Source organism: Nesoenas mayeri (genome assembly GCF_963082525.1).
Source record: "Nesoenas mayeri genome assembly, chromosome: 15".
In the NCBI taxonomy this organism is placed as follows: Eukaryota; Metazoa; Chordata; class Aves; order Columbiformes; family Columbidae; genus Nesoenas; species Nesoenas mayeri.
In genome coordinates this window covers 15,657,942-15,715,263 of record NC_137559.1, presented here as the reverse complement: position 1 = coordinate 15,715,263, position 57,322 = coordinate 15,657,942, and the positions used below count along the sequence as shown (strand labels likewise).

At 45.4% G+C, this 57,322-nt stretch overlaps 3 protein-coding genes across 7 annotated transcripts; 1 reads left to right on the top strand and 2 right to left on the bottom strand.

Moving 5' to 3' along the window:
- Positions 1 to 286: 286 nt before the first annotated feature.
- On the bottom strand, positions 287 to 20,594 carry CCP110 (centriolar coiled-coil protein 110). Of its 5 annotated transcripts, none has more exons than XM_080353905.1 (15): positions 20,466 to 20,594; positions 17,807 to 17,963; positions 16,730 to 16,858; positions 13,709 to 15,281; positions 11,753 to 11,877; positions 11,434 to 11,617; positions 9,873 to 10,012; positions 9,386 to 9,502; positions 9,039 to 9,140; positions 8,669 to 8,785; positions 8,118 to 8,197; positions 7,511 to 7,573; positions 6,805 to 6,864; positions 6,161 to 6,243; positions 287 to 2,261 (listed from the first exon to the last, which is right to left on the bottom strand). In XM_080353905.1, exons 2-15 carry the CDS (start codon positions 17,951 to 17,953, stop codon positions 2,209 to 2,211), a joined length of 2,973 nt encoding a protein of 990 aa, XP_080210031.1. In that variant the 5' UTR covers positions 17,954 to 17,963; positions 20,466 to 20,594; the 3' UTR covers positions 287 to 2,208. The 5 variants fall into 5 exon arrangements, with proteins under 5 accessions (XP_080210031.1, XP_080210030.1, XP_080210033.1 ...); XM_080353904.1 differs by lacking the exon at positions 20,466 to 20,594 and adding an exon at positions 18,857 to 18,928; XM_080353907.1 differs by lacking the exon at positions 20,466 to 20,594 and adding an exon at positions 18,857 to 18,928 and having other exon boundaries at positions 9,051 to 9,140.
- Positions 20,595 to 21,840: 1,246 nt separating this feature from the next.
- GDE1 (glycerophosphodiester phosphodiesterase 1) lies at positions 21,841 to 28,946 on the top strand. Its single transcript, XM_080354346.1, has 6 exons — positions 21,841 to 22,133; positions 24,541 to 24,716; positions 25,835 to 25,940; positions 26,876 to 26,968; positions 27,543 to 27,754; positions 28,125 to 28,946. The coding sequence occupies exons 1-6, from the start codon at positions 21,879 to 21,881 to the stop codon at positions 28,270 to 28,272; spliced, it is 990 nt and encodes a 329-aa protein (XP_080210472.1). The 5' UTR covers positions 21,841 to 21,878; the 3' UTR covers positions 28,273 to 28,946.
- Positions 28,947 to 31,214: 2,268 nt separating this feature from the next.
- TMC5 (transmembrane channel like 5) lies at positions 31,215 to 53,030 on the bottom strand (the record flags this gene model as incomplete). The annotated part of the gene is made up of 21 exons (XM_080353989.1): positions 31,215 to 31,315; positions 31,824 to 31,869; positions 34,223 to 34,348; positions 34,669 to 34,747; positions 36,381 to 36,554; positions 37,928 to 38,061; positions 38,877 to 38,952; positions 39,535 to 39,630; positions 42,059 to 42,156; positions 42,550 to 42,628; positions 44,118 to 44,284; positions 44,874 to 45,029; positions 45,568 to 45,712; positions 46,258 to 46,409; positions 47,598 to 47,846; positions 48,161 to 48,251; positions 48,830 to 48,929; positions 49,692 to 49,784; positions 51,723 to 51,827; positions 52,192 to 52,391; positions 52,957 to 53,030. The coding sequence occupies 21 exons, from the start codon at positions 53,028 to 53,030 to the stop codon at positions 31,215 to 31,217; spliced, it is 2,541 nt and encodes an 846-aa protein (XP_080210115.1).
- Between the last annotated feature and the right edge of the window lie 4,292 nt (positions 53,031 to 57,322).

Here is a 57,322-nt window from a genome sequence, read left to right as displayed (position 1 = left end):
CTCCAGCATCTTGGTGGCTGCGCTGGACTCTCTCCAGCAGTTCCCTGTCCTGCTGGAACTGAGGGGCCACAACTGGACACAAGATTCCAGGTGTGGTCTCCCCAGGGCAGAGCAGAGGGGCAGGAGAACCTCTCTGACCTACTGACCACCGCCTTCTAACCCACCCCAGGTCCCATTGGCTTCCTGGCCACAAGCGCCCAGTGCTGGCTCATGGTCACCCTGCTGTCCCCCAGTGATGTCCTCAAGTGATTTTTCAATCCAGAAGAAAAGAAATGCAGTTTGTTTTAGAGATTTTAAGTTTATTGTGAAGTATATTTTAAGTAAAAAGCAAGACTGGTGAAAATGAAATAAAGTACAAAAATAAATACACTTTTATAATGATATTACAATTCCACACAAAATAAAAAACATAAATATGTTTAAATACAAAACACATCAAGTACAAAACCAAATTCTGGCACTTGCCAAGTGAAAGGCCTCATTAAAGTTAAAAAAACGTCATGCTGCAATGTTTTATTACACACACTGGAAGCATGCTTAAAGTAAAAGAGGTTAAGATGTGAAACACAAGGTAAGCACTCACTTTTACTAGCACTTAATCTATTTTTAATTGCCTATGCTAATAATAGAGCACATAAACCAGCCTCTTTTTAACACGAGTCTTTAGCACTGACCTGTCACTGACACAGGTGATGCCATCACTGGACATTATTCTCTGGAGACGTTTCCCCCTCTGGGGACAGTTGGGAACCAACCCAGAGCTTTGGGTTCCGCAGCGTTTGGATGAACTGGGGTTCGCCCTGGTGTGAGCAATTCAGTTTACAGCATTGGGCAGCCCGCTCCAAGCTTTCAAATAAACTTCACAGCAAAGAGCCACCAAGCAGGGTCATTCTTAAAAATGTTTAGGGCAGCGTTTGGGCACTTTCCAAGCATGGAGTTTGAGGAACTTACTGCATGGCATAAAACATCTGTTGTTACCAATGGCCCCAGCTGCAGAGGACAGACTTGGTGGCAGATAAAAGCCACAGCCAGTGCCACACACTGCTGCCCAACGTTCCTCCTTCATCCCGTTTAACACAACATTTTCAGTCTCTTATCTCTCATATCCACGTCAACACGCTACAAAGCTTCCAAATTTAGGTTAGTGCCTTACAGAATTCCGCTTTCCTCAAGCTAGAACAGTATCCATCAGTAGGAAGACCAAGGTGAAGTAAGAGCACAATCTTTTCATGATAGATTTCCATAAATATGAGAATGTACCTGTTGGGATTTGGTAGAGACTTTTCTCCCCTCCTGAAAGGATGACTTTGGAACAAGGGCCTGTTAGATCATGGTAGAAGAGAAACTGCTCTGAAAAATTGTGTCTGTCACCAATGAAATAGAAGACATCCAAATTATTTTTGTGGACAACAATTTATAAGTCTAAAATAGTAAAACAATTAAAATCTTGCCTTCTGAAACTTTTGTAGAACATATACGGCTCTTTATCTTGGCCAAAAGTTGTTTCCATAAGAAAATGCAGTAGACAACAAGGTGAAAAATCCTAGGAATCTTCCAGCACAGTGGGTTGATCCACCACATGTATAAACGTGCAGTTTCAGTTTAGTAATTAAAAGTACATCTGTCTGCCCAGCAGATCATCGGGATCCATGTCTGTCCCACTCGGCAGAAACGCAAAACGGGCCGTTAGTATTTAAATTGAGGTACATTCAAAGTACATTCAAAAGGGCTGCTGACAAAGTCACTGATGGAAGAGCTTGGGTTTGGTTTGTTTTGTTATTTAACTGCTTTAACTTTGTGGTATGAAACAAACTACATACACACGACTTATTTATGGTGGCGATCATACGCAGAAATTGCAATTTTAAGTAATGCAAAAAGCATATGTTAGATGCAAGAATTAGAGTGTGAAAAAGCCACAACTGAACTTACTGTTGCCCCGTGGTGGTCTTTAGATGAACAAGATTATGAATCTTATGTGTACACAGCAGTATGAATATATAATAAGATTTAACATGCAATTTTTCCATGAGTATTAGAGCTTCACAGCCTTTTGTTACTTCAATATGGTTGTATTAATGTGTTGTCATGCGGATGTGCTAAAGTATGTGTATCATTTCTACATATACATATAGAAGACACAATATTTGAACCAGTGCTGAGAATGCCATCATAAAAAAAAACATTATCCCAGTGAGTGCTGTCGTCTTAAATTGTCACAACATTTGGCTTCTTTTTTTGGGTTCTTCCTGCATATGCTCCTAAAAATGAAGTAGAAACATGACCCATTTTACAATTAGTACTACTGGTTTTTGTAAGAGGATCATGCAACAAAAATAGCTGAAAAAGTTTAGGGTATTTTTTTTTAAGCAGTATTACATATTCAGTGGCTGCTTTTAAAATGAGTCTTCATGTTACACCTAAAATGCGTTACAAAAACTACCTATATGTTTCAAAGTAATGGCATTTTATAGTATTTTCTTCCTCAGTAACTATCCCATCATCTTTTCTGCTACTTTAAAACATCAACAACTATAAATCACAATTTTTTAAGTCTGTCACATCACCAAGTCGGAGGATAAATGACTGAGTTTAACTATGCTATGTACTACTTCTAAACAATCCATTTAAAGTATTATTCAAGTCAAAGAGTTAACTCTTCCCCTTTCCCCTGCTGCCTCATTAATAAACCAAGAGACAGCTGTAGGTTTCCATATGTCAATATACACAACCAGAATTAAAAGTGCAGTATGAATAACATCATCAGGCAGAGCCCTTAAAAACAGAAAGCAAATCTCTCCACTTGGAACAAATACATACATAAATATATACATATAAAACCATATTATACTATGCATAGCACAAGTATCTCCCAGTAGCAAGGGTTTAGCACTGCAGGCTGTTTAACAGTAGCACAACTGAGCATCTGTGCGGCTGGGGCAGTGACCCCGTGTCCAGCAGCGTGAGCCAACTCAGAGCAGGGAACGCAGGACAGCCACGGGAACGGGGCAGCAGGCAATGGGATGAATGTGACACAGTGAGTGACCAAGTGACAGAGATCCTTTTGACGCCCTTCGGTTACTCTCTGCACAGCTGCGGTGGTTACAGGTGCCCAGGGGCCACATTCAGCGCAGCTCAAAGCAGCTTTAGAAGCGCCTGCAGAGCATCTGCAGCGGGACCCCCTTACCCCCAGTGTCACTGCCCCCTCACCCCAAATGCTGCTCCCTCCTCACCCCGAGCGCTCCCCCCACTCTGGTTCCAGGGCTCTGCAGCTCACAGGGAACCCCACAGGACACCCGAGGCAGACGGGCTGTGTCAGTGATGTGACAGCACCTCTGAGCTCTCCCCAAGCGTGCTGCAGGTTACACAGGAATCTCACATACAGGACAGTATAGGGACGTATAAAGCACCCCAGCAATCTCAACTAAGGGACGGAAGAAGCCAAATAGTATTTAAGAGTTATGGTCCTTCTGAATACAATTATGACCCAGCCTATTCTAGGGGCAAGGGGAGCATTGACACGAGGCCTCTCTCCTGTGACACAAACTGACCGGCTGCTCACACACAGCGTGGCTAATGCCTTCCTGCCATGCTGGCCTGGCCCTCATACACCATAGCGCACACCTGACACTCCTGGGACCCCCACACACCTGTGTGACCCCCACACACCTCACACCCCTTTGTGACCCTCACACACCCGTGACCCTCACACCCTTTACATACCTGTGACCACGACACATCTGTGTGACCCTCACACACCACAGTGCACACCTCACATCCCTCACACACCTCACACCCCGATCTCAACCACCTCCTTTCTAACACCATCAGAGCACTCCAAATGCCCGGCCTGACACACCTATTGACCGAGCATCTCTGTCCTATTCAAAAGAATTTTAAAAAAGAATCTACAAATAAGACTATACAGATTTAGTAGTTTGCACTTTTTCCTGGACAGAACTTGTTGCCTCATTACAGATGACTGTCAAGGATCTCTCTTGAAAAGATACTTTATTGCTTCAAAATAAGGTTTAAAAAATAAACAAACAAAAAAAATCCCTATTCAACATACTGCCAAGCTTTTCACTAGTCATGTTTTATCCATATATAAAGAGAAGTATTGAAATATATTCAACTTAAGGCTTTTTCATTATTGCATAATTATGCAGATTATTTCTTTCATGCTAAGTGTTCCCCATCTACAAATTTCAGAATGCATTTCTGTTCATTTACTACAAGCTATTTAAAGGAACATATGGAAAGATTGGTATTATGCCCTGGGAACACACGTGGTGTCCAAACACTAAATGAGGTGACGTTGTGCAACCAGAACCAGCCGGCACAGAGTTGGTCAGACACGTGCTGTGAGCTCCAGGAAAGCCTCCATGGATGCATTCAATAGCTTTCCAGATACTCCACAAAGAGCGATAAGGGAAGGCAAAGGGAAATTTAGACACGTACCTCAAAGGATTCTTTTTATTGCCAAGTTATCTACTGTCACAACTTGGACAGTTATGTCTGTGACAACCTGAGGGGCTGAGCAGCACAGCACACGCTGCGGCAGAGAGGAGAGAGAAAGAACAACTTAACGGGGCGGCTGACACCAGAGCATGAATTACACGAGATGAGGGATGGCATCCAAACCTCAAATAAGTGCTGAACTTGACAGTCACAGCACCCTTGGACCACTGCTCTCTGTCACACTGCAGCTAGTGGAGGCCTTTTCTTCAGCACTCCCACTTACTAGTTCATATCGGATATGTTTTTGCAAACTTGCAAATGAAAATTTGCCTCCGTGGCTCTCTGGTTGTTAAGATTACATTGCTTACTTCATTTTCTTCTTTATATTTCTGAGAGATTATTTAGTGGCTTTGCTAATTTTTCTGTGGCGTCACCGAGCGGAGCTGAAGCAGCGCACCGCACCACTGCAGCAGCGCACCGCACCACTGCAGCGATGACAGCACTGCCTGGAGCCTCGGCAACAGAAAAACACAATGAACAAACCTTGGCTGTCATCTCATTGTTTGCTTTTTTAATTTTGCCCTCCTTTATTTTTCACTTCTTCAACCTGCAGCACTCCAGCTGTGTACGCAGAGTCTCTTACTACACATTCTTCTACCACCACGTCTCTTGGCTTCACAAAGTGCTATGGAAAGACCAAACACTCTGGCAAAATATCGTGTTTAAACAGTGCACATGCTGCGCTAAACCTCAGATCCTCCCTGCCAGGGCACTTAATAAACGGAGAATTTCTCTTATAGGAATGGTTTAATAACTTAATAAATAAAGATAATTCAGTTCACTACAGAAAACAGTTGGAAATCCTACTACATTATCATTTGGAAATGCTACTACATTATAATTTGCCTTATTTGCCAAAAATTCCCAATTTTTATACTTTACTCATGCAACACTCCTGTGAGAACAAAGTGTAATTAAGACCTTAAATGGTTTTTAGATGTATAAATCACTTTAAGCTTTGATAAATTATGGTTTGTCACTTAAATTTAAAATCTGATTAAAAATGTGGAAATTGTATCAGATGTTTCACAGTGGTTTATTCCCTTCATGCTGGAACGGGCTGAAAACTGAGAGGTTTGGCTCTACTATCAAACCTTTTCAATAGAAGGTCAGCGATCAGTGAGATCTGTATGCAAGTTGGGGAACACTCCACTTTGAAAATCGGATCATTAAGACAAACATCCTGTAAGATACTCCAGTAATATCTACAACTTGAGGACTGTCTGATGACTGAACACCGAGCTGACACTGTCCTTTCAACACGCTTCGTGGTGAAGACGAGTTACACGTGTGCACAGAACTGAGGGTCTAATGACACCAGGATTCTAATCCACGCCTAGTTTGACTATTATTGGCTTCTCCAATAGGTACAGTGAAGAGATCTGGCACACATTTTTATGATCGGGCAACTGGGGAGTGAAAGCAAATGAGCTGCGCAGCACATTCCATATCCTGTGCTTATAGAACCTGAAAGTGGATGGTTAAGGTACCAGCACGTGTGTTTGAAGAGACAGATTAAATGTCAAGACATAGCAAAGCGGGTGCACAAGAAAAGGAAAACAATATATCCCCCATTTACTTTTGCTAATTTACTAATAACTTACTTACTACAAGATCCAAGCATCAGTTTTCTACACACCTGAAAGAGCCTTGTTAGACACTCTGCTCTCTGAGGCCTTCTTTCTATTTTGCTCAACCCCCTTCATTGAGGTCTTAGGGGTTCTAATTAAATATAAAAGAGTTAATAAGTCACTTGCATCAAAGTTGAAAGGCTGTATCCAAAATATAAAGGCACTATCAAACTGCGTTTGGCATGAAAACATTTTCTAGTGTCTCCCAAGCCGTCTCCTGAGCACATGTACAATTCCTACTGACATTATTATGGCTTAAGCAGATGCATTAAATGGGAGAACATCTCCCCATCAGCCGATTTTTACAACTCAGTTCGAGAAACCAATTCAGTTCAGACACCGCGGCGTCACAGTCTACACGTACAAATACATTAAATTAAGTGGAAGCAAAGCTTCATGGAATGAATGTTACAAATAGAAATGCTGGAACACAGTGTAAATGGAGACAATACACGAGAGGATGAGAACACTAAATACTTCCTTCAAGTATCAGGTATAATGAAGCTCCATCACTCTCTCAAAATACCACGAGAATTAGTTTTATTCTGAACAAGAGTTGCCCCAGCATATGCAAATATGATTCAGAAATCACTGTGCTCTTGCACTTTGCATTTACGTTCATTTTCAGACTCTAAGCATGCAGTGCCCTTACCCTTGTCTGCAAAGCAGCCTGTGAACGGGGGCGTTCTGTCCTTGATTTGGTTGAAGCACCCTGTTAAAAGACAAACTCCTATTACTGCTGTTTCTTTTCTTTAAACATACAAAAATCTCGTAAGGAACACTGAATTACGCATCACGTTTCGCATAAAATGCTCACAAAACGTGTAGGCAAATATGGGAGGAATTAAAATTCCAGAATAGGATTGCTCCTTTCATTATTTAAAACAAAATAAAAATAGAGCACAGATAGAACCGGGTTCCTACTCATTGATCAGAACAGTCAGGAAAAAAAAGGATTGAATTGCATATTGAAGCGTGAACGTTTCCTCACAACTGAAAGCTGCTTATTTTCTGACAGCTTTCTAAAGATATCAATGATCACACTGCAAAGTGATGGGAAGAACAGTAGTGCTGTCAAACTGAAGCTTCAGAGATACTAACAGTGTATCTCTCAGAAAAACCTCAAACCTGAGCACAGAGATTTAAAGCCATAAATAAATAACATCTGAAGATGAAATTTCAGAACTGCCTTAGAATAAATATTTTCTAATGAGCTAATGAACCCCTTTCTCAGCTGATGCTAAATCAGATTTGATCACTGGCCATCAATTGTGGCAGGAATTGAGCGGACTGATGGCAACCCAGCAACGCAGATCTGAGAGTCTACAATTCTTTAAAAGCTCGTCATCTTCACTCACCGGCTTTCAGGAGTTTTTTGCTTTATGATTATTTTTTTACTTGGCATTCCCATTTCCGAAGCCCTAGGGAAACAAAGGTATCGAAACATTACAATAAAACCATCATCTAGGTCTTAAACAGGGACAGCAAGAGCAAACCCACCCAGGACCCCCACCCACACCCCCCTGGCAGAGCACTAGTGCAGACTGTCACTTTTGTGGCACAAGTGTTTGGTCCCTGTGTCGCAGGGTAACATCTGCCACATCTCCCCAAAAACTTTGCCAGAGATAGTTTAACAAGTATCTCCAGGGCTAAGCACTTCAGAAAGATTGATCAAATAACTTGGAGCACTTTTTACAATGTACAAAATCAACCACAAAGTGCACGGAGATCCCTTTGCTCACCATCAAAATACACAACTTAGAACTAACCTTTTTCTCCCATACAAACAATAAGTTTCTTAAAAGTAAGAGCAAACTACTATTAGTAAATAACCACACACCTCAAGACTTCTTTTATTCATTCCTCCCAGCCTGCAAAGCAGCTGTTACCCCAAAACCATCGCTTCACTGTTCCCAATGTCTCCTCCCATCCCCGCACCCCCGTCCAAGGCAGAACCGCACGTACTTCATGTATTTCTTCCTGTCCAGAGACTTCTGTGTGGCTGTGGAAAGCGTCACCCTCTCCCTTGGGCTCTTCACTTTATCCTAACAAAGCAAAAGGAAAGAACCAACAGTAACAATAGTCACTGCTCTTACAGAGCTCAACCCCATCTCATCTGCCCCAACATAAAAACAGCCCCACCAGTGTTTTCAGTACTGAGCTCACATTCAGGCTGAATTCAAGGGTTATTTTCTTTCTTAAAATTATAGGATCTACATTATGGTATACAAACTTTTAAAATCTGATAATATAAGGAACTCTTATTTAAAGCGTGAACTTTTCGTTATTACTTTCACCATGTTTTCCATTCTATTTTTATGCACTAAAAGTTTCACCATTTAAATCTCCTACTGCAGTGATGTCTTTTTATTTGACGACAGTACCTACAGAAGCACAATTAAACAAGAAATTAGATTTTAAAAGCTTTTTACTGGGTGAGGAAGAATCTCTTGAAAGCAAAATGATTCAATACTTAAACTCTTAGCACAATTTACATTCTCTTGACTAGAACCAACCATTAGCCTGAGCATCTTCTCTTTACGAACTTCACGATTGTGACGCAGAATATTCATTCTTTCCGATGCCTCCATTGTAAAAAAGATGTCGTGGATGTCATACAAAGCAGCTCGCAGCTGGAAAGAATAATTAAAATTACAACCAATTATTTGGTTAACAGTCCCATGGTTTCAATCATCAAGCTCCTCTTGCTTTCAATCTAAACACTTGAAAAGATCATTTTAAATTCTCTTAATGAGTGGGCACAAAAATGGAATCTTCTCTTCAGGGCCACAGTTTAAACTTTTGGCGTTGTTCAAAGTCACTGTATTTATTCTACAAAAGCAGAATAGCTAGGGAAGATGTTTTACGAAGTTAAAATAGCGTCACCTGAGCCATTACTCTCTCATGCAGGGACGCGTCTTGCGCTGAAACGTTTCCTCTTTTCAATGGTGCTTCAGACTGGAAAGTTCTGATGAACTCCATAGTATCCTGTAGAAGACGGAAAAATGAGATGAAGCACAAAGCACAATCCTGCAGGAGAAAGGACCGTTTCACACTGCGAGCAGGACGCGCAGCCCTGGCCCTGGTGACACTGAGCAATGTGACACTCACATGTCCACTGATGGACATTCCCAAATCCTTCCAACAGAAAAAGCACCATTTCACCTGACAATTCAAGACAGCAGCAAAAACAAGCAGGAGGAGAAGCTGCATAATGAAAACGCTGATCTTACTTTTACAGTCTGCTTAAGATGTTTCAGTTTCTCTGTCTGCAGGAGTCTCCGAGTGAGAAACCCCTTGGCCACAGCAGTGATCTTGTCAAACTTCATCTGTATCTCTGGACTGAAAACCTTCAAAGAAAAGAAGCAGCTTCTAAACATTCCATAACAAAGCACGAATTATGAATTATTTCTCAAATAACATCAACCATGTGACATAGGTTTTCAAGTAAGAAAGCAGCTGTTGAAGTTTCAGCTAGGTCAGAAGAACCCACCATTATATTAACTTAGCAGAAGCAAAATATTGTTATATTATTATTTTGCATATATGAACGCCGAGAAAAATATCCTATATCTTTCTCTTGCGTAATCAAAGTTGATGTAGGAAGGGATACTAATTTCTGCAAGATTTATTACTGCGCAGCTATTACAATGTTACCAGTGTCTTACAATAACCAGAGGGCTTTTTAAGCTACAAATAAACCCCTTTTCCCCACTTTACCTGAGTCCACCTGGTTTTGATCCTGTTACTTGGCCGAGACACTGAGGTTTTTATAACTCCACTACCTGATGGGCCCCAGAGGAAGAAGGAAGTTTCGCTTGTTGAAGCAAAGCTGGTGGGTGTTGTAGCATGAGCAAAACCTGCACAAAACGCAGAACGGACAGTTCAACACACGGACTTTGTCCATGAAGTAACGACTGCGTGTGCGTATACACACACACACAGAACCATTTCAGCTGGAACACAAATGCAGCACTCCATGAAAACAACAAATGTAGATAAAAATCAAGCGCATATACAAACTTTAACTCTGGTTTCAGTCAGGAAGCCTTTTTGGGCTTAAGAACAAAGCAGCTCCCAGTGCTGGTGCGTATTTTTATTCAAGCTGCAGATTATATTACTTAGTATTGGGAGGAAAAATACCCATATGCTACAGCATGGAAAAATCACTTCCTTAACGTTAAAATTGCTACAGAAAATCTTATTCACAAAGCATCTCAAAGAAAATGGTCTTAAAGTGTTTAATGCCACTATCACGGATCCTAAAAATGAAGGGGGAATAATTATGCAGTTCAGCAATTTTACTCTCAAATGGAAGTCCCTTTGCTGTTTGCCTGCTAGAATATCCAATTCCCACCTGCATTCGGTAAGTGCACTTTAATTCACTCAAGAAACAGAACTAAGCTTGGAGGCAGCAGCTTCGTTTACAGGGTCAATTACAGGCAAGAAGCAACCTCTCTATTTCAGATTCATCTCCCAGCAAAATCTGCCAGCAAGACAAAGCACAAGCTTTTGTTTTGGAGCACAAGTGCGATGGGAGCGGCTGAGGGACCTGGGGGGTTCAGCTGGAGAACAGGAGCTGAGGGGAGACCTTCTGATCTCTGAACTGCCTGAAAGGAGCTTGGAGCCAGGGGGGTCGGGCTCTGCTCCCCAGGAACAAGCGCCAGGAGCAGAGGAAACAGCCTCAAGTTGCGCCAGGGGAGGTTGAGGTTGGATGTGGGGAACAATTTCTTCCCCAAAGGGCTGTGGGGCATTGGAACAGGCTGCCCAGGGCAGTGCTGGAGTCACCATCCCTGGAGGGCTGGACAGACGGACATGAGGTTCTCAGGACATGGGGCAGTGCCAGGGGTGAGTTGTGGTTGGACTTGATGATCTTGAGGGTCTTTTCTACCAAAATGATTCTATGAACCTAATGTGGAGGAGGTGAAAGGTGTTCCCTGCAGGTAAGACCCCAGCTGAGCCCCAGCGACGTCCTGTCCCACCTGCGCAGCCACAGCTGAGGACAAACGTCCTGTGCACAACACAACCCCCCCTTGCCCTCCATCCCTCATCTGACTCTCAGCCTGTTCTCCTCAAACATGCCCTGGAACAACTAGACGCAAATGGAGCAGCACAAGGACGGCTGGAACTGCGCTAAACGCCACCGAGGCAAAAATGCAACAGAGAACTGGTTCTGCGGACGCTGTGGGCAGCTGAGGGCAGCAGCTGTGGGACAGGAACAGCTCGGTCACCCGCACAGCACAGTCCTCCATCCACTCACGTTCTGCGCTTGCGGTTTTACCGATGCTGGTGGAGTTGGCGTGTCGGACGGCCTCCAGCTCAGACTCCACGCTTTCCAGCGAGCCGCTTTCGCTCTTCTTCCTCCACTCCAACTCCATCCTGCTGTTAATATTCACTTTGGAAATCTCTATTTCTGTTGTAGCAATCTTCTTTCCTTTTAACTTCCTCTCCTGCTCTTCCAGTTCCTACAAAAGACAGAATCAACTATTAGACTATTTTCTAACTCTGCAAAGCAATAGAATATACATTTTAAACCCAAGTGCTTCCTGACAAACTGCAATACAACATACACGACCTTTGTTTAGAGTGTTTTACCTTACCTTCTGCAATTTCTCCTGTTCCCTCTCCTGTTCCGCTATCAGGATCGACAGTTGCTGTGCGTGCTGTTCTTCAAGCCTCTTCCTCATTTCTTCAAAGGCCAACATTTTGTTTTTTAAAATATCTTCTGAGAAAACACATTGCAGAGAATCAAGCATTTAATATCGTCTGTGCGAGTTTGCCATAGATATACATGCTTTAAAAAGGAGCAATTGGCATTATCAGTAAAAAAGTACAATTTATCTTCCATGCCAAGTTTCCATTATGTGTTGCAAAGAACCTCATCAGTTACTACAGCTCTTCAAAATATTTGAATATTCATATTTGGGGAATAAGCATGTGAATGTGTGGCAGAATGCAAACCCCGCTCTGTCCCCCTCCCTCCTTCGCTATGGAAGGAGCAGACATATCTCCCTCTCTCTGCTGCTTGAGCCTGACAGCTGCTCCTGTTTGGCCCCAGAGCCCCTGGCCAGGGCCGTTAAGAGACAGGAGAAGGGAGCGCAGAGGTGCCAGGAGCTGCTGGGCGCCCGCGGCCAGTGTGGGGGATGTTTGGAGGCTTCAGGGGCACCCACAGCCAGTGTGGGGTGCAGAGAAGCTTCTGGAATGCCCACAGTCAGATCTGATCAGGCTATAAAAACAGGATTCCCGTGGAGACTCCGCCCCTTGCGCGGATCTCTTGGAGCACGAGCTGAGCCGCTGCCGCCGGGAGCCGCTGCCCCCGGGACGGAGACTCCGCTTGCCTTGCGCCACGGTGTGAGTAAAACTAACCCTCGCGGGATTGCGAGTGTATCTGCTTTCCGTGCACATTTGCACGTGTATTTATACTTTCCGTGCACATTTTCCGTGCTCAATACGAGCACGTGTACAAATTAATCCTCACAGAATCGCGAGTGTATTTTCCTCCCGTGTTTTCACATAAGCACGTGTAATATTCCGTGCACATTTGCACGTGTATCTCTCCTCGCAGGATTGCGAGTGTATTATAAATTTCCCCTCTCAGAATCGCGAGTGTGCACTTTCCGTACTCAATACGAGTACGTGTGTCCCTTTAAAATAACCCCACACCGTGCTCAGGCAAGTGTGGGCTCTGCCCGGACTCAGGGCGGCTCCGGCATTGTTCTGGTGAAGCCACGTGCATGCACTCTGTGGACCTCCTGTTGTGTTAGTTGCTGACCCTTAATGATTCTCCTCAACCGATATCCAAACCTGTATTCAAGTCACTTTTGGAGTGCTAAACCCTGTTTCTCACCGGTTTAATACAAGTTGATTTGGACCCTGCTGTCCCTTAAACTAACCTCGGGGGGCCTCTGTGACAGAATGGAACAGCAGTAACATCAACCGTGGCTGTATTAAAATAGGGACACAAAAAATCCTGCTCTGAGAGCAGTATAATTACACTTGTTCATGGGAATTAATATGATTTATGCCACTTCAGCTTGATTTGGTAGAGACACAGATATAACAGCCTTGAACTGGAAGAAAATACCTATATAATGGTACAAGACAGTATTTTCTTAGTGAAACTAAATTCAAATTTCTCCATCCAAATGTGTAGCTAGTATTTGTGGTGTTAAATGATACCCCTGAGAATAAACACTCAATTCACAAAACCGATAGCATTTTGGTTGACGCTTCTTCACATTGTTCAATCAAGTATTTGTTACAAGTTGCTGTTACAAGACTCTTGACTCCAAGCAACTGCCAAGACAGCAGTTCTGCCATTCCGGAACGGTTACAAATGGCTCAGGTAGAAAGCTGAATTTCGGAATTCGTCATGAAGTGAAAATTAGAGAAAGAATGAAGTCACTGAAAAGATAATTTACGCTCAGTAAAACTTTAGCCTTTGATTTATATATTGATTTAGAACCACCAATGACTAACGATCATCGGGTTTTTTTCCTAAAAGACTTAGACACTGAGAAGCTTCAGAAAACGCGGCAACTCTAGTGATGTGTTACCTGCTACCGCACTTCCAGGGGCTGAATTCTTCGGGATGTAAACCGATCTCACAGCGTATTTCTGGTCCTGCAACCACTGCTGCTCTTGTTCTTCCATTCCAGCTGTTACAACACAGGGACTGTTTTCTTTTTGGCAATTGGCAGCGTCCAAATCAAGTCTACGTTTCACCTTTTCGAAACTATTTTCTGGAAACTGCTCGCTTGCCAGGGCAACGCTTGGCGTGTCCATCTGCTGGCACATGTTCTTGCTCTGCATTAGCAGCGGGGACGGGTTTTCTACGTCATAAGATTTATTGAGCTCTACTGGAGAATTACATTTCATGTTTTCCAGCAAAGCGGAGGGTTTGGTCTCATTCACAGCCAGGAGCTTCTGTGTTCCTGCAGCCTGACTGACAGCAAACGCTTCACTGGATTTTGGAGGGATAGGATCAGCGCTGGTCTCTGTTTTATATGTCCCTCTGCCGTCCAGCGCTGTCCGTCCTTCCGGGGCAGCCAGCAACGCTGCTCTGCCTTCCGAGTGCCCAAAAGAAAGGCGATTTGCTTTGCCGACCCCCACCCCGTCACCAGGGCCCAAGGAATTCCTGTGGGCACCGGGAGCTCTGTTGGGGTTCACCAAGTCCAGCAGGAACTTTGGCGCTGACTCAGACACGTTATTTTTATCTGCGAGATCTTGCATGATTAAATCCATCGCTCTACTCTTGCCTTTAGGACTCAACTCGTAAGCATTCACGGGGTTACTTATGACGATGTGTCCCATCGATAAAGGTCTTGGGCGTCTCCGGTGCATTTTAGGGCTCATGCTTGGCTCCGGGCTCGGTAATTTGGAGTAAGAGCCTGTGAGGCTCCTAACAATGCTGCTGTCACGATCAAACATTGAAGTCTTTTTAAATTCTTCCTCCGAATCGGAATCCACCGATGGGGGTGGTGTTCCAACTCTCATAGGTATGTCCACCTTTGAAAAACTGGACAAAGCTGATATACTTGTGCTATTTGTATGAGCAGAGGCACCTTGGAGAAGGGTGTTTGATTTATTAAGACCGGGCTTATCAAGTGTGGGAGCGGCGCAAGTCCTGCCTGTAAGCTTTGCTCTTTCTTTCACAGAGTCAGTTGTTTTAACCCCATCGTTTTCTTTATCTGAATGACTTTCGCTCACGCTCCTCTTGGAGTTACTTTTGGAGCTCCGCTTGCTTTGCTCTTTCTCCACGCACTCCCTGGATTTCTTCAGCAGGTTCTGCAGACCGGTGCCACACGGGTCCTTCTGGGACACGAGCTTGTCACATGCGGTGTCGGGATACGCGGCCCTCAGACACGGGGCGGCTCTGCGGTGACCCTCGCTTTGCTCTGAAAACACGTTTTCTTCCACTGCTTTAGCTCCCCGTGTCACACTGGGTGTCACCTGCCCGGCGCTGTCCGGTGGCCCCGGCGTTTGCGCCGGCTCCGCGGGACCAACATCAGAACACAAACCAACGTCTGACGGAGCTGCCAAGTCAGTCGGAGCTTTGGAAGCCGGGTCAGGACAAGTATTCTCAGCCTCTCGTGCATTCATGTCACTCCCACCAGGTCCTTTCCTGATCTGCAAATCAAAATCGAAAAATAAAAAAGAAATCATGTATTTTGGATGAAATTTCCTCAAATCGCTGCAAGCGTCACCTGAAGAATTCTGCTAAAAAACAATGCAAATTTTCAGTTTGACTGCTACCAATTTCCTTCAAATTACACAGAGTGCAGCGCTCTTTGCAATGAGAAAAAAAGATTATTGGAATTAAAACGTGAATTTGAATGATGGTCCGCTCAGAATTTTTACTGATACCAAGGACCTGAAAGCAAACGTGCTCTTCTCTTCACAAGGTAATTTGGACATATTCACCTAATTTTGTGGTTTCAAATTATCTTCCAAGATTCCTCTTAAAATATGAAAACACCTTTACATTAAATGAGAAATGTAATTGAAAAAAAAATCAGCATGAAATATTGGTTAACCTACAGACAGCTGGGAAGAAATCAAAATAGTTCCTAACACAAATAGTGGAATATTTTGTAATTTCTTTCCTAATCCAGAGGCAATGAAATATGAAATGTTGTTCATCAAGTACTTGAATAAACAACTTCATTTAAGTGAGAATTACATGCTACTTCTAGCCAGCATTTGTTTAAAAGGATTCTCACACTAAGGTTATCCTATGGGTTATCCTATGTACTGTAACTCAGTTATCAAGAGGAAACCTTTTAAAAATACCCTTACTTTTGTATTTAATTGTATTGTTCTCTGTGTGCTCCCCAAAGCCCAGCACACGACACAAACCAGGACGGTACATTTGTCACCTCAGGAACTCAGCAAACCAAATGGGAACTGTACTTGTTTAAGCAAGAGGTGAATTTAAAGACCGTTACAACTGTTGCAAAGACAAAGGCTCCCACTTGATGAGATGGAATTAATAGTCTTTTCAACTTCAATCTCTACTAAACTCATCACTGAAGCAGCAAAGAACACAAAATAGCTGCAGTAAAATTATAAAGCACACAAAACAACTGCGAGTTGTTGTGAAGGCAGTTTTATTTCTGTAATTAGTTGAGGTTGAATATGGATTATTTTCTGATTAAACTACAAGCTTGCAAATCGGGTGGTTGGATTAGATGACCTCTGAAGGTCCATTCCAATCCAAACTGCTCTGTAATTCAGTGAAATAAAGCAAACCAGCTGCACCAACTCCAGGGGTTGTCTGTTTGTCTTTACAATCCAGTTGTTTCAAACAGTTACAAAAATAACAGTCGCTCACGTGCTGTGATCTGCCTTTTGTACGCACCAAAACAAGCAGAACAGCACGTCCCATGCATTACAACAAACATCAATGCTATCACTCAAAATCAATTATCGGGTGACACAGGACAAAATACTATCAAATGCTGGTTCTGTAGCGTTAACCGCTATTAATTCCACGTTTATATTGTGAATGCTTTCTCAGAATGTCTGTAAGCAGCTGCTTTCTCTCAAGGTGTAAGGCAGCTTTGGACTAACGGTACCTGAACATTTTCTAGAATCTCCTGCACACGATTCAGTAAAGCTCTTTTCTGAGAGTTCCGTCTCCAGGTCTCCAGATCCAGTGCTTTCTGCTTATATTGCTGGATTTCCTTTTTCTTTTCAGGGCTGAGCTGCAAAACAGGGCGTAAGAAACACAGTTTATAGCAACAAATGCGAATTTCAATACGAAATCACAGAAATAAATTAAAACGAAAAGCAACAGAACAACAGAAGAACAACAATCATCCGAGATGGAAGATACACAAAATGCCTTCTTGGCACACATGCAAATGAACGTGAATTTAAATGGTAGTTTATGAAACACTTGTATTGACGTTACACAATACAGCACCAAGTTAAAACAACCCAGGGCTCCGAGTGCAGATCTACAAAACCACATCTACAAGAATTGGTTTCACAGAGTTCTACAAAATTAATTATGCATTTCTTCTATGAAACCTTAGAATATCCACTCATTTGTAAATTAAATAGATGGTTATGTCTCCAATGTATATCCGTATGATGGGTTTTGGAGATGGTTGTTCCAGCATCTCTCCGGTCACACGGACTCAGCTGCACAACCACACAAACAACCCGCCTTCCGCTGGGCATCGAGCATTAAACATCGAATGACTTAACAGAACTGATGAGCCTGGGAAATACGTTAGAGAAAGCTGCAAACACATGCAAAAATACATTTACTTAAAAGCTTTTTAATTATCTCAGTATTTGCTTTTCTTTGACATTTTCAAACAAACTCACTATTTGGACTGTCAATATGATTTTACGTGAAGTTAAGCCCAGCAGTAACATTCTTCTATTTAACACCACAAACACTTTTACTCCCCTTGTGAAGGTAACAAATTGCACAGAATGAAAGCAAATGTAGTCAATACGACAGAAGTACATTTTACCCCTTTACTTTGTAAAATTAAGGTTCGGAATGCTTAGAATACAGCAAGCGGCAGGCCAGAGCACACCTCAAACACCTGCACCTTCAGAAGAATCACTACATCTGGGCAACAAAGCAAGAGCTGAAGGCACAGTCAGTGCACCAGGGAAGGAAAAAAAGCCCTTACCAGAGGGGAAAGCACAGGAATCCCATGGAATTGAATGAGGGAGATGTTTTTCTGTTGAACAGCGAAAGCGGTTTCTCTTTTTATTGCTTCTGCTTGGATTCTGGAAAGATGCTTCTTACAGAATATTTCATAGTCTTCCATCTTCATGTTAACTAAGCTGCAAAGAATAACAGTGTTACTATTGCAAGACCATGAAGAGAAAACACTAGCACAGCTAAATTTGTATCACTATATTCTGGGAAACAAAATTTACATTAGAAAACTCAATTAAGTTTCTCTTCCTACTATCATTAACAAAAGCTGCAAAGCTGGTTTTGTTTTCCCATATAAACACAGAATCTGCATGAAAAAAGACAATCACAGGTACACCGAGAAAAAGGCACTGAGATAATCAAGGTTTACAAAACTACACACGCAATGGATAATTGTAACAATTTCTATCAAAGACTTAATCTTTAAGGTCTCCCATGAGTATTAAACAGCTCTTACCAATCGTAAAAAAAAAATTTAAAAAATCGCAGGCAAATTTTAAAAATTAAAAGAATGAACCTGGTACTAAAGACGAGCCTTTATATATATTTAGGGGCCTGAGAGGAATTGGTGTCTCATTCCCATGAGTCTCCTCCTGCAGGAACAGCTGCCGGTGATGCCACAAAAACACCAATTCCAGCCCCGTCTCCTCAGCGCCGGGCAGGGCTGGGGGGAACCCGGGCACGGCCAGGGGGGAACCCGGGCACGGCCGATCACCGCCTGGCCCGGCCTCATAGCGCTTTGTTCCCCCGTCACCCGCGGCCCAGCTCGGCCACGTCCCGCCGCGCCGAGCCCGCCACAGGCCGCCCCACTGCGCCCGGGCCCGGGCGGCGGCCTCTCCCTCGGCTCCCCCGCCCCGCAGCCCCTCTCGGGGCAGGTGGCACCGGCAGGGCCGGGCCTGGGCCCCGCAGCCCTTCCCGCCCGGCGGCAGCGCGCACACCCCAGCCGCTCTTCCCAACCCCCGGGGCAGGGCCCGCCGAGCAGCCCCCGAGACCCCGCGTTCCCAGCACCGCTCGGTACCTGCGCGAGCGCGGAGCCGCGAACCAGCACCCAGCAACACCCGCACGGAAATGACCCGCGGCCTCCGCAACTGCCCCGCCCCCCGAAACAGCCACGCCCCCTGTGAAGCCACGCCCCCTGGTCGCCGCCCCGCCCGCTCCCCGGTTCTTTCGCGGTGCCGCCCGCGCCAGGTCCGGACAGTCCGGTAGCGCCTTCCTCACAGAGCCACGGGATGTGAGGGGTTGGAGGGCCCTGGAAAGCCCATCCAGTGCAATCCCCCCATGGAGCAGGAACACCCAGATGAGGTTACACAGGAAGGTGTCCAGGCGGGTTGGAATGTCTGCACAGGAGACTCCACAACCCCCTGGGCAGCCTGGGCCAGGCTCTGCCACCCTCACCCCAAACAAGTTTCTTCTCATCTTTCAGTGGAACCTCCTGTGTTCCAGTTTGCACCCATTGCCCCTTGTCCTGTCCCTGGTTGTCACCAGAAGATCCTGGCTCCATCCTCCTGACACTGCCCCTTTCCATCTTGATCCCCAGCAATGAGTCCCCCCTCAGTGTCCTCTTGTCCAGCTCCAGAGCCCCAGCTCCCTCAGCCTTTCCTCACACGGGAGATGCTCCACTCCCTTCAGTGTCTTCAGCATCTCCCTTCAGCTGGAAATGATCAGGTCTAGGAAGGGACCTGAGCTCGATCTGCGCAGCTCCTCACACACCCGAGCCCCGTGGGACACACCTGCCACCTTTGGGTGAGCTCCCAGCTGCGATTCCAGATGGGTGAGGTGGGACCGGGGTCATCCTGGCTCCCACCCCGGGGCTCCCACCCTGGAGCTGAGCCAGCCGCCCTGTGGGCATGAATGAAGTCTGTCCTGCCATGTCACCTCAAATCCCCTATGGCTGAGCAGTCCCCGCACAGCCAGGACCACAGACATGCCAGCAGGTATCGATTTCATGGAACATGCTGCGCTGAGGCAGATAAACGCGAGAACTTGTTCACAGCCCCTTTGGGACAGCAGCGGTGTCACCGCAGACATCCTGTCCCGCCCCAGCTGGGCCACCCACTACAGGAACAGGAATGAGATCCGGGAGGCAGGTCCAGAAATACACACCTGTGTGCCAGCACCTGGCCCAGCCAAAATTAACACAGATCTATGGAAATATTGAGGTCGCAGTGAGCGTTTAGAGATGTCAAAGCTGTCACTCTTGTTTAAAAAACAACCCCTTCATCTGTTACCTCTTCAACGTGTTAAATCTTATTGATTTTTTTTAAATCTTCATCTTTAATATGAAGTGATTTAGTTGTTTATCAAAAGATTTTTAAATGTGTAAGACAGTTAATTAGATGTTCCATTATTTGTTATGTGTCTGCATATATGTCTGATTTTTCTCAGATACACCTGGCAGGAGCACAAAACCATAAACAGAAAGCATCTGAGATGCTCCAAACCAGCTAGGACAATATGTGACAAAGATTATCTCGGCTATTAAAACAAAACAAACTCCTCTAGACCTAGTTTAACAGACGGCCCGGTGCCTGTCCCACCTCTGGCTGGCAAGAGTTCCTCACCGCACAGTCAGCTTCTTCCCATCCTTCCCACAGAGAACACAAAAACCAGTCAAAATGCTCACTTACGTTAAGGCAAACTCCTTCCCTTGCTGTGCTGTTCTTTTCTAGGCCGAGCAGCCGGTTTGTTCTGTTCCCGCCGCTTTCCCGGGGTGATGCTCTGTCCCCTCAGCTGGTGTCACAGGAACTGCTGCCCTGGGTTTGGGTTGTGACAGGCGGGAATGCATAGTTAGATGTGAGATATATACAATATATGTAAGGAATGTTTAAGGAAGAACGGGTGTTTTTATATAACTGAGGACCTGGCGCCTGACCCCAGCAGGGGGGAAGGACCGAGACACATCGGACTGTGAATCCTTAATGTAAAACACAGTCTTTTCCTGGAATATATACTGCTACCTGTATACATACTGATACCTGTATTTACAAGTTAATTTAGGAGGAAGGACTGAGAGACATCAGACTATGAATCCTTAATGTAAAACAGTCTTTTTCCATAATATATGCTGATACCTGTATACATAGTGATACCTGTATTTACAAGTTAATTTAGGGGGAAGGACTGAGAGAAATCAGACTATGAATCCTTAATGTAAAACAGTCTTTTTCCATAGTATATGCTGATACCTGTATACATGCTGATACCTGTATTTACAAGTTAATTTAGGGGGAAGCGTAGCCAAAGCACCAGGGATCCATATCTTAAACAGATTGATAAGGGGCAGGGTATTGTGTGCGTCGGGGTGGTCTGTGAACCCTGAAGCACCAACCAATGGGGAACAGGGGAGGGAAATTGCGGCTGGGATTTGGGGGGTACATAAGCAGGGGGTTTTGCCCTGTTACGTGTGTCTGCCTTTAGGGAGAACACCCGCTGTCACAATAACATTATCTAAAAAAATTGCTTTGCTGAGACATCCTGCCTGAGCCTATTATATTTGAGAAGGAATTGTTTCCTACAACATAGAACATTTGATCTAGAAATACAATGATTAATTGAAAAATAACTAATATTAATACTACATCAGCTGGCATAGCTGGCAAAGCTCCCTGACACACAGCAGACACACAGGTCACCAGCAACTCTCTGGGCAGTGGTACCTTTCCTTTCACTAATATCGTTTATTTTTATTTACGCCATTTTTTATTTGGAATAACCTGTTTTCTCGCAGTGCTGCTCCGCCCTTTACCTGAACCGGTGCTCCGCCCCGCAGCCGCCGTCCCTGGTTCTGCGCCTGCGCCTCCGCGCCACCTCCTCCGCACCCGCCGGGGCGGTGCCGAGCGGGGATTGGCTGGCGGAACAACTGCCACGCCCCGGTTAACTGAAGACGGGCGCCGATTGGTTGCTAGCAGCGGGTGGCTGAGCGCTGATTGGCTGGCGCTGGGCGCGGCGGTGGTGCCGTCGTTCTTGTCCCGGGGAGCGGCGGCTGCCGCGGGGTCGGCGGGTTCGTCCCGTTCTCGTCCCGGAGCGGCCGCGGTCCAGCCATGTTGTGCTACGGGGAGGGCCTGCTGAGCTCCCTCACGGCGCTGCTGGTGGCGGTGCTGGCGTTCAGCCGCAGCCCGGCGCTGGCCTGCCTGCTGCCGGCCGTGCTCTATCTGGCGCTGCACCTCTTCAGCCTGCAGCCCGCCGCCCCGCAGAGCGCCCAGCGCGTCCTGCGGCCCCGCGGCGCCGCCGCCCGCATCGCCCACCGCGGCGGAGCGCACGACGCGCCGGAGAACACGCTGGCGGCCATCCGACAGGTCAGCCCCGGGGGACCCGCCGCGGGCCCGGCCTCGGGTGGTGTCGGAGCCGCGTCTGCCGTGCCCGGCGCTCGGGGCCGGGGTCACAGGGGTGAAAATGCTCCGTGGGGCCAGGGGGGCGCCTGGGGAGCCTCTGCGCTCGGTCTGATGGGCGAGAGGCTGCGATACAGCAGTACAGCCTGCCCGGACAGCGCCGAGCGCTTGGCACCGCGGGGAGCGCGGCTCCTGCCCACAGGAAGCTGCGGCTCGTCAGGCACTTTGGAACAGCTTGATCAGATCTGAGTCTCTCTGTGGGGACTGTATTGTATCCTCGGTGCTGATGGATCGTTTAGAAGTGTAATGGTGGTGAAGTACTGCTACTGAAGTACTATATTTTGCTGATATTGCAACAATATGGAGAGCAGACAGCAACTTGGAATCACAGAACAGTTTGTGTTGCAGGGCCCTTCCCAGCTCCCAGTGCCCCCCCTGCCATGACAGGGACATCTGCACCAGCTCAGGGTGCTCAGAGCCCCGTCCAGCCTGGCCTGGGATGTCTCCAGGGATGGTTCATCCACCACCTCTCTGGCCAACCTGGGCCAGGCTCTCACCACCCTCAGGGCCAACAATTCCTTCCTCATGTCCGGCCTGAATCTCCCTCCTTTAGTTTAAAACCATCACCCCTTGTCCTGTCACAACAGGCCCTGCTAAAACTCTGTCCTCATCTTTCTTATGGCCCCTTTTAGGTCCGGAAAGGTGCACTAAGGTCTCCCGGAGCTTCTCTTCTGCAGCTGAACACCCCAACTCTCTCACCTGTCCCCAGCAGAGCTGTTCCAGCCTCGGGTCATTCCTGGGGCTCCTCTGGCCCCTCTCCAGCAGGTCCATGTGTGTCCTGTGCTGAGGACCCAGAGCTGGCCCCGCACTGCAGGGGGTCTCACCAGAGCAGACAGTAACTGACCTAGTAACAGGTCATTTGCTTTTTAGGTCTGTAATGGGAACCCACAGTTATAGGAGAATCTGACACTGTGAGAACTTCACTGTGTGCAGCTGTGCCACGAAACTCAGCGCTGCCTCGTCCGGGAGGCATCGTGGTGCAGCCAGGTTCGAAAATCTGTTTCTCAGAATCATTTGAGAGACTGCTAATCACAATTTTGAGTGTAGTGTATCCGTGACAATGAGATCACAGAATGTCCTGAGTTGGAAGAGACTCCCAACACTCATGGAGTCCAACTGCTGTCCCTGCACAGGACACCCCACAGGTCACCCCGTGTGTCTGAGCACGTTGTCCAGTCTCTTGTTGAACAGTGTCAGGTTGGGGCTGTGACAGCTCCCTGGGAGCCTGTTCAGTGTCCAGCACCTCTGGGTGAAGAACCGTTTCCTCATGTCCCACTGACCCTCCCTGGCACATCTTCTGCCGTTCCCTGGGCTCTGTCACTGTCACAGAGCAGAGCTCAGCCTGCCCCTCCTGCTCCTGCTGAGGAACCTGCAGCCCCATGCGATGTTGCTGTTCTGATGGTTTCTCCCCTTTTCCCAGGCATGACTCTTTGTTCTGATCAATTCTGAAGCTGCACAATAGAGATCCTGACTTGACAGACGCCTCTAGAGTAACCTGTAGTGCATGCCTGGCATTTGTATTTCTGGTGCATTTGGCTTTCAGAACGATTCGTTTGGCTCACAGTTCACTCTGGTGATTTTCTGAGGAGCTCCTGGGAAAGCGCCAGAGCAGGAGCAGCATGTCTTCAATGTTCTCAGGCAGCTCAGCTGCTCGTTGCTCTGTGCTACAGGGCTTCCTCGGCCACCAACAGGGATTTGCCCACATAACAGCAACTGTTCACTACACACACACGGCAAGTGGTACTTCGGGGAGGTTTTGTTCCTCCTGCGTGTGGTGGACAAGCTGTACTGCACGTGAATGGTGAATCTGACTCTTAAAGATAATATCACACCTGTGTTCTGTAAAGAAAAGGGACGATAGCTCTTCCTTGGGCAAGCAAAGACTTTATGCTCTGATGCCCTGCTCCGATTCTGCCTTCTGAGTATTAATCTCTAAGTTATCTAAAGTTTAGGCATTTGCTTCCCTTCGCTTTTAGGAAGTAACATAAGGACACAGGAGTTATCGGACCAGAAGAAGAGAACAGGATTATTTTCTGCATTTTTATCCTGAAACAGCCCCAATCCCAAGACGGAGACATTATCAGTATGGTTTTATCTATAAAATGGATTGTATACTTTCAGTTGATCTATAAATGCTTCTCACGATGATGTGGGTGAAACCTACTTTGTTCTGCAGATCAAGCTGGCTAAAAAGAACCTTGGTAGGTTTGGAGTGTTTTTTTACCAGAATACAAACTAATTATAGGTATAACAATATTAAATCTATAAAGCTATCTATTCTGTTATGTGTGTGATTTTCTTCTTATTTTTTAAGGCAGCTGAGAACGGAGCAACAGGTGTTGAGCTGGATCTTGAGTTTACTGCGGATGGTGTTCCCATTCTAATGCATGATGAAACAGTGGACAGGACAACCGATGGGTCTGGAAGATTGTCTGAGTTGACTTTTGATGAAGTTAGGAAGCTTAATCCAGCTGCAAAACACAGGCTGTGGTAAATGGACTATTGCTATTCTGAAATTATTGTTTCAACGGTGAAAACAACATAATTGATAAACAAAATTATTGATTTGATCTATGACTGATGAACATTGTTGTAAATTTAAAACTTAGAGTCCCATATATTACTTCTCATTCGATTTTAGAAGCGTATGAGACTGTATTTCCTTACCCATCCTTGCTCTCAAGGACAAAATCCACAGGTTAATCCCTACAAGAGCTTCCCCTGAATTGACTGTAGAACACTAAAGACACTGGCAGTTTCACAAGGTGTCAAAACCATCTTGAGTAATTACTTCTAAAATGAATTTAGTCACATATATTCCTTGACTGGTTGCGTCTTGGCGATTTAGTGTATTTCACAATTCCCAAACATCAGGATTATGCCATCAAAAAGGAGGCAGGTGTTTCCTGTGTGGTCTCAGGCAGGAGCTGAGACCCCGGTGGCTGATCAGGTCCTTTCCAGTGGCATTCAGGGGAAAATATTTTATACGTTACTAAATTTTTGATAACAGCGCAACCTCTACAGTATCATAAGTGGATCCATTTTAGAGGAAGAGCTTCTAGTGTGTGTTCCTTGTGTCCCTGAGACAGTGCACTGGGAACTGCCAGACTTACAGCACCTGGGAGTCTGGAACCAGTTGCACTTTCCCCGTCTGTGACTGCAAAGATGATCCCCTGAGCAAGAACTTCCCACTGTGGTCACTGCTGATCAGCTGCTGCTCACTGTCACCTCATCAGGAATCACTTACTGACGTGTGAAGCTGCTTCTCCTGCATCCTCAGCTGGTCTGGCCTGTTCTGCTGATCAGGGAGCGCAGGCAAAGCTGGGGAGGGTCAGCGGTGGGGACTGAACGCTGCTTTGTGGCGGCTGAGGAAGGAGGTGAAGAACTGAAATCGGTGGTTTGGTGTCCACGCGGGGTTGGTGAGCGTCAGGTTAGACCTTGAGTTTGACTGATACAATCGTCTTGTGGGATCCTGGGGGAAGAGGAGATGGGCACGTGTTCCTCTCCAGTTTGTGGCAGCAAACTGTGTTCAGGAGGAAGCAGCTCCGTGGTTGGTGTGTGCGCACGTGTCTCGTGACCGCATCCCATGGATTTCTGTGTTTCCGCAGGAGCAAATTCCAGGGTGAAAAGGTACCGACGCTGCGAGAAGCTGTTGTGGAGTCCATGCGTCACAATCTTATCATCTATTTCGATGTCAAAGGCCACGCGAGTCAGGTACTGCTGTCTGTACTGAGACACCTTCCCTCGCCCGTTCTGCGGGTTTCTCACCTGCTTTTCTGTTGGTCTCAAACTGCTAGTGTGGGACAGCCCCTTCTAATGGGAGCAAAGCTGGGTCTTCTGTTGGTGTCATGCAAAGCTGGGCTGTCAAAGCACAGACAACGTGTTTCCGTGTCCCATTCCATCATCCTGGGAAGCTGCAACTTAAACCTGGCGTGTGAGGTGTGTGAGTGTTGGGTTCGGGTCGCAGCCCCATTCTGAGACAGCGGTGGGAGCGCCCGGCAGTGCTGCGGGAGCTGCCGTCTCACCGTCAGCCGCAACCAGCATCCTGCTTGGCTGTCATTTGCCTTGCTGAAGGCACACACAGGTGACCGATCGTTAACACTTTATGAAAATCAGCATAATTATTTCTTTAGCATAGCAAAATATGGAAATCATTTTCCCCCTTGAATTAAACCATAGGTAGTACTGAAGAATTTTATCCACTATATACAGGGTGTTTCAAATAGATGGACCTACCTAGGTTACAATTACACAAAAATTTACAAACGGTTTAATGAGTTATTGAGCTTTAGTAACCTTATTATAAATGCTCTGTGCTCCCTCCCGCTGCAGTACGGACTGGGAGAGTTTCATTCACGGACGGTTTGTGGTTGCAGAGATATCCTGATTTCAAACAGTATTTCAAACACTGCTCATTGCTGCAAACTGAATCATGAAAAGGACTTTTGCTGCAAAAAAACCCAAATGTCACTTTAGTGTTAGTGGTATAAACAAGATGCTGTTTTTCTTCTCCTCCCTTTTTGTTTCAATCTTGTAATACAAAACAGGGAGGTATTTTTAAAGGGGATTATTCTCAAATGATTTTGCAGTGTAAAGTAGCTATGAGTTTATATATAAATGTAACATCTGTGTTTGTCTCTAATTGGCAGGCAGTTGATGCGCTAAAACAAGTCTACCTGGAATTTCCACGTTTGTATAACAGCAGCATAGTCTGTTCCTTCATGCCAGACGTTGTTTATAAGGTGATGTTTCCTAGAGTTTATTTTGGACTTTTTTTAGTTCTGTCTGGGTATTTCGGTGAGATATACGACTGAGTTCCAGATTACTCTTGGCTTGTTGAAATTGCCAAGACCGTTAAAAACAAATGAAGCATAAATCGTAAGTCTCCTGCATAATCTGATTAGATCCCTCTGCGATCGTTACGTGCACGTACGACTCTGCAGCAGTTCCCTCCATCCGGAAAGCTCTGCAGAAAAAGCGTGTTGCTCTTCCAGTTGCCGTAGGCCAGGTACCGGTTAAATAAACCTCATCTTTTGATAGAAATGTAGACAATTCTTCTGTTTCCTAATTCTCATTGCCAAATCTATTTACTATGTATTTTATTCCATTGCCTGTTATGTGATTTTTTTAACATAAGAGCAGTTGCTTATTCAGTTTTAAAGCCAGAGCAGGAAAATGCCATAAAGGGCTGTCTAACAGAGTTACAAAGGATTGGGGCGGGGGAGAGGGAAAAGGATTCCACTGGCACTTTGTGTCGAACCTCTCCCAAGTTGTGTTGCTTCTGTGTGTATCACCGTCCTTTCCTGGCTGTTCCAGATGAGACAAGCCGACGGCAACGTGGTGACGGCGCTGACGTTCCGGCCATGGCAGCTCAGCCACTTTGGAGACGGGACCCCCCGCTTCAGCTCCTCCTGGAAGCTGCGGTTGTACATGCTGCTGGATGTGGCCCTCGACTGGAGCCTGCACAGCTTCCTGTGGCGGCTCTGCGGGGTCTCAGCTTTCCTCATACAGAAAAACTTTGTTTCTCAGTAAGTGATGGAAGTTGCTAAAATCTCAGGAGGCAATATCATTCTATTGTATGTAAACGTGGAGGAAACAGTGTATTTAATTAATATGTTCCTTTTAGTGTTGTCTAAGTTTGTTTAGATCGTTTCTTTACCGCATGCCATTTTATTATTTTAAGCCTCTATCTCTTCAATCTCTGTTTTTATCTTATGCTAGATCCTAAATTTAATCTCAAAGGGGAAGAAAACTTGCTCTTGCCTGTTTACGGTAGTAAACCACAAAACGATAACATTGCAAAAGATGACAAGATACCGACTAAAACTCTGAAGCTTTAGCGCTGTCTGCCTGAAACACACGGGTGTCAACCTTGTTTGTGCTGTCTGTTCCCTGCAGAGACTACATCAGGTACTGGGCTTCCAAGGGGATTCAAGTGGTTGCCTGGACAGTGAACACGTTTGCGGAAAAAAGCTACTACGAACATGTCCTCGAATGCAGCTACATCACCGACAGCTTGGTGGAGGACTGCGAGCCGCACTACTAACCCTGCGCTGTGCTCCCCACCCAGAGCCGCCCCCGCACTGGGGCAGGGTCCGCACTGGGGCAGGGGGACACAGCAGTGGCTCTGGGGCAGCACCAACAGTGACCACGCTGAGGCACAACCGGGATTCGATCTGACAAGTAACTGGGCAATAGGCTGCGAGCGCAGCTTGCTGTGGAATTCTCAGACTGTTCCTTCGTTTTGTTTAACTGCTGGTTATAAAGTCATCTCACGGTGGCAAAATTTGAAACACACCTTGATCTTTAGTAATATAAACATCTGCTCTGTGTGTAATAATTTCAGGTTGGTCTATGGCATCTTAAAAACGTCTACATGACCGTTCTAAAACAGAACCTGCAACTAACGGTGCCAAAACAGAGGGTGATGGATTTGTTGCCTTTGCATGGAGGGGCTCAGCGCTGTGTCTTGCCAGGGGCCAGCGAGCCAGCTCTCCATGTTCTGCGTGAAGACTGTGACAATTCATTAATAAAACTTGAGTATCTTCTTATCCGCCAGACTGTTTAAAAGAACCAAGGGAGGATAGAAGGTTATTTCTTCTCATGACATAGCACAAGAACTTATTTATTTGTAAAAGAAAGCTATATATTAAGAGCTGGTAGTGGTAGAACAAGTAGAGCTGAAATGTCTTTTTACTTTGCTTATTGTTTGTGTGATTGAAGGGCGCTCACAGGGATACGCGGGAAACTAAATCCAGATTTAACGTGAAATCAGGAGTTTGCAACTACAATAAACAGGTACATGGTGGCTCACGGTTACAGCATTCTTTGTTGGATTGATGTAAAATGTCAAAATTAGTGCAGGTTGCTTGATGTTTTTTCTAACAAGTAAAAGTCCCAGGTGTTCTCATCAGTGTGAGGGTGAGTTGTGGCTCTGCGCCACGGGAGCCAGTGGGTACAGACGACTGTTGGTGATTAGCACGAGCAGAAAACTCACAGGGAGCCAACCCTACCGTCAGTCAGACCACCTTCCATCATGGACAATACATGGAATTACTAAGTTGGATAATTTCATTTCAGAAGAACATGATACTGATTTCAACAGAAATGAGGAATTTGAACGTTTAACCGATGGGTTCCCAGCCACAGGTTACTCAGACGTCATCTCCCGAGGTCCCGTTGACTCCACGTGCAGCAGCGGTTCAGTGAGGTCGTTCTTGTGCCACATCAGGGCTGCTGAACTCGTGTCCCTGTCAGGGCGTTGCGGGGGCTGGGCTGAGGGGCAGCGCTGGGCGTGCGCTGCAGCAAAGCTGCACCGGCACACGGAGCAGCAGCAGCGCAGTTCATGTGTTGCTGTGGATATCGGTGTTCTTGCCAGCGTGCCCAGCGTTAGAATTGCTTCTCATGCACAGAGCCAACGAGATTTAGAAAAACTTCACAGAATCCCAGAGTGTCAGGGATGGGAAGGGCCCTGGAAAGCTCATCCAGTGCAATCTCCACATGGAGCAGGAACACCCAGATGAGGTTACACAGGAAGGTGTCCAGGCGGGTTGGAATGTCTGCACAGAAGGAGACTCCACAACCCCCCTGGGCAGCCTGGGCCAGGCTCTGCCACCCTCACCAGGAACAAGTTTCTTCTCATCTTTCAGTGGAACCTCCTGTGTTCCAGTTTGCACCCATTGCCCCTTGTCCTGTCCCTGGTTGTCACCAGCAGAGCCTGGCTCCATCCTCCTGACACTCCCCCTTTCCATATTGATCCCCAGGAACGAGTCCCCCCTCAGTGTCCTCTTGTCCAGCTCCAGAGCCCCAGCTCCCTCAGCCTTTCCTCACACGGGAGATGCTCCACTCCCTTCAGCATCTTGGTGGCTGCGCTGGACTCTCTCCAGCAGTTCCCTGTCCTGCTGGAACTGAGGGGCCACAACTGGACACAATATTCCAGGTGTGGTCTCAGAACTTCTATCAATGAGACAAAAAGGTAATAAAACACCAGGCACTTGAGTGACCCTCCTCAGCGCAGACACTGGGCCTGTGTGCAGTTCTCACAGCCGGACTCTCCAGTGATACATGCGGAAAACCAGAAGAAAACGGAATCTCTGGTCTCGTGCTGTGTGTGAAGTTTGTCCTTTTTTCTGTATGTTTGGGACTGTCTGTAACCTAAAGGATGAACGTGAGGAAATGACGTCCCGCTTTCCTAAGGCAGTTTTATGTCCAAAGCAACAAGGGAGGAATAAACCAGGCAGTAGTACAAAACGGGCTAAAAAACATATATATTACTGTCATGGCAAAGTTGTGGCTCTGAATAAAAAGAAGCTGCATCAAATGTCTCAAAGTCATATATGATTAAAAAAATATCTCACTTGTGTTACTTCCCGTCTATTCTTTATGGGATAAGATGTGTAAACTTCTTGTTCACAAGTACTGGTTATACACACGTGAGAATTTTGACAAGTAGTCACTCTTAAAGAAAAAGGAGTTCTGATAACTCATTTTGAGTGACTAATAAGCTGTAAAAATGCCTCAGAAAGGTGAAAATGGGGTAGAAGCTGAACCTGGTTCACACGAGTTCCTTTGGTACCGTTACAACATTTCAGTTGTTAGAAATGACTGCACTTAAATTTCCTTCTGTTTTTACTTGATATTTTGCTTTTGGTTTAGATCAGCAGGAAGCAGTTTGAATAATAAAACTGAGTATTTTTAGACCAAAGCTTTTATTTACAATTAGGCCTAAGTTTCCTTGTACTTGGTGAGCAGGACAGGAGTGGCTGCGGGGGGACCCACGGTGACATCGCTCCCAAACCAAACACCACGACATTCCCCATCATCACCAACAACTGCACTGAGGATGCAGTTTGTGATCTATTCTTCTGCTTTTTCTGCCATTTGGAGGTAAAAAAAAGAAGTTTGAATGGTACCTTTGGACATTCGTGTCAATGCATTTGCTTTCTGCAGAACAGGAAGAGGTTCAGTATTGAGTCCACCCCGTCGTGGTCAAAAATCTTTGTCGTCATCTTCGTCTTCCCACCGAGCTGCCTCTCTAGCGCGCAGAGCGAGCGCCAGGGCCTCTGCCGCGCCGGTGCCGGAGCTGCGTGCTGTTCACACAACGGCAGAACCGTTACCGGTGCAATCACCACCCCGGCAAACACCCCACACTGCGTAAACGCCTCATCTGTCGAGTAGCTGGGATGGAGTTACGTGCTTGTGTAAGCCAGGAGTAGTTCAAGCTACCATGCACGTTTCCATGGCTTTTTTTATTGCGGACACGCAACACCCTGGAAACTTTGCATCGCTAAAAACCTTCTGAGATTCACACCACGTGTGTATCCCCGATGAGGCGTCGTATTCCCGCCTTTGGCTGCTTCCCTAAGACAAAGCGGCTCATCCACCCACAGACATCCAGCTCTGCCGTACAGAACCTGTGATCAGTCTGTAGGAGTCCCTACCAATACCACAACACACACACCCTATAGAAAACGTTTACCTCCCACCCCAGGCTTTTTGTTTACTAAAATTCTGTGTGTCTTGCATCAACTGTCACAGGCTGAGTCTGCGCCACAGCGAACACCTTCGCTGAGCTGCTCGGGGCTGCTCTCCACTTACCTTGCGGGAAGCCGGTGCCTCTCGAGCTCACAGCAGAGTAGGAAGACTGAAAACAAAATTCACAAGTGGATCCAGGTCAGTGTCTCCCTCATGTTCCCGTTATTTTGCATTTAAAAAGACACAGGTAACACCGCTCACAAACCCAGACTCTGCAGATCTCAAGCAGGTCTGTGCGTATGACTGTTCCAACAGCTGTTCTGATGGGTTGTCCAGCGGCTGAAAATGCCCAGTGGGCAGAAAATACCCATTTGCTTTAAGCTCCCCTCTTTACAGCCAATATTTATTTATATTAATTTATATCATATGTATTTCTATTCATCAATTTAGCAACATCACCAATATTTATTTATATTATCAGACTACTGATGGCCAGCCACACAGGGGGATTTGGTTTTTTTGGGGGAGGGAGGGGAACCTGACAACTGCTTTTTTTTTCACCAGTATGTAGGTCAAAGAGTTTTCCCTCAACCCCAATAAAAGCACTGCCCAGAGCCTCTGTGTGCACATTTTAATGCTAATTTGATGCCTCAGCAGGCAGCACTGACTTGAAAAATAAATTCACGATGAATCTTGGCTAACTGGGGAGGTCACAGTTGACTGGATTTGGTTGACGTGACGCCCACCTTCAAGAGGGGCTGGAAGGATGATCGGGGAACTACAGAACTGTCAGTCTGACCTCAGTGCTGGGGAAGCCCATGGGGCAGATGATCTTGAGTAATGTCACACGGCACATACAAGAGAACCATGTGAGCAGGCTCAGTCAATATGGGTTTATGAAAGGCAGGTTCTGTTTGACCGACCTGATCTCCTTCTACAACAAGGTGACCCAACTAGTAGATGAGGGAAAGGCTATGGATGTTGTGTACTTAGACTTCAGTAAGGCCTTTGACACCGTGTCCCACAGCATCTCCTGGAGAAGCCGCAGCCCATGGCCTGGATGGTGTATCTGCAATGGGCAAAGAACTGGCTGGATGGCTGGGCCCAAAGAGTTGTGGTGGATGGAGCCAAATCCAGTTGGCGGCCGGTCACAAGTTTTGTTCCTCAGGGCTCAGTATTGGGACCAGTTCTGTTTAATCTCTTTATCAATGGTCTGGATGAGGGGATTGAGCGCACCCTAAGTAAATTTGCAGACAATACCAGGTTGAGTGGAGTGTTGATGTGCTGGAGGCTGGGAAGGCCACACAGAGGGATCTGGACCGGCTGGGTCGATGGGCTGAGACAACTGTCTGAGGTTCAACAAGGCCAAGGGCCGGGTGCTGCACCTGGGTCACAACAGCCCCATGAACGCTGCAGGCTGGGGAAGAGCGGCTGGAGAGTGCCTGGAGGAAAAGGAGCTGAGGGTGTTGGTGACAGCGGCTGAACATGAGCCAGCGTGTGCCCAGGTGGCCAAAAAGGCCACCAGCATCCTGGCTTGTATCAGGATTAGTGTGGCCAGCAGGACAAGGGAAGTGATTGTGCCACTGTATTCTGCACTGGTGAGGCCACACTTTGAATCCTGTGTTCAGTTTTGGGCCCCTCATCATAAGGACATTGAGGTGCTAGAGAGAGTGCAGAGGAGGTGACCAAGCTGGTGAGGGGCTGGAGCACAAGTGTGATGGGAGCAGCTGAGGGACCTGGGGCGTTCAGCTGGAGAACAGGAGCTGAGGGGAGACCTTCTGATCTCTGAACTGCCTGAAAGGAGCTTGGAGCCAGGAGGGTCGGGCTCTGCTCCCCAGGAACAAGCGCCAGGAGCAGAGGAAACGGCCTCAAGTTGCGCCAGGGGAGGTTGAGGTTGGATGTGGGGAACAATTTCTTCCCCAAAGGGCTGTGGGGCATTGGAACAGGCTGCCCAGGGCAGTGCTGGAGTCACCATCCCTGGAGGGCTGGACAGACGGACGTGAGGTTCTCAGGACATGGGGCAGTGCCAGGGGTGGGTTGTGGTTGGACTTGATAATCCTGAGGGTCTCTTCCAACTGAAATGATTCTATGATTCTATGTCTATCTTGACGCTGTATGGGACTCAAAATGGGGTCAGGTCAGAGCACTCAGTTCTACCTCTGCTGAAAAGATGTGGGGGCACAAACCCCACAGGCAGGGCAGGGGAGGGGAGGAAGGCGCCCTCCTCCCGCGGCTGAGCCAGGCTCACGTGTGCCCAGACCCGTCAGTCGCCGTCACCACGCTCCTGGATGAGCAGTTTCATTATCCTAAATAATGTCTAGTGAGGATAAGGGCTTTTCTACATCCTTCCCAGGTTAAACTCCAGCCTAGAACAACTCGTTAGGGAATTTCCACTGTAACCTTTTGCTGTCTGGAGTTAACCAGTAATCAATTGAGGGGAGGTTTTAAATACAGCATACCCCAAGATGGCAGCTGATTTGCAAGGCTAAGAGGAAACCCATGAAATCATACCCAGCACATACCTGAAACAGAGATATCCCAACTATTGCACTGACCTGCCAGGCTTGTCCTCTCGGTGCAGGTACAGTTTGTTTTGCCCTTTGCAGTGCCCGTAGTTTTTCAAGTAAAAACATTTTATCTTCTCCTTCCTGTGGGCAAGAGACATTGGATCATTAGTTAAAATGGACTCATCATTCTGGAGAGGCTCAAGTAACCACTGACTAGAATAATAATTAATATTATTTTATTAAGAAATAATCTATCTATGGTGAGCTGCAGCAGCACAGCTCTAAAGTAAAATTTTTTTGCAACAACTCTATTTGTGAGTTAAATTTCGCTGCAGTTTCCATGGGGAGGGTGCTCCCTTGAACTGGCAGAGGAACAGCAGATACAGCTCCACCATAGCAGGATGAGACAACCAACAAAGAAGCCAAGTTTTTAAAAATATATAGCTGAAAGTCAAACTTACGTTAATAATTTGCTTGCGTAAGAGTCTGGCCATGGTCTTTCTTCCTTCTATTATTTGCCAGTAAAGATAAGTAATAATTCTAAACAAAAAGAAAAAGGTTGAACATATGAACACTCATATCCATGAGTATCCTCCTCGTCACTGCCTAAACTGAACATTAACTTGTTCATTTTATCCATTAAAAGATATGTATATACACACACATATATATATACAGACACATATATTTGAGAAAATCTGTATATAATTACTCGAGGCACGGCAAACACATGGAATTGCTTAAGACATTCTCTTGGAAAAGACCAAAGGTTTATGGAGTTGTAGAGGTGCAATTATAGGAAGTCAACAATACGAGGTGCATTTCAGAGAACAAACAGGCGCCTGATGCTCTTATCCAGCTCTGTGTCATCTGCGCGGACACGTGCCTGCACCCCAGACCACAGCACTGAGCTGCTCCCAGGCCGGCTCTGCTCCCGCCTGAATGGGCTTCATCAGAACAGCTTTGGGCTTTTGGCCCCTGCTAGAAACACCAAGCAGCACAGCTACACCACCAAACCCACCCATGGGCACACAGCTTAATATGCACGTATGATTTTGCCAAAATAATTCACAGCTGAGGGGACAGTATGTGAATTTACCCGAGATGAGCTGGAAGCGACTGCAACCTGCTCGGTAGCATTTCCCTCACGCTGAGCTCACTTCTATGTGCTGCTTGCACGCTACCTGCCACTCCCCCGCAGCGTCCCTCTGGTAGCTCAGCTTTTCTTTACATGGTATCAGCTCCTCTAAGGACTTTAAGGACAAGGAATTACTGGAGAGAGTCGAGCAGAGAGCTACAAAGATGCTGAGGGGTCTGGAGCATCTTTGTGATGAGAGAGCTGGGGCTGTTGAGCTGGAGAAGAGAAGCTGAGAGGGATCTGATCAATGAGATCTGTTCTCAGGGTGGGTGTCAGAGGATGGACCAGACGCTGTTCAGTGGTGCCCAACGGGCACAGACTGAAACACAGGAGGCTCCATCTGAGCATGAGCAGAAACTTGTTTGCTGGGAGGTGCCAGAGCCTGGCCCAGGCTGCCCAGAGCGGGTGTGGAGTCTCCTGCTCTGAGACATTCAAACCGCCCGGACCCACCTGTGTGATCTGCTCTGTGACCCTGCGTGGGCAGCGCTGGGGGATCTACAGAGGTCACTTCAGCCCAGCCAGGCTGGGGTTCTGTGACTCCACTGATGAGAAACGATCAGAAAAGGTAAAGCTACCACCTCCCAAACTTCTGCTTTTTATGTCGCTCAGGGTCCTGTGCTTGGGAAAGCTTGCTCTTCCTACTGATTTATTCACTTCTATGGAAGTGAAAAGAAGTACAAAGCACTCTATCCTGCCAACTGTGTGCGGCACGTTCTCTTTTGCTGGTGTTCCTAAAGCTAAGTGTGCCAGCAATAAGATTTAGAGCCCAGGCAGCAGCAAACTAGAAATCAGTTAAAAGCAGTGCATCCCAGGCTTGGCGTGAAGCTGGTTTGTGAAGAGCTAACATCCTAACATAAAAGGAATAGGTTTTATAATTTCTTTATGTACTTCAAATACACAAATTTCCAGTATATTTACAATTTCTGATGCTTTAAAATGCACGTTGCCAATTCTTTTAATAAGAAATGGCTATGATCCAGCCAGTTTTCTCCGCTTCAGGTCCTTTCCCAGTACTTTTCATTAGCAGGTACTTACAGGACAAGAACGGAGAGGATGAAGAAGAAAAGTTCACTTGTAATTAAGTTAGAGTAGATCCACACAACCCATTTTGAGGCAGTGTAACCTTCCAGGATTTTTATCCAGTTGGAGACTGCAGCATACATAGAAGACAAACCTCGGAAAGGACCACACTCTTCTGAAGGTTTTAACCTGAAAATGTGAGAAAACAGTTAAAGCTTCATCTATTAAACAGTGATGGAGTTAATATCGTGATTTTGCACATCAGGATGCTTGTTAGTTTGCCGTAGCCCTCTGCTCTCTGTGGCTGCTCTGGGAACTGCCATGGTCTGTGTTTGTGAACTTGGGTCACTCTCCAGTCATTGGCGCTGCTGCAAGAGACTGGTCTGAGCCTTGGAAATACAATCTTGACCTAAATTAATGAGTCGATCACTGTAGCGCAAGCTACAACAAACTGAAAATGGGGATTTTCCAAGTTCCACCACAGGTGCGGAGGGAGCTGTCATCTCACCCGGCCTTCCAGGACACCACTCACTGCAGACTTTCAGTAACAACAGGACATGGCCAAGTAAGGCAGCCCGTAGCAACAATTAACAGTTTGGGTAGACTGAAATAGGAAAATGTTGTTTCCTTTTAAATTGAATCATTCCAGACAGTCTGAAATTCCCACCTGCCAGCTGGAAATGTTTGCTCTGAAATATTTCATCTCACCTGGTTTCCTGTGCTTACTAAATATTGAAATCTTGTGGCTGAGAGGTGCCAAGAAAATGAAAAGGTGCATCCATGCTGCCCGCACTGTGACCAGAGTAACGTGCACATAAACAAAGCAGCTGTAAAATACTGGTAACAACCCAGATGCATTATTGCAGAGATCAGCCTTCCCTGCAGAAAGAGCCTCTGAAGTTCATACATAATCCAGAAGCTGATCTCAACTGAGTTTTTCCAGGTGTTTCTCCACGGTAGACCCAGTATGGCCTAAACCAGAAAGAAGTCCAGGACTAGGTGACAGAAACTTCTAAGGAGGAGGAAAAGCCACATTCGCTGCAACACTTAAATAGGAACCCAAAACTTCAGTGCAACTTTGTTTCTCCTCCCACTTTCTTATCACAGAATCCCAGAGTGTCAGGGGTTGAAGGGCCCTGGAAAGCTCATCCAGTGCAATCCCCCCATGGAGCAGGAACACCCAGATGAGGTTACACAGGAAGGTGTCCAGGCGGGTTGGAATGTCTGCACAGAAGGAGACTCCACAACTCCCTGGGCAGCCTGGGCCAGGCTCTGCCACCCTCACCAGGTACAAGTTTCTTCTCAGATTAAAATGGAACCTTTTATGTTCCAGTTTATACCCGTTGCCTCTTGTCTTACCATTGGTTGTCAAGTTACTACGTGAACCACATTCCTGTAAACTCACTGAGCATGTCTCGTTTCCAGAATATAGAACATCAACATCCGAAACCTTCCACTAGCAATTCATACAGCTTTTTCTATACAAAAATGCAGATTTCTCTGCCCAGCCCCAGGTCCCGCAGCGCAGCACAGCAGGCGTGGACACCGTGGATGTGCCGTACCTCCAGACGGTGACCGCGATGACCGACAGGACGCCCACGAAGGAGGGGAAAAACAGCAGGAATATGAAGGATGTCATCATTTGTGCTGTTCTCCAGGCTTTGCGGGGGGGCTGGCAATTCATCATCAGGCTGACCTTTAATGAGATGAAGGTACACTGACTCTGGAACGGTATTACACACCACTTCTACTCGGTTTAAGTCAATCTCACTGAAATTGCTGGAATAGCATCTATCAAAAGTGCACAAGAACTTATTTAGTATGAATTTGACAGAGATACTGGAGTTTTAGAAAATTTCAAGAATATAGTCTTTAAATAGTAAGAGGCAAAACGAGGTTCTGGCGGCTTCTTCAGGACTGCGTTGGGTAGAGTTTGCTTTTGCAGTATATGCAAACCCACAGTTTAGGGAAATTTGAATGGACCTTTCTAGCTGTAGCTTTGTTCTGCTATACTCGGCACTACAAACTGTTCGGTGACCCAACTCTGTCATCTGGTCACACTACCGAGGCAATGAATTCTCAAAAGAAGACACTTCCACTGTGATTTTTAGCTGAATCACCCTGCTTACACCCAGATAACTTGGCAGGGGCGTTGCTGGGGCCTGATCAGGCAGACCAAGTCATGGCCACAGCCTGAGTGTCTATATTGACAGATGCGCTTTCCACCACTAATTCCCTGGCCTTTAATTTTACTACTTTGTTCTCTCTCCTCTCTAACTGTGCTCTCAACCGCTCCTATAACCCTTCCATGCTTCCCATCCCTCATGTTTCACAGGTTTGTCATGCTAAATTGTCTATCTAAATTGTGTTCCTTTAAAGCAAATCCCACTGCCCACAAAAAAAAATGCAAAACCCCAAAGGCTCCAGACAAAACCAGCACTTCAATGCAATAAATTCTGCTCAGATTTCAAACGGTGTATGTTTATGATGAGCACATATAGAGCTTGTTACCTTTTTCACGTAAAATACTATAGAAAATGATATCATCTGGATACCAGGCAGCAGAGGTGAGAACAGGATACCAATCCTACGAGAAGGGATTCGTAAGAGGCAAGTGAGATCTTTGCTATTCACCACACAGCTCTCAGCACACTGAAGGCACAAAATACCACCCTAACTTCAAATACAGTTAGAGTTTGGTTATTTGGAAATGTAATTATATCCACATGCGTGCTGTAACAGTGAATCAACCTTTAACAAAATGCAACTTCAAACGTAAGTATCTACATCTGAAAAACTCTTACACCTGGACGCATGCACTCGTTCTTAGAAATAAGGCATCTTTTCCAGGGTTTAATATGGAGACTGTTTCTGCAGGAACACCATTCCAGTGGGGAAGTCAACAACAATCCAGGATGTTCCTTTTCTGGGTTTGCCCCAGGCCAGGTGGCCACAGAGTAAACTACAGATTAAGTTATTGTTATCATCTGTAGAATTACACAGAGAACTGCAAGTCCCAGTCCTTACAAAGCTGTTTATATATCAACTCCCTCGGGCACTTATCCTGTTCTTTACGCCATGATGGGAAACACCCAGAAATGTCACAATAAGATTGTTCAACGGTATTTCTAAGTGCAAATGAAGTTTGGGCCATAAATGCAACCCTTACCAGGTCAAAGTCTGGGCATAGATCAATTCTAGAACATTTCGTCCAATATCAAATTCAGGAGGCCCCCAGCTCGCACAGACTGCAGTTCCAATAATTCTGTGGGGGAAAACAACACAGCATAATGGCATTTGCTAAATGATAAAACCCTTGGTGTAAATCTCTGCAGATGACCTCTGGAATCGAAGCATCAATGACAAATGATTCAAGGGCTACATTAACCATGTCATGCAGAGCAGCCACAGCTCATTGGTTAGATAACATGTCAAAAATGAAACAGTTTGGCAAAAGTAAATTCTCATAGGCCACAGTAGAGCTGAAATAAAACCTAGGATAATTCTCATGAAACTCAAAAAAAAAAATAAAGAAGACAAAAAAAGGATTTGTAACTATATCAGAAATGCGTTCTTATGCTCAAACAGTTGAAATGGCAAGTTGTTTCAGTACAAAACTGTAATAGCTTTTCAGTTCCTGAGTCCTGAGAATTTTCAGCCTCAATCAGAAAACTGGATCTTGTAGACTGATACTCTTAATATACCCTAAAGTACACCTGCCTTCAAACTAACCGAGGCTTCAAGGCGCAGAGACACACACAGGTAAGCAAGTGCTCAGAGGATTCCTGCTGAGGGTTCACGATCCCTTTTCATCACCTCATTTTTCCTGAGCTGGGGAGATTCAACTTCTGCTTGTTATAGCAAGAAAAAATGAAGATTTCAGTAACTATCCCATCTTGCCTTGAATACAGGTCTTGGAAGCACCTTGTCAGCTGCATCAGCAACAGGTTTCAGGGTGGGCTGTCAGGGGTTACTCTGAATCTATGCAAATAAATAGGAGCAATTGTACTTTTAGCCTTTGACAGCTGTACGTTTTTGCACAGCTCGGTGCAGGACACTGACCACAGCTCACACTGCGGGGCTGGTACTGGGAGCTCCTGCTGGGAGGGGGTTTCCTACCCAAACAGAATGAGAACAGGAGGATTAAAGTTCACTGGCAAGAGCTGTGCAGGGAAAGTCTTCAAGGGCTTCTCAGTGTGGGTTTGTGTTGGTTTAACAAAGTCCCACCTTGTAAGCCAGTCTTGTTCACATCATGTGCAAAGGGCAGACAATGGATCTCCTACACAAGTATGGCCCAGAGCCCAAAACGCTCTGCAGAGCTGGCAAGCACTTAAACATTCTGCTACTGTAGGTCAGCAATGCTGCCTGACAACAGGAAGGGACACACGCATATCAGAGGCAAATGGACATTTTGTTCACACGCTTCGCTGTGTTCACATTCAGTTATAAAAACTTTCTCCCTTTCGTGCTGCAGAACTCTACACTTGAGAGACATGTTACACCTTTAACAGGACTGATTAAAATAAGATTTTAAACTTGTGTGCACTGTAGAGAGATCAATTCTGTTTAATCTCTTGTTCAGTGGTCTGGACAAAGGGATCGAGTGCATCCTCAGTAAGTTTGGAGATGACACCAGGTTGGGTGGAGTGTTGATGTGCTGGAGGGTGGGAAGGCCACACAGAGGGATCTGGACCGGCTGGGTCGATGGGCTGAGACAATTGTCTGAGGTTCAAGAAGGCCAAGGGCCCGGTGCTGCACCTGGGTCACAACAGCCCCATGAACGCTGCAGGCTGGGGAAGAGCGGCTGGGAAGTGCCTGGAGGAAAAGGAGCTGGGGGTATTGGTGACAGCGGCTGAACATGAGCCAGCGTGTGCCTAACGGCTGGAGCACAAGTGTGATGGGAGCGGCTGAGGGACCTGGGGGGTTCAGCTGGAGAACAGGAGCTGAGGGGAGACCTTCTGATCTCTCACCTGCCTGAAAGGAGCTTGGAGCCAGGGGGGTCGGGCTCTGCTCCCCAGGAACATGCACCAGGAGCAGAGGAAATGGCCTCAAGTTGCGCCAGGGCAGGTTGAGGTTGGATGTGGGAACAATTTCTCCCCAAAGGGCTGTGGGGCATTGGAACAGGCTGCCCAGGGCAGTGCTGGAGTCACCATCCCTGGAGGGTTGGACAGACGGACATGAGGTTCTCAGGACATGGGGCAGTGCCAGGGGTGGGTTATGTTTGGACTTGATGATCTTAAGGGTCTCTTCCAACCAAATGATTCTATGATTATTTATGAGGAAAAAAAAGACAGCGGGACATACCCAGGAAAGGCAGCAGCACGTCTGTGCATATGCAGAAAACAAGGTTTGCTGCTTGAGACACCTGGTCCCTTATCACCCAGCCAGATCTATGGGGTGCCGTGTGGCTTCCTCCCTGCCTGGCTTTCCATCCCCAGAGGGACAAAGGACATGCTGGGAGAGCAGAGTGGGACACACTCCAACCTCCTCTTAAGGCAGAGCTACAATATTCCCAGGGCATGTACCCAGAGGCTGTGCCTGCTAGAGATCACCCAGGAAGCTTGGGTAGCACCACAGTCACGCTCCTGTTGGACTTGTTTTTTCACATTGGAGAAAAAAAAAAAAAAAGAAATATAATGTCTTTAGTGTGTTTGGTTAATGAATAAATACAAGATTAAAAAAGTAGTACTCACCTTCGCAAAAACTCTCCAAAGAAAGAGCCAAGCAAACAAAATATGAAGTCAACTAGAACAAGACGATAGATATCCTGGCCAACCAGAGTCTCCCAGCACTTTAAGAAGCAGAAGGAAGAAAAATAAAAATGCATATCTAGAAGTAAAAAAAACAGGCGATTCTAACATTGTTTCCAAATGCTTGGGCACCTGAAACTTGGGCTACAGGTCAATGTTTTGCCAACACGCTGACTAATCAATTAACCTCATTGAACAATGCTGCAAAGCTGCTGAGATCTTAGTTGGACGATTCATATTTCACTACAGTTCATTTCTCTAAAGATGCTCATAAAAATACACAATTAAATAATGCTAATAAATAATTTTTAAAAAAAAGTTGGGATGGCAAATTCATCTTTCCAAGACACCACATGTACTTCTCTTTGCTGGAGCAAGCCTTGTATCCAAGTGGTTCCTAAGTAAGTCAAAGATTTGTATTTTTGAAACTTTACCTGTGATTGTGATGCAGCCACAACGCTAAGCCAGTAGTAGCACAGTATTCCAACAATTGAGATCTTCAGGATGATATTTCTGAAAAGAAAAAGTAGGAGTAACTGCCCTGACAGCGGGTCCATAAGCTCATTGGAGAGAATGATGGCAGGATGGTCACAGGTTACCCCACGTTATTAACTCCCGTTATCACAACAGCCCTGCAGAGCAGCAGAACCAGAGAATCACAGAATGTCCTGAGTTGGGAGGGACCCCCAAGGCTCATGGAGTCCAACTGCTGTCCCTGCACAGGACACCCCACAGGTCACCCCGTGTGTCTGAGGACGTTGTCCAGTCTCTTGTTGAACACTGTCAGGTTGGGGCCGTGACAGCTCCCTGGGGAGCCTGTTCAGTGTCCAGCACCTCTGGGTGAAGAACCTTTTCCTCATGTCCCACTGACCCTCCCTGGCACATCTTCTGCCGCTCCCTGGGCTCTGTCACTGTCACAGAGCAGAGCTCAGCCTGCCCCTCCTGCTGCTGCTGAGGAACCTGCAGCCCATGAGCTCTGCCCTCAGGCTGCTCTGCTCCAGCTGAACAAACCCAGGGACTTCAGCCGTTGCTCATACAGCTTCCCCTCCAAACCTTCACCAGCTTCGTAGCCTCTTCTGGACACTCCAGCAGCTTTGTCTCCTTTTCTCCTGTGTCCCCAGCCCTGCACACAGTGAATGCTCCAGGTGAGGCCGCCCCAGCGTAGAGCAGAGCGGGACAATCTCCCCCTGCCCGGCTGGCCGTGCTGTGCTGGATGCTCCAGGACACGGGTCCCTCTTGGCTCCAGGGACACTGGTGGCTCATGTTCAACTTGCCATCGACCAGAACCCCCAGATCCCTCTCCACGGAGCTGCTCTCCAGCATCTCGTCCCCCAGTCTGTCTGTACAGCGTGGGTTGCCGTGTCCCAGGTGCAAAATCCAGCACATGCCCTTGTTGGTGATTGCCCAGTTCTCCGGTTTGTCCAGATCCTCTCTGTCCAGGGCCTCTCTGCCCTCCAGAGTGTCGACAGCTCCCCCAGCCGCAGCTCTTCCCGGAGCTCGGGTGCAGCATCATCCCAGTGTCCTGGTAGATGGGGAACTGGGCACAACTTGGCACCAGCCTCTGCTAAACAGGCTGACAGTGGGTGTGCGGGTGTGTGGGCTCCACGGGGGCCGAGGGGCACTAGGGGTTACATGCTGTTAATTCCATGTATCTGCAGTGAAAGGAGATGTCCTTGACCCCCTCTCCCTTTTCCTTTCCCTGGGTGGCAACAGCCCCAGGGCCATCTAGGGAAGGTACAAACCAAAACCAAGCCCAGTGTCACAGTGTGCCTCATTGAGAGTGGAAACCATACCCCAATCTCCTGCAGAGATGTAACACTCCAGAGGGCTCACAGAAAACAAACAAAACATGGAGAGAAGTGCATACAAGAACCTTTGGAGAAGACAAATTCTCCTCTGTGGCTTCCTACTGCCCACCACACCACCTAGACACAGCTTGATGTCAAAATAAGTGTCAGACAATTTGAGGCAAAAACCACTAAGAAGTGGGAGCAACAAATACCTTGTAATGGTGACATATATCCGGTATCCAGGAGTCTGAAATCTCTCCAGGCGTCCAAGCCAAGAGTAGAAGAACGGGACGAATGTGTTGAGGAGAGATGTGACAATAGGTAGCACCAACGTGGCAGCTTGGCTCTCAAGGTCATTTTTATGCCAATTCACAAACAGCTTGGAGAGGGGGAAAGCAAACAAACAAACAAACAAACAAAGCCACCACAACTTAGAGCCTTAGCTGAAATACTGCATCAAGTTGTGTCCACAGGGAAGACACCTGGACACTTGAAACCTCCCTGGATGTTCTCAGGTTAGAGACCTCCACGTTTTTTGGGCCCATGCGCAGCAGCGCAGGGACCCTCTCCCCTTCCCCTGTGTCACCTGGGACCAAGGCTGGGAGCCCCAGCCCCAAAGCAGCTCCTGGGCAGAGGAGAGAAAGGCTTTGCTGAGGCTGCTTCTTGCTCTCAAGGCCACCAGCTGTGCTCCCCCTAAGCCAGCCATGAGCCCAGGCAAGCAGCTGATGGGGTGAGGAGGGAGATTTGCTCCAGCCCCTCAGGTCCTGTGCTCTTGCCACAGTCCCCACTAGTAGGAGTCTTTGCAAACTGGCTGTTTAGGTACAAGCAGAATTTGTGTTTGCATTGGCAGAAACAGCAGCTCCGCTTCCCTACAGTCCTGGTAGTGAACAGAGCCCAGTTCACACTCGGCGTAAGATACCAGGTGGAAAAATGCACCTCCCAAACCAGACTGCAAAATGTGTCCTTACCTTTGCATTATTAATGGAGAGGAAGTAAACACCAGCACAAGCGGCTACTGCTGTGCCCAGCGAAGCAGCCCAAGAAACAAGGTGAATAACAATACGAACAAGTCTCTCCCTTACAGAAAGATTTAGAACTTCTCGGTTTACTTCCATGAGGTCTTCCTGCAAGGAAACAACTCCTTAGTCAACAGCATAAAGCAAAACTTGTTAGACTGAAGGGAAGATTATTTCTCTAGAATATGGGCAGAATAATATCCTGGGAACATTTACTGGACAAGTTTGTGTTCCTAACCTGAAACTCTTATCTCTTCACAGTTATACTGCATTTTACAGATAATATTACAAGCCTGCCTCTTGTTTAGGTCAAAAAGCAGGAAGGAAAATCAGATGAAATGTTCTGTTTGGCAAACACTTAATAGTCACAGGGGTTCTCTCAGCAGAACAGACGCATACAAATATTTATATGTAGCTTAAAGAGAACAGAAAAACAAGCAGCTAAGCCAGCTCCAGGAGCTCAAACCAAACTAAACCTAACAGTCAGGAAGACTGAAGTCTATTAGGAGCAGATCTGGCATGCTCGAGTCACTAAGACTCATATTAGCACACACAGGTTTGCGTGCACAACTAAGCCTCTGGCAGAGGGACTCACACATTCTAGTTTTGCACCTTTCTACTTTTCTGCACCTCCTGTGTTTTGTACCTTTATCTGTGTCCTGAGATTCTTTTGTTTCAGCTTCACGGCTTTTTCGTTCGTTATGTTGAAGTCCCAAGTGCAGAGAAGCCTGCTGGCATTTCCAGAGTACGTCTGGGGGTTAATGAAGTTCCTGCAGAAGGATTTCGCCATGCTGCAAAGAAAATTGAATTAGCGAGATGCGTAATGGGGAAACACATCGAGCCTGTACAGCAGGGCAAGAAGGGAGATTCACTGGTTTTTCTATCCCATCCCAAGGCTGCTGGGCCTATGTGTGCATGTCACATAAGTCAAGGAAAATAAACTTTTATGTAAGAAGCAACCCTCACATTTCCTCCTCCTAGTAGTGACTGCCAGCATTCACCTCTGGAAGGCCACAGCAATACCAGCAGATATGAGGAGCAACAGCTACAAAAGGGGAATCACAATATTCACTGGCGTGAACTAGGATCCTCTACTTGTCCCTTACTATTTTGCAGTTATTCTTCTTTTGTCTAATAAAAGCTTGATTTCAGGAGACTTGATTTTTGGGAGTCTTTTGAGCAGAGCTTCTAGTTAAACTGTAGACCTGGAAACCAGGACTTACAGAAACCCACCCAGGTAATTGTTACTGCCAACCATCTACAGGGTGGTGAATTTTTGGTGGGATTTTTTTCGCCCTTTTAATATAAGTGAAATAAGAATATTCAGTTAGTTTACCTGAGCAACAAGATAAGAAAACAGATGGCAAAATATATTCCAACAGTGAAAATATAGGCCAGCTGCATGTTGTAAGATGGACCGTTCTTTATTTTACTGATTGTAGCATTGGTGTAAAAGCCATAGTAGAGTACAGTTTGTTGAAAATAACCCTGAAAAGATATGGACACCATTCAGAACGTTCGCATGTGGTGGGAAGTATCAACATCTGAAGGCCAATTAGTGTAGGTGGGAGCTGCCCCATTCCCTACTGTGAAATCACAGGTGTGATTCAATTGCTAAATATCAGACCCTTTGTTTTCCTCCTATGAGCTAAAACCTGCCATAGTTTTGAGGGCTTCTGGAGATATATAAATTACTTGTATCCTTAAGAATCATGTGGGATGGTCATCAGCATTCAACACCTTTGCAGGATGTGGTCTTTTCTGAAAATTCCTGAAGTGGGAAAGACTTAATTGCTTCTTTTTCTTAGGAGCAAAGTTCTGTACTCACAAATCATATCAACTGGGAAGGAAACACATGATACTCATCACTAGAGTTACTATGTTATAGCTGAACTCCTGCAATGGTGACCGTACTTTGCAAAGTTAAACTTTAAGAGCAATTTTAGAAGGAAAAGGTGGACACCTTTCCCTTCCAGAAAGATCGTTTCTCAACTAAGCATTAGTAAGAGCAGAGATTTGTTTGTTAACTAGAGAAATCCTTTAACATCAATAAGATTGACATACTTTTTACTGCAAAGTCATCCTCTCATCACTTAGTTGACTAACACTAGCCAAGTTAGAGCAGTGAAAAATCTTCCTTTAAAACCAGCCTGTGACTTTATTCCCTGAATGTAAAGTTCCCACAATGGAAATGATCCTCCTGTTTCCAAGCCCCAGTGGGAGTTCAGCCAGTTGCCACAGAAAAGATCCGTGTGCCCCTTGGAAGAATAAAGCTTTGGAGATAACTATAATTCAAAGAATTGCAGATGGAAATCTGCCCTGTATTTTCAGAGGAAAATTAGCATGGAAAAGATGTTTTGCTGAAGACTACTGTGGCTATTTTTGGCGTTCCTGGCTTCTTTTGGGTGTCTTTCAGAAAAAGAGTGGAGAAAGTATTGAAATATTGCTGAACACAGTAACTGTTTACAGTGAAACGAATGCGTCAGAGTAAGTTCCACTCATCTCACCAAATCAGTTTGTTGAGCTTCTTTTTCAAATATGTACTAAACATTATCTCTAGTCATTGAAAATTCTAACTTCACCTCTTAATGAGAAATGCTTTTTCCCTCTGTCATGAGTTTTTGAAGTAAATCTGTTGCAAACAGTACCAATATAAATCTGTTGTTACATACTTACAGCTCCAGTGAACAGCTCCAGACCCGTGAATGAAACGTTATTTGGTTCTGCTGCAAAAAACTGAGGGATTGTAATGAAACTGAAGTTTATGAGGAATGAGAAGAGGTTGAAAGTCAGCAGCCACTTCAAGAAAATAAAATAAGAAAGAACACTTGTTCCAAACTCTGCACCAATGATCTTCAGAGTCCTGTGCCATAACCGCAGTAGGTGAAAATATTCTGCCAAGCTGTTTCCAAATCGCCGAAACGACTGAAGTGCGAAAGAGGAGAAAGGAATGTCAGCAAGCAGTCTTCAACGGGACTCAAAGTCCCATGATAAACCCTCACAGTTTTTACAGTTCTGTTTTGATGATAATAACAGATTTCCCCCACTACACACAACTTATGATGCTTAACTGGCATTCCTAAGTGCTACTACAATGCAAGTCATTATTAACGAACACTGCAGCAATTAATTTTTTCTTTGGTAAGTAACATAAAGCAGGGTAGCAGATACCTCTGGAGACAGAGATAATGTGGCAGCTGAAGCGCTTTACTGGGACAGACAGAGGCTGTGACACTTACCAGCACTGGTCCCTGCAGACACCGTGTGCAGCGGGAATGCTGAGCTCTGCCCCGCTGTGATTTCTCTGTTATTTCTTTAAGAACTTTATTCCTGTGGAAGAGCAGGGTAAGGGGTGACCAGCATTGTAGTACGGGTTGTAATTAAAACAAAAAGTGTTTGACCTGCTGCAAACGCAGTTTTGCACATAAACAGACCTAATAAATCATGAACATGCCGGTTCTTTTCCTCTTAGCTGATACCATAGTTCTCGTCCATGCTATGACAGCATGTCTAATCCCTCCACTAACTCACTCTGGGAGCAAAACTGAAATATATTCTGTGAGGAGACAAAAGGATGGTTGAGACCATATGGTCTCTTCTCCGTTTTCCATGGCCAACATCCAAGTTCCCTTTGGAAAGCAAGCACAAGTCGTCATTCATAATGAAATCTCAAGGTCTTGATATTCTGTTTTGTATTATCATGAGAGCTTCTTCTCATCCAGAGAAAGGATGATGAACCAGCTTGAAATTATTTTCCCTTGCAAGATGTAAAAAGTGCATCAAAAAGTGCTTTCAGCCCTTTTAAAGTGACAAACCAAAGCTGAGCAGATGGCAAACCCCCATACTCAATAGCTAGACATTGAAACTATAGTGTTCATAAAACTAAACAGATAAAGTTTTCTTTTTACCTGATTTCTCTCTTTTTTTTCATGTTCTCTGGCACCTTCTGGATTGCTTTAATCCTTTCACTGGTGGACATACTGGCAAGATTTCCAACCAGCTTTTCCTCTGCATAAAACCCAGGAAAAATCCAAATTTTGGGATAATAATACAGTAATTCTTACACAAAATCTGAAATGGATATAATAATATTCCCCATTTCCACTGCTACTAAGCTGTGGCAAGTTCTGAGACTTAATAATACTCCCCAGAATATCCTCAGTTTCAGCAGTACTCTAATACAGATGTAAGTAGTACTATACTGATAGTTAAAAAAAGAAATGCCACTTTTCTGATGCTTCTTTAATGTTAAAACAAAGAGCTGCAATATAAAGGATTCTGGCTATTGCTTGGCCACTGTTTCATAGTTACGTTTTTTGATGTTATATATTAACTTGAAAGCTAAATTTTCATTCCATTTATTCTATAATTTTAGTTCATGTTAGTGCCAAAACTTAGCAGTATCTGTGAAAGAGATAGAACTGTATTACTTCACAATCAAGCTGGTCTTGCATAGTTGGAATTAGATGCTAATTCCAGACACAGTGGCTGAAAACAATCCATTAGCTCGTCAAACAAATTCTAATAAGGAGTTTAGCTGTTCTTTCTACAATTTAACTCATTCACATTGCACTGTGCTTCATTTATCATGGGATTTTAGTGTGTTAGTAGAGTATAAAAGATGAACCATTCGTGTCAACAGAAAGCCAAGTTGTTCCCATAGCCACAGAAAGAGTGTACATGCAATTGTGGTTATAAACCAAGAATGGTATCAACATCATCCTCGTGCAAGATGCTATTCCATATCGAACCGTTTATCTAAACTCCTGCCTTCTTTGCACACCAGATCTGTTTCAAATGTGCTGGAAGAAGTTATGAAGATCTCATCAGGTGGTCTTATGTTGTGTCCCTGAACAAAGCTTTCTAAATAACATGCACTGCTTAATAAGCCCCAATACTCCTGACAAATTGACGTGAGAAATTACAATTTCACATTCAGAGAAACAACTCAAAAGTATATCCTTCAATCTCACTACCTACATGCAAACATAGACTCACCCACACACTTCTTTCCTAGTCATGCTTGAGGACCCTGTCAGAGAGGTTCTCTTGCCCCTCTGCTCTGCCCTGGGGAGACCACACCTGGAATCTTGTGTCCAGTTGTGGCCCCTCAGTTCCAGCAGGACAGGGAACTGCTGCAGAGAGTCCAGCGCAGCCACCAAGATGCTGCAGGGAGTGGAGCATCTCCCGTGTGAGGAAAGGCTGAGGGAGCTGGGGCTCTGGAGCTGGACAAGAGGACACTGAGAGGGGACTCATTCATGGGATCAATATGGAAAGGTGGAGTGTCAGGAGGATGGAGCCAGGCTCTGCTGGTGACAACCAGGGACAGGACAAGGGGCAATGGGTGCAAACTGGAACACAGGAGGTTCCACTTCAATTTGAGAAGAAACTTGTTCCCGGTGAGGGTGTCAGAGCCTGGCCCAGGCTGCCCAGGGGGTTGTGGAGTCTCCTTCTGTGCAGACATTCCAACCTGCCTGGACACCTTCCTGTGTAACCTCATCTGGGTGTTCCTGCTCCATGGGGGATTGCACTGGATGGGCTTCCCAGGGCCCTTCCAACTCCTGACACCCTGGGATTCTCTGATTCTGTGAGTGACTATATTCCTTAAACAATCCACCTTTCAGCCGTGAAGCAGGTGAGCTCAGCCCCAGCTTTCCTGGCCTGCCCTGCCCAGGCGGTGGGGAAGGCCCTGATGTGGGGAAGGCCTCAACTGACTGACGAGCCTGTTAATTAACGCATACGTTGCAGGCTGCTTCACCATAGTTACTATTTAGACCTAAGGGTCCCCTAATGTTAGTGGCATTTCCACTTGAATTCACCTTCGTTTGTAGCGCTTAAAAAGAATGGGGAAAAGAGAAGCATCTGTGCCTGCCTGTGGAGGGACTTCTGGACCTCACAGCATCCAGACATTTATCCTCAATTTGACTGTGTTGGAAACGCACTCTCTGCTTCCTACCAGGGGTTAAAACCTACATGTGATAGTTAATGTTTGTAAATGTTCCATTTCTATGGTCACTCGTGGAGTGGCGCATTTCCAGGTACCAATAGAATCGTTGCTTTTTAATATGAATCCAGGACTTGCCGAATCAGATCTTAACTTAAAGACCATGTTGTTAAAGACAGAAAAGAGGAAAAAAAAGCAAGATTCCCTCACTTTGGGGCATGGAGAGACAGTTCTTTCAATGCACCTAGGTAATGAGACCAGAACAGAACTGTTAATTATACTCCAGAAGCAGCAGAGAGGAACCGAATTGATTGTTCGAGGAAAAAGTACATGATTTAGGAGGAACAGTTCCTACCCAGAACATGGACAATAAACTGCAACACTTGCCTAAACCAGAACCTAGATTACATTACTCCAGTCCCTCTGTATTGTAGTGAAAATAAATCTCTAGTTACTAGTATAATCTAGAATTTACACTGAGACAACACAGTGAAAAATTCACTAAAGACAGTCTCCAAAATGCATCCTGTCCTCCCCTTACTTCCTCCTATAATGAATCTCTTCAGATAACTGTCTATATTTGTTTAATGTTGACCCACTTATAGGGAGTTTGGGATCAAACGGGTAGGCATTATATCTTTCATTGCTCAAGCAACAAAGACCATCACCTTCAGAAAGATATTGAAAAAAATCAGCTACAACGATTTGGACAGTAAAAGAAAATTTATGGTTTATGTTTCTTTTTTGTTACATGAAGATCTTCATACCCGAGCCAGAAAGCTTTTAAATATTTATTATTTTACAGAGGGCGAAACTGCCATTCAATATTCTGATGCACCGCGACCCTTATGTCTTACCTTCTGATCCAGTGGAAATTCTGCGGGTATCGGGGCGATCCAGCAGATGGGAGGTAGAAGGTGGGCTGAGTGCCAGTTCTGGCTCAGGCTCAAAGGAAAGATTATCTGTTGAAGGGAAGCAGAGTTGCTATGGATTATTTACACACACTAAATATCAGCCCTAATGACCAAACACAGCAATATACCCTATTAACGGAACTCCTGTATCTCACTCCAGCATCCATCCTCGCGTCCAATGACTTACTCAAGTCAGTATTTACTGATCTGTGAGTACAACAGACAGTCCATGCATCTGTTAATAGAGTATATTAACTACTTCCAGGAAAATAAAGGAGAAAAAGCTCCACTGCTCCCAAGTACAAATATATATAGGGTTGAGCTTTCCAGAGCTGCAGGACTCTCTCAGGACAGAGTAGAGCATTATTTGTTCCAGTTTTTCTGTAAGCTGTTCATATGAGAAATTACATACCCATGGAATTTCCATGTGGACTTCTGCTTAGGACATTAACTCTCGGTAAATCTTCACTGTATTCAGAGCCATGCCTCATGGAGGCCATTCGTACGGCCAGAGGGTAATTCTGTCCTCTTCCACTGTGTTCTCCGGAGGAAACATGCAGTGAGGAATTGTAAGGGCTTTGGTGAGAGAACAGGTTCTTTTGAGAACTCCTCCTGTGCGAGCAACAAAAAGGAAAACCCCGAGTGCCACAATAACTCTCAGTAGATATTCTTAATAAATTGCTACTTATTATCATCACATTTCAGTACGTTACAAAACAAACACTGATATTGAGAGGTATTTTGTATTTAGAACTCCAACGTCATAATTCTGATCTGGTCATCAACTGAACTAGGAAGACTGAAACTGTTCTCCACCTGAAGTTGGCTGGGGCTCTACCTAAACAGGAATAACTGCTTGGAAAAGGGCAACATCCAAGGTTATAGCACATTGTGAAAATGACTGGAACTAAAAGATGTCCATGACATTACACCATAAATCCTAAAACGCATTTAACTGATAAATACATCCAACATGCAAAAAGCAAACATGCTATTTCTGTTGAATGCCGCCTTCCTGATAATAGCTTTAAAAAATCGTGTCTAGGAATACAAGTATGAAGGAGGGATTAAAAGAATTCCACAAATTAAAACTCTGGAGAAAGAGTTTCTCCTGCATACCAATAGAGAATTTCATTTTCTATGGCACAGTCATGATAGAAAAATGAAATAAACTCACTTTCTATCAATTTCCAGTGTCTCTGAGAAGTGGTAGTCTGGGTTTTCAAAGGCTTCATTGTAATGATAAGACATGGCAAGTCCTTGGTTTGAAGGATGAAATCTTCCTGATTTTTGTCTCTACAGCTTGATGGGAAGACTGATTACAGACCTAATTACAAAACAGATGCACGTACATACAAAATGAAAATAACTTCATGTTAGCATCTTAGAAGATTTTGCCACCCTGCTAACAAATAACATGAAACAATATAAATCGGAAAAGGTTCTAACTTAGTGCTATTTTACCATCAGGAAATTCGGGTGCACCAGAAGTTGCAGGTAAAATACGAGCTAATGTTTCTCTATAGGAAGCTCCCTACAAACCTAAGGAACTGGAAGCCCACATGAAGTTTATTTAGGGAGGGCTCTTCCAATGACTTAACGTCTCGATCCTGTCAACGGTTTTAGTTTTAGCTGTGTTTCCCACAGAGCTCTCCATGCTAGTCTTAAGCAAACCGGACTTGGTCAGAGTTTAATAAACAGAATTCCAGGTAAGTCAGTGAAAAATGAACCTTATATTAGAAAAAGAGAACCCAAGTTAAACAGGCAGTTCTTGTAATTAATCAAATTACTGAAAGTTTAAAAGGAAGCCATTTTTAGCAGCTCTTCTTAAAGGCACTTTGCCAAGTTCAATGAACTGGCAAGCTATCCAATAATAAAGAAGGACAAAAAAATAAATTATAAAGAACATGCGGCAAAACCCATCAGAACCTGTTTCTATCTGTGTTCTGCTCCTAGAAAAGCAGAGCTGAATGGCATTAATGGTACAGTCCCAACCAGCATTTCTTTCTGCACCAGTTTTAATTTGCACCTTCTACTGCAGCAACGGAAGAATCACATGAAGAAAAGTATCTTCAAAATGGATAATTGTATAGCGTCTAGTTTCTGAAGGCTTGTCCGAATCTTCTCATTTTGCCAAAAGAAGCTCTTGAATTACTTTTGTGGCACTTACACACCCACAGATCTTGGAAGACAGTCGGAAATCCTGCAGCTGTAAAATACTGCCCAGCTTTTGCGCAGTCACCTGCAAGGAGATTTGCACAGAAACACAGGCAGTCAATTGAATTCAAAGTCCTACATTTTACTGAGAACATCACAGAATCACAGAATCCCAGGATGTCAGAGGCTGAGCAGCCCCACAACTTGCCTGGTCCTCATTCCGACTGGAGAGAGAAGGGATTTTTGATGGAAACGTGCGGGTTGTGTATAATCAGCATTACTCAGAAGCGAGCTCTACCAAGCAGCCTGCTGAAGTGCAGCCAACCAGAATAAACAGTCTGACTCAAAAACACATCCCTCACTTCTTTCTCTTACTCATTTTAAAGACCTCTAAGCATATCCAGAAAGACTTGCTAAGACACTCAAGCTGAAGACAGACTGTCTATTGGTTCCATCATTATCCACTTCATTTCCTTGGAGTCTTGCTTTATTTAAGGATTTCTACAAAAATCCACAGGGATATTTACAGTCTAACACTGAATCCAGCATTTGACACCACTCTGTTTTTTCTCCACTCCCCAAGTTATAAGGATTTTAAACAAATTCCCCACGTACGCTGAGACAAATTCAAATCTTTGCATTTCATTCCTGAAAAGAACAGAAATTTTCCTGTTGCTACCTGAAAGCATTAGATCCCAAACCTTGAGGCATCTGGAGTGAGCAAGAACATGAACACGGGTAACTCTTATATAATATGTCTTGACTGAGGCTGTGGTCACTCCAAGCAGACGGGTGACACGCCAAGGGGTGCGGGTGACACGCCAGCCCACCCACTTCCTCCATTCCAAGCCCAAAAATCATGACAAACTCTTCCCAAATCCGACACCTACATCACAGGTTTAGTTTGGGCTTTCATGGACTGGTGGTTTATTCCTGACCAGTGCTAGTTCATTGGAAAGAACCCAAAGCAGGTAACGCTCAAGCTAAACCACTTCTTCCTTCTTTTGACCTGTGATGGGGTGCAGTGAACCATAGCTCTAGAAAAAGCTGTGACATTTATACTTAGCTTTCCATTTTAAAAGTTATTTTCCAAACAAAAAGCTGGAAAACAGAGGTCATTTGTGAAAAACGCACAGAAAGTAGGAGCCTGACAAATCTCCCCTTTGCAGAGCAGTGCCCGTTTGTTGGACATTTTGGATTTCAACAAGCAACTAGACAAATCTTGTCTTCCTCCTCTGAAGAACAGAAGGGTTTAAGATCAGTGGGTTTAGTAATCATTGATATGTTACAGGATAGGTGGAGACACACACTATGATAATACAGAACAGGAAACTCCAAGCAGTGCAGCCTTGTGCTTCTGGATCGTTTCCTAGAAAAAATAACTGCCCTCACGTCACAGACCAACAGCATTGACAACGCGTTCCATGTTAGCTTCACCCACACCCGCCCAGGTTATTCTCTGCTATAGAGACTAATCCTCATTTAGAATACAAATCAAACAAACACGAACGCCTTGCTAAAACAGCCCTATGTCCTGGTGTTGAGTTCCAGGAAAGCCGCTGAGACATTCAAGTGCTTTACCTGTAACCTCAGTAACACGGAATACATAAAGTCCACTTACATGAATCTTAAAGAGGAGTGGAAACAGTAAATTCCAGAACTACATCGCAGTTGACTTAATAGTATTGAATGACAGGAATAGAAGTTGGGGAAGAACAAATTCGGAAGGTTAAACAGGCTCTGCTTCCATGAAGATCTGTTAGTTTTGTAGGGTATGACTTGGACAGGCCTCACTGTTACCCGAGTTATTTTTATTCATGAATCCCTGTCCTGTTTAACACATTCCACACAGCTTCACAATGAAAAAAAAAATCATATTGATTTCTGGAAGCCAAAAGTGAGTTTGAGAGACAGACCAGAGTTAAAACTAGATGATGTGCTACACCAGCAGTTCGGTTCCTGTACTCTCCCGTTATCTCAATCCAAGCAGTTCCAACACTGCTCCAACAAACCAGGAAAGCCTCTCAGAACACCTAAAGAGCCTGGGAATTGATGTTAAGCAAACACTACACTCGAGAAAAAATGATCTTTAATTGACTTATTAGCAATGAAACAAGTGTGAATCATACACGGAAATGACAGTCACTGACCTTTTATCTGTATTGCCCAAGTACCCGGCCTGTGCTGGCCAACACCACCTCCAACCGGCCTTTAATTGATGTCAGCAGGGTCAGCTACAGGTGCCAACATCACCTTTGTTATTTTAGACCTTCAATCAACTTCAGCAGCATAAATTGTGCCTCTGCTACAAAAGATCTTCCCGGTTAAAGATGAGCTGTGGTAGCACTAAGGACTCATCTGCAGGACAGAGAACTGGGTTGGAAAGGCAGAAAGCGACAACAGCATCCCCATTACAGATGCAATGCTGTTGTTTCTCCCAACAGCTTGCGGGATCTCCAGCTCAGGATGGAAGGTATTTCCTAGTCCTGTTTAATAGCAGTGGATGAAAGTTCAGATACTTCATTAATTTGCTGACATTCATAGCACTCTCCACAAACTACCACAAAAATCCCTGCTTCTCCACCAAAACACCCCATGGGATCACAATTCTTATGGATCGATGTAGATACCACCGTCATTTTGCATTATCTAATCCTCTCCCCAGAGACCCCTTTGGGAGCAAGTCTCTCTTCGTATGCTGCTTTGTTGCTTTTATTAACTCCAACCACAAGCTGCAGACTTAATCCATTGGGAAAATTAAGAACGCTTGGTCAAGATGAGTAATCAGAGATATATAAATATCCAAATCAGAAATGGGGAATTGAAGAGTAAGATCAGTATACCTGGCAGAGAAAGGAAAGCATAACAAAACTTGACCAGAACTCTGCTTTATTTCTTTAACACTTGAAAGATACTACCTAGCTCACAGTCCATTGTGGAGACAAAAAGGCCCAGGCAAGAATCACTGCATATCAGTGCACGTCAGTCTTGTGACTAAATGTCCAAACTGCAGACTATCACATTCTTTGCATATAGCAGGACTAAATCTTGCTTTGCAAAACATTAAGTCTGTCTGTTAACCAACATTGCCAGCTACTCTTATAATATTTGAAGGAAATGACTGGTTACAAAAAAAAAAGAAGCAAAGCAGTTTTTTAATACCTGTTCGGAATTAGTTTTCTGCTTTCAGTGGGAAGGTGGCCGACCACACCAGGTCTATTAGAGACATGGGACACTTTACCAGGACTCTTCTAACATTTTGCCTTAAAAGAAACCTTTGTTTCTTCTGTACTCGCAACAGATCCCTATGCAGTTTAAATGCAACCTTTCAATTATACTTTAATGAGCAGTATCAGTTACAGGCATCTCATTTGCAAGTTCAATAG

Coding starts and splice junctions, on each gene's coding strand:
- CCP110 (XM_080353905.1), bottom strand. CDS start 17,953: ATGAAGATGGAAGACTATGAAATATTCTGTAAGAAGCATCTTTCCAGA. Junction 9,503..9,872: donor TCAAAACCAGGTGGACTCAG/GTAAAGTGGGGA, acceptor TTTTCTTTGAAG/GTTTTCAGTCCAGAGATACA. Junction 8,786..9,038: donor ATGAGAGAGTAATGGCTCAG/GTGACGCTATTT, acceptor TATTCTTTCCAG/CTGCGAGCTGCTTTGTATGA.
- GDE1 (XM_080354346.1), top strand. CDS start 21,879: ATGTTGTGCTACGGGGAGGGCCTGCTGAGCTCCCTCACGGCGCTGCTG. Junction 26,969..27,542: donor TGCCAGACGTTGTTTATAAG/GTGATGTTTCCT, acceptor TGGCTGTTCCAG/ATGAGACAAGCCGACGGCAA. Junction 27,755..28,124: donor CAGAAAAACTTTGTTTCTCA/GTAAGTGATGGA, acceptor TGTTCCCTGCAG/AGACTACATCAGGTACTGGG.